A 72,089-nucleotide genomic window follows, 5' to 3' on the forward strand; every position below is an offset into this window, starting at 1 on the left:
ATCAAAGTGGTTGAAGCCCTCATTCCTCTAGTTTTGGCTAGTACCCACATCTTCATTTTTCTTTCAGTTGTCATTCTGGCCTCCAAATGACCTCTCACTACCCCTTCATCCTTGTCTACACCTTCTTTAGCTTCCATCAAAATTTTTTTTTTAGCTTCTCCTCAACTCACAAGGCAAACTAGTATGCCTCTTTAATGCTAGTCATTCTAGCTAGACTTAACTACTCCTAAATGCTAGGTTTTGACCCACTAAGGTAATAGGAAACCTTCTCCTTGTTTGATTATACATGCCTTGACCTAATAAGGACTCAGTAAAATTCCTCTATGTATCCCTAGATATATTTTCCCACTTGTTTTAACCCTTGCATCTTCTTGAACAAATCAAGCTCATAATCAATAGGAATGAAGTACTTTTTTAGTTTGTCCACCATGCAATCTCATCTTGTGATTTTCTCCTTTCCTCTTCTATTTATTTCCAACTAAATCTCTTTCCACAATATTTTGACATGGCCTTTCAATTTTTCATTTGCAAACTTAACCCTATCAGGGTCCCCAATATACTTATACTCAAAATATTCCTTCAGCTCATTGCTCCAGTCGATCAACTCATCCAAGTATAGATTTCCCAAAAACATGTTAATGCTAATTTTAAGTGTTTTTCCAAGCTTGGAAATGGCCCTAAAAATATTCTCCTATTCTTGGTTTCCTTACCCTTCTTGTCCAATATTTCATTCTTCTTCATTTTCTTCCTCACTTTCATAACCTACAACAACATTCATCCCTCTACGGATCTCCACCTGCAATGCCTAAACTTGTCTCTATAGGGATCTAACCTCAAGAGTCAAAACTTTGGGCCTTCCACCACAGTCCTTTCATGAAGGAATCTTCTTATATCAAACCCACAACCACACAATCCTGGTACAAACTACCTCATAGTCAGTGCTCTATCTACACACTTAGAAAAACTTGGCTTTGATACCACTTGATGAGGGCACAAAGCACAACCAAAATGAACACAAAAGGAAAAAGAAAATATTATTATCAGAAAACATATGCTATTACATTAGTATAATGAAAATAGACTCAAATACATGCCCTACAGGCTTACAATGGTCTAATTCTAGAGAAAAATCCTCCTCATAGTACCCTCTCCCAAACTCCAAAAAAAAAATTGCCTTTACAATGCTAGAAATGTTCTTAAGTAACCCTAATTAGCTTTAGGGTTAGGAATACATTCTAGAATATGCCATCTGGGATCTACCACCAAAATAGAAGGCTCTAGAAATCATGTCAAAAGTAGGTGTAAAATTAGAACGATCCAAACATTATAGTCTAACTTTTAGAGGCATAGCTTTTGATCTAGGACTCTAATTAACAAACTATTTATATTTCTAGAAATCTCTCCAAATTGAAAAGATTTTATTGTCACCATATTTTGGGCCTATACGAGGCCATTCATGCCTCAAATATGACTTTGAAGTGCTCTTAGGAGGTCTCCAAGCAACTTAAAACTATAATAACTTTCAAACCATAAAGCCTTTTGACTTGATTCTTTTTTTGGAGTGCATTAAATTATAGTTATAATCATCCCTCAAACTTACACCCTATAACTCATCATAATTATGGCTCAATTACAAAATAACTTATTTTTTACATTGGCACATATCCCAAGGTGCTCAAAAAATTATAACCCATAAAAAAAATAGTGGAACTATGAGAGTTGGAACCTTTATTTGACCCTAATGGGTATCCAAAAATGAAAAAACATTAAACATAAGCTAACACTAAGCATACTTTTAGGTGATACAAGATTGCCCTTACACTATTGGATGCTCCTACATCACTTATCCTTCTCTTCTTATGTCTTTGGACACATCTCCTCAGTCAACTTCAAATGACCAAGTAAAGGTGTGCTGACAACTTTAACATTCTCCATAGAGAAATGTTGCAACACCTTCATAATGTAATCAACCTGAAATAATGTACTCAATTTCCTATTCTTTCTATCTCTACAAATATTCATATGAAGGATTTTGTTTTGCTACCCCCAAATCCTTCATAGAAAATGCATGTGCTAACTAGCATTTTAGCCCCTTAATGTGATCCATGTAAGACCTAGCTACAAGCATATCATCAACATATAAACATAAAATAATGTAGATGTCACCATCCAACCTCTTAAAATAAACACAATGATATGAATGAAAGCTATTATATCCAAGCCCATGCATAAAACTATCAAATTTTAGAGACCATTGTAAATGTGCTTGCTTTAATCCATATAAATTTTTCTTTAATATACAGACTAGGTTCTCCTTACCTTTAACCTCAAATCACTATGGTTGAGCCGTATATATCTCTTCATACAATTCACCATGAAGGAAAGTTTCTTTAACATTAAGCTACTCCAAATGCAAATATTTAGTAGGCACAAGACTTAATACAATATAGATAGAGTTCACTTTAACAACAAGGGAGAATAGGTCATCAAAATCAATGCCCTTTTTCTATGCAAATCCTTTCACAACTAACCTAGATTTAAATATTTTCTTTCCTTCATCCTCTTCCTTCAACCTATAAACCTATTTATTCTATAAATCTCATTTACCTACAGCCAACTTACATAAATCCCAAGTCTTTTTTTCTATCAAGGACTCCATTTCATCTTTCATAGTGGACTCCAACTGAATCTTAGTATCCACTTGCACAAATTCATGATAACATTCGAGTTCACCAATATTTGTTAGCAAAATAGAGTACAAAGAAGGAGAAAATATTTCTCAACATAATGTGTCTAAGATAGTGTCAATTTCCTATTCTTCCTATCTCTACAAATCTTCATACCAAGGATTTTTTTTTTTTCTGCTCCAAATTCTTCATAGGAAATGCATGTGCTAACTAGCATTTTAGCCCTTTAATGTGATCCATATTAGACCTAGCTACAAGCATATCATCAACATATAAACATAAAATAATGTAGCTATCATCATCCAACCTCTTAAAATAAACATAATGAATTGAATGACACCTATTATATACATGCTCATGCATAAAACTACCAAATTTTAGATAACATTACCGAGGTGCTTGCTTCAAGCCATATAAACTTTTCTTCAATATGCACACTAAGTTTTATTTACCTTTGACCTTAAATCCCTATGCCTGTGCCATATAGATCTCTTTATCCAAATCATCATGAAGGAAGGCTTTTTTAATATCAAGATGCTCCAAGTGAAAATCTTTAGTAGCCACAATACTTAAAATAGTGTGAACAGAAGTCATTTTAACAATAGGAGAGAACATCTCATCAAAATCAATGTCTTTTTCTATGCAAATCCTTTTAAAACTAACATAGCTTTAAATATTTTCTTACCTCCATCCTCTTCTTTTAATCTATAAACCACTTATTTTGTAAAGCCCTTTTACCTATAGAAAACATGCATAAATCTCATGTATTATTTTTCAACAAAGAGTTCATTTCATCTTTCATTGCAAACTCCTACTAAATCTTAGTATCCACCTACACAACAACATCATAACATTCAAGCTCACCAACATCAGTAAGTAAAATAGAATACAAGAAAGGAGAAACATTTTGGAGGTCTACTTAGCCTTTTTTACCATCTAACATTCACTAGTGTGTGTGGTATTTGTTGTTGTGGTTATTACGCATCATGAGGAATTGTTAGAACATCATCTTTTGGAGTATCATCTAACACTACATAATCATCTTCTTTCTTCTCATGTTGGTGCAATAGATCTTTGTACAACACTTTCTCATTTAATATGACATCCCTAATTTTTATAATTTTACATTTTTCAAAATCCCAAAGCCTATTAAAAAATTTATTGATGCCATATCAAACAAATACACATTTCTTTGACTTAGCTTCCAGCTGGGTTCTATTTTTAGAATCTACATGAGCAAATGCTTCACAACTAAAGGTTTTGAGAAAAGAATAACTTACCTACTTACCAATCCATGATTCCTCTAGAATACAACAACCCAAAGGAGAAGAAGGACCTCTATTAATCAAATATACAATAGTATTGATAGCCTCCACCTGCATGTGTAAGGGTGTCATGCCCAAACTACAAGGGCAAAAACACACAAATATTTTTTTTTACTAAGTATAGTTATTAAATAAAGTGCTTAAAGATGAAATGATTGAGATAACATTTTACGTACAGGTTCTCTACAAGATGTCTTAAGATTATAACATGAGGACGATTACATCGTTAAGATATTAAAACTTTTCTGATAAGATTGATATAGATCATTTATTTAAACAGATTGTTAATTAGTCTATTAAAATATGATACATGAGACTAATCATCTTAATTAAACCCATTAATATAAAAACAAATAAATTAATAAATAAAAAACTAACTAAATCTAATATAATTGACTAGTCATAATTCTAAACTTAATTACATTTTTAATGTTAAACTAACTTAGTTCTAAAACTTAACAACAAGGAAAACTTTACTAACTATACAACTACCATTATAAAAATATCACAACTCTATACTTAACTAAATTAAAACAATATACAAATAAAACAAAAACTAAAATAACTTAATTTAAATTACCAACTATTCTAATCATTAAATAAAACACAATAAATAAATAAATAAATTTAAAAAAACAAACTAACTATCAACAACTAACCTAACCCCTAACCCCCCCTACACTAACCCTCCTCCCTACACCTACCTACACTAACCTTACGAACCCTTGGGCAAGTGCTTTTGAAGCACTGGCCTTGGGACAGGGCTTTGCCTAAGGCGCACAATGCAGAGCTGCCCCCCCTTCCAATATTTAGTGTATATATATATATATATATATTGTATTAATTTATTCAAATGTAATATATTCTATTTTGTTTAATTCTAAATTTTAAATAAAAAGAATCATCTTGGAATATTCTCTGTTGTTAAATCCATTTAATCTCTACTCCCATACAAAGGGCAGAGAGTTTCTTTTACTCTTCTTGGAACATTTTTTTTTTTGAAAATTTGTTAAGTATAGAATTACAAGGCAAGTATATATATATATAACATGGGTACAATAGTTTGAAGCATATTAACACCATATTTAATGTGATCTCCTATACATCTTAAATTTGAAATATATCAACCATAGGTGTTATTTTCTTTCCTTAACATAATTATCATTTTGAACATATAAGGAACATAAAAAGGAACTTGAATATTTACTCAATTCAACTAAATCTACATCCTTGATATAATTTTCTTTTCTAACATAGAAGTAAACTTGAAATTTACCTAATTAAATCAACACCATTTCCATCTTATTTTGATGTGCATCCATCCAAAATAAATTTTACAAAATTTAATCACATGACAAGCAATTATGCTCAAAACACCAATTTTATTGGCAAACCTGATTCAAGGCTCAGCCGGGAAAGAATCAGGAAGAAAACCCGGCTTCGTTACCAATTACAACAAGGTTTAAAAAAATAAAATTTTACAATAGGATCTCCATCCCAAATTTCAACAATTTAATCAAATTTTCTTCATGATCATAATCAAGGAATTTATAATGTTTTCTGCAACTCATTTCTAGAACCATGGAGGAAGCAAAATCTGATCATGTAACCCAAAAGCATGACTAATAACACTTCAAACACATACATGGTCATAAAAGGTTTTGACAAAAAGATCCACAATGAATCAATACTATGGAAAGGTGGATTCTTCCAACTAGGAGAAGTCAAGCACAACACCAAATCAGATGCCCAATCCGGGCTATTAACCAAGAACTTTCGTTCTGTCATTTAAACATGCCATACTCATACCAGGTTTGTGCTGACGGGTAAGGGCCCATAACACCCTACCCTTTCTCCCTCTTCTCATCCTGAGAAGAGACTCTACACTGGTTGGAGTCCAACTAAACAGACCTTTCCCAAAATTGGTCACTTCTGCCCTCTCCAAGGGTGAGTAATACCAAAACACCCATGCAAGGAAAAACTCAAAAATTGCAAACATAAACATGAAAGGAAAAAAACCAAAATAACATAGTTTTCAAATCTTCCCAACATACCGACAACCATAAAAATAGTGAAATAACAACATGGTAACATGAACATGAAACAAAACATAAAAATTGAATAAGGGCGATGAGAATTTCCTACCTTCACAAAGAGGTAATGGCAATGAAAAAGTTTGAGTAGAGTATCCCTTTCCTTCCTTCAACCTTCAAGAATTCCTCTCTAAATGTAGAGATTGGGTAACAACCTCCACAAGTCCAAGAAGGGCCTCTAAATAACCCTCCAACTCTACCACCCAAAACGATCCATAACTTCTCCCATCCACTTGCAATTCTAGAAACTCCTAACTCTACCCTCACTATGGTTAGACACTAAAAAGGAGGTGGGGTGAGGCATCTCATGGAACCATGGTCGATTTTCGCACAAAGGCAAAAAGAGACTTTTTGAGTGACCTCAAAAGTCAATAAAAGGGGCTTAGGGGTTGGAAAAGACCCCTAACCCATACCCATACCCTTTGGGTATAATAATATCATGTTTTAAGCTTTAGGAAAGAGGTTTAGAGCCAAACAAAAAATCTAGAAATAAAATAGGACTTCTAACTACTCTAACATGCAAATTAAGCACTAATCTGAATTAGGGATGACTAACCTCAATTAAGAACCCATAAGAAAGTTGACACCAACTAGACCAACTTGGATCCAAAGGTTAAACAACTAACCCTAAACCGCACAGTGAAGCACATCAACAATTTACGAGTGTCAAGCGACACTAAAAGAACATAATTATGAATATTAACATTCACTAAAAAAAGAAGATACATACATACATCTCACAATACAAATACGTGAATTACGAACAACAAGGTTTCTAAAATTAGCACATAGAGATCAGTTTTGTTCCTTTATAGGGTTTTCTCGATTGAATATCTGCACACTCATTGCACACATAAGTAGTCCCGTAAAATCAAATGTACATAAATGTATACGTATAAGAAATTTACATAAATTAAAACATACATCAATAAAGGTTTCTTCATCCTACATAATTCTTAACCATTTAAAATATCTTAAATCAAAATCTCAATCCTACATTTAATAATTTCATCAACATACATATACATGAAACATTAAATGACAATCCTCAAATATATTTGAAAGTAACATCACACAACATGAAATAATAAAGTATGTTCTAAGCATCAGATGATGTCTCGACATCTCAATTCATGAATAATAAAATAATAGTAATGTATCACTATGCTACGATGGGTTGGGGCGAGTCCTCACATCCTCCCCCACTAAGCATGAACTTCCTCCTGGAGTTCATCAAAAAGGTACGGGTACTAAGATCACATTTGCACTGCATCCTCCCATGAAGCCATGACCTCATCGTAACAATCCCATTGGACCGTAACTTGGTCCAGCTCTCACCCTCAAAGTGCTAGTGTTCATCGGCCAATAATGCAGATAGGCTCCAGTGCTAGCTGTCTGTCCGACTCCACCTGTAAAGCATCCCAATGTATAATATGAGACTCATCATAAATGTATCCTCTAAGTACTAAAATATGAAACACATCATGGATGCATGATAGGCTAGGTGGCAAAGCTAAATGGTATGCAATAGGTCCTATCCTCTCTAAGATCTCGAACAGCCCAACAAACTGGGGTGCCAACTTAGAGCCATTTCCGAAACAAATCGGACTCTTGTGTGGTTGCACCCTCAAGAACACTCTATCACCAACCTGATACTCTTGATCTGTCCTCTTCACATCAGCATACTTCTTTTGCCTATCTTGTGCCTCTCTCAAGCGCTGTCTAATCAGGGTCACCTACTGCTCCATATTCTTTACTAACTAGGGACTAATAGATACTCGATCCTTGATCCTATCCCAACTCAAGGATGTCTTGCATGGTCTCTCGTACAAAGCCTCATACGGTGGCATACCTGTGGAAGAATGATGCCCATTGTTATAGAAAAATTTGACAAGATTAAGGTATTCCTCCCATTTGACCTAATGATCCATCACATACATATGTAGCATGTCCTCCAAAATGTTATTTACTCGCTCAGTCTGGCCATCATTCTAAGGATGGTATGCTGTAGTAAAATTGAGCCTAGTGCCCAAAGCTGACTGCAACTCTCTCCAAAATGAAGAAGTGAAAAAAGAGTCTCTATCAGATATGATCTTATAGGGAACACCATGAAGTCTAAAAATGTCCCGCAAGAACACCTGATCTATGTCTCATGCTATGAATGTAGTACGCATGAGTGAGAAATGGGCAACCTTGGTCAATGTGTCAACTATCACCAAAATGACATCATGGTGACGAGATGACATAGGAAGACCAACAATAAAATCCATAGATATAGTGTCTCATTTCCACACTGCAATCTTATGTGGCTAGAGAAGCCCGCCAGGATGACGGTGCTCTACCTTCACCCTCTGGCACTCCAGGAATCTCGCAACTAAGCTAGCAATCTGTACTCTCATTCCTAGCCAATGATACAACTGCCTGAAATCTACATGTAACTTCTTAACATCGGGGTGCACTGCATAAGGTGCTATGTGAGCCTCAAGTACAATGAACTTGCACAAAACCCTAATGGAAGGTACATACATACATCCCCTATGACGCAAAATTCCATCAAACTCCAAAGAATACTCTACAAAAATCCCTTCCAAGGGTCTCTAAGAATGCACTAACTGACTAACTTTTGCATAAAGCTCATCAGCTGGTAAGTGCTACAAAATCCGCTCTCTCAAGTCAGTGCAAGTAGTCACAGATGAAATCTCATGGTGCCTTCTGCTTAAGGCATCTGCAACCACATTCTCCTTTCCCTTGATGTAATGAACATCAAAATTATACTCACACAGGAACTACATCCACCTTCTTTGCCTAGCATTAAGGTTTGACTGAGAAAATATGTACTGCAAGCTCTGGTGATCGGAATGAAGCTCGAATCTATGACCCAGAAGGAAATGTCACCATCTCACCAAGGCATGAACCACTGCCACTAGTTCTAGGTCATGAGTAGGATAATTGAGTTCATGAGTCTTCAACTTCCTACACTCAAAGGAAATAGGTCATCCTTCCTACATAAGGACTACCCCTAAACCATCTAAAGATGCATCGGTGCACACCACAAAATCTGCAATAGGATCTGGTACTGCAAGAATCGGTGCACTTATGAGGGCTCTCTTGAGCTCTTCAAAAGCTCTACCACACTTCTCTATCCACTCATACTTCTTCACCTTTTTTGGAGAGAAGTGATGGGGTGTGCCAATCTAGAGAATCCTGAAATGAAGCGTCGATAATATCCTGCTAGCCCCATAAAGCTCCTCACTTTAGTAACACTGGTGGGTGCTGGCCAATCCATGATAGCCCTAATCTTTGATGGGTCTACTGAGACACCATCACCCAATATGACATGACCCAAATAATGTATCTCGGGTCTGAAGAATGCACACTTCGACAAGCTACCAAACAACTGATTCTCTCTCAACTTCTGCAATACCTATCTTAGGTGCTCTTTATGTTCTCTCTCATCGTGAGAATAAATTAGAATGTCATCAAGAAGCACAACCATAAACTTATCCAAAAATGTAAGAAATACTCCATTCATGAGGCTCATGAACATAGCTGGAGCATTCATAAGGCCAAAAGGTACCACGGTGAACTCGTAGTGGACATACCTAGTACGAAAAGCTATCTTGGGGATATCAGTATCCACAATCCTCAATTGATGGTAACCCAACTTAAAGTCAATCTTTGAAAATACTTGGGCACCCTGCAACTGATCAAAGAGGTCATCGATTCTGGGAAGAGGATATCGGTTCTTGATGGTCACCTTGTTCAATTGCCAATAATCGATACACAACCGAAGTGATCCATCCTTCTTCTTGACGAAGATCACTGGTGCACCCCAAGGTGACACACTAGGTCAAATATGCCCCTTCTCCAAGAGTTCCTCCAACTTAGCCTTTAGCTCACTAAGCTCATGAGTAGTCATCCTATATGGTGCTCTCAAAACTAGCTCAGCTCCTGGCACTAGGTCTATGTGAAAATCCACTACTCGAGGTGGAGGCATACCAGGAAGCTCTGAAGGAAACACATTTGCAAACTCCTGAAGGATTGGAAAATCATCAAGGGATGGCTCCCTTTCTGAATCTTCCTCTTTGTCACTAGTAGTGATAGCAAACAACTGACAACCCTTTCGCATGCACCGTCTAAGTTGCATAGCGGAAATCATACCAAGGGACACTGGCCTCTTCACTCCAAAGATCTCCCTAGAGATACCATCATCATCCACAAATTCCACCCTCTTCTGTCAACAATCAACCCTAGCGCTATGGGCATAAAGCCAATCCATGCCAAGAACAACATCATAAGAACCTAGAGGGGTAATGCGTAGATCAGTTCTAGTGGACATGTTTCCAATCTACATCTAACAACTCCGCACCATGGAACTAACTGACACTCTAGCTCCTGAGGCTAACTCTACCTCCCAACTAACATCCTGTCTAACTACCACTAGCCCGCAACGCTCCACCACAAATGGAGATATAAAAGAGTCAGTAGCCCTAGAATCAAATAAAATTGCAACCATATGGCCCTTTATATACCTATAGCCTTGATAACTGTGGCCTGATGTTTAGCCTGGCGATTGTCAACCATTGCAAAAACTCTATGGGATCTACCCATGTCACCAACTGTCAGCTATGAAAAAGCCCTGCTCTGACCACTAGATGCTTGTCCCTATGGGCACCCCCTAGCTATATGACCCATGCCACCACAAGTGTAGCATGGTCCATGAGTATAAGATCGTGCACCCTGTGACCCAGACTGCTATGGGCCTCCTGACCTGCTAGATCCGCTATATCCACCCCTAGAAGACTGCTGAGTCTTCACTAACTGTGACTGTGCGGCCTGCACTTTCTGATCCTACCTAGGTCCCTGTGACTACCACTACTTGGGCTTGGAGCCCTAAAAACCCTAAGAAGGTTTTTGTTGCTGCTACTAGGGTTTTGGCTGCTAAGAGTGCTGGCCCTTAGAGGACCCTGCTGTATAGTTTTGATTCCCTTTCCAAAGGGGTTTCTACTAGGAGGAGTTTTGATTCTGAGACCAATCCCATGACTCCTACCTACCTCAAGTATCCTCAGCAACTAGTTCTATCTCCACTACCTATCTAAAGGTTGTAGGGAATGCCATCCTAACTAGGCCCTGAAGAGAGAAATTCAGACCCATGATAAAGCGATGCACCCGAAGTTTCTCGTCCTTCATGTATTCCACATAAGGAAGGATCTTGAAAAACCTGCTCTCGTACTAAGCCACTGTAAGGCCTCTCTGATAAAGAGAATGGAACTCCTCTATCTATTTTTACTAGAAATGCTCTGACAAGTACCTCTCTCAGAATCTTTCTAGGAAAGATTCCCATGTGAGGGTGTCCATGCTCACTCCACCAATGATCTCCTCCTAATGCCACCAGTTGGAGGCATCCCCTCTAAACTAATGAACTGCTAGGCATGCTTTTAGATTACTCCCATAAGGGCTTAACCCAAAGCAGCGATGTAAGCTTTGCAAATATGCCTCTACTACTGAACCCTTAGTGGTACCGGTAAACAATGGTGGTCCGAGTCGAATCAATTCCCTGATGTCATCTCCTACATGTCTAGGAGGTCTATCAAAAGGGGGTCCTCTCTGGTGTATGGACTCTTCCTCGTGTTCACCCTGACCCTCTAACTACCTCGGTGGGGGACTACTAGTCCTCTCTCTGACTCTGGGCTTGCCTCCTCTGGGTCCCTCTGCTTCCACTACTGGAATCTGCTGAACTAGTTGATCTACAGGTGTAAGGGTGTCATGCCCAAACTACGAGGGCAAAAACACACAAATATTTTTTTTACTAAGTATAGTTATTAAATAAAGTGCTTAAAGATGAAATGATTGAGATAACATTTTACGTATAGGTTCTCTACAAGATGTCTTAAGATTATAACATGAGGACGATTACATCGTTAAGATATTAAAACTTTTGTGATAAGATTGATATCGATCATTTATTTAAACAGATTGTTAATTAGTCTATTAAAATATGATACATGGGACTAATCATCTTAATTAAACCCATTAATATAAAAATAACTAAATTAATAAAAAAAAAACTAACTAAATCTAATATAATTGACTAGTCATAATTCTAAACTTAATTACATTTTTAATGTTAAACTAACTTAGTTCTAAAACTTAACAAGAAGGAAAACTTTACTAACTATACAACTACCATTATAAAAATATCACAACTCTATACTTAACTAAATTAAAACAATATACAAATAAAACAAAAACTAAACTAACTTAATTTAAATTACCAACTATTTTAATCATTAAATAAAACACAATAAATAAATGAATAAATTTAAAAAAACTAACTAACTATCAACAACTAACCTAACCCCTAACCCCCCTACACTAACCCTCCTCCCTACACCTACTTACACTAACCTTACTAGCCCTTGGGCAAGTTCTTCCCAAGCACTGTCATTGGGACAGGGCTCTACCCAAGGTGCACAATGCAGAGCCGCCCCCCTTCCAATATTTAGTATTTTTTTTTTTGTATTAATTTATTCAAATGTAATATATTCTATTTTGTTTAATTCTAAATTTTAAATAAAAAGAATCATCTTGGAATATTCTCTGTTGTTAAATCCATTTAATCTCTACTCCCATACAAAGGGCAAAGAGTTTCTTTTACTCTTCTTGGAACATTTTTTTTTTTGAAAATTTCTTAAGTATAGAATTACAAGTCAAGTAGATATATATATATATATATATATATATATATATGTCTAAATTTTTGAATAGAATTAAAACATGGGTACAATAGTTTGAAGGATATTAACACAATATTTAATGTGATCTCCTATACAACTTAAATTTGCAATATATCAACCATAGGTGTTATTTTCTTTCCTTAACATAATTATCATTTTGAACATATAAGGAACATAAAAAGGAACTTGAATATTTACTCAATTCAACAAAATCTACATCCTTGATATAATTTTCTTTTCTAACATAGAACTAAACTTGAAATTTATGTAATTAAATCAACACCATTTCCATCTTATTTTGATGTGCATCCATCCAAAATAAAGTTTACAAAATTTAATCACATGACAAGAAATTATGCTCAAAACACTAATTTTATTGGCAAACCTGATTCAAGGCTCAGCCGAGAAAGAATCAGGAAGAAAACTCGTCTTAGTTGCCAATTACAACAAGGTTTAAAAAAATAAAATTTTACAATAGGATCTCAATCTCAAATTTCAACAATTTAATCAAATTTTCTTCATGATCATAATCAAGGAATTTATAATGTTTTCTGCAACTCATTTCTAGAACCATGGAGGAAGCAAAATCTGATCAGGCGACCCAAAAGCATGACTAAGAACACTTCAAACACATACATGCTCATACAAGGTTTTCACAAAAAGATCCACAATGAATCAACACTAGGGAAAGGTGGATTCTTCCAAATAGGAGAAGTCAAGCACAACACCAAATCAGATGCCCAATCAGAGCTATTAACCAAGAACTTTCGTTCTATCATTTAAACATGCCATACTTATACTAGGTTTGTATTGACGGGTAAGGGCCCATAACACCCTACCCTTTCTCCCTCTTCTCATCCTGAGAAGAGACTCTACACTGGTTGGAGTCCAACTAAACAAACCTTTCCCAAAATTGGTCACTTCTGCCATCTCCAAGGGTGAGTAATACCAAAACACCCATGCAAGGAAAAACTCAAAAATTGCAAACATAAACATGAAAGGAAAACAACCAAAATAAAATAGTTTTCAAATCTTCCCAACATACCCACAACCACACAAACAGTGAAACAACAACAAGGTAACATGAACATGAAACAAAACATAAAAATTGAATAAGGGAGATGAGAATTTCCTACCTTCACCAAGAGGCAATGGCAATGAACAAGTTTGATTAGAGTATCCCTTTCCTTCCTTCAACCTTCAAGAATTCCTCTCTAAATGTAGAGATTGGGTAACAACCTCCACAAGTCCAAGAAGGGCCTCTAAATAAGCCTCCAACTCAACCACCCAAAAGGATCCATAACTTCTCCCATCCACTTGCAATTCTAGAAACTCCTAACTCTACCCTCACTATGGTTAGACACTAAAAAGGAGGTGGGGTGAGGCATCTCATGGAACCATGGTCAATTTTCGCACAAAGGCGAAAAGAGACTTTTTGAGTGACCTCAAAAGTCAATAAAAGGGGCTTAGGGGTTGGAAAAGACCTCTAACCCATACCCATACCCTTTGGGTATAATAATATCATGTTTTAAGCTTTAGGAAAGAGGTTTAGAGCCAAATAAAAAATATAGGAATAAAATAGGACTTCTAACTACTCTAACATGCAAATTAAGCACTAATTTGAATTAGGGATGACTAACCTCAATTAAGAACCCATAAGCAAGCTGACACCAACTAAACCAACTTGGGTCCAAAGGTTAAACAACTAACCCTAAATAGCACACTGAAGCACATAAACAATTTACGAGTGTCAAGCGACACTAAAAGAACAAAATTACGAATATTAACATTCACTGAACAAAGAAGATACTTACATACATCTCACAATACTAATACGTGAATTACGAACAACAATGTTTCCAAAATTAGCACATAGAGATCAATTTTGTTCCTCTATAGGGTTTTCTCGACTAAATATCTGCACACTCATTGCACACATAAGTAGTCCCATAAAATCACATGTACATAAATGTATATGTATCAAAAATTTACACAAATTAAAACATACATCAATAAAGGTTTCTTCATCCTACATAATTCTTAACCATTTAAAATATCTTAAATCAAAATTCCAATCCTACATTTACTAATTTCATCAACATACATATACATGAAACATTAAATGACAATCCTCAAATATATCTAAAAGTAACATCACACAACATGAAATAATAAAGTATGTTCTAAGCATCAGATAATGTCTCGACATCTCGAGTCGTAAATAACAAAATAATAGTAATGTATCACTATGCTACGATGGGTTGGGGTGAGGCCTCACAAAGGGAAACCTTTCATGAAACCTCATGCTCCTTGCACACTTCATTATAGTCTTGTTCATACATTCAACCACTCCATTTTCCTGTGGAGTCTTTGAAATAGTTTTCTATCTGTAAATATAATTAGTGGAGCAATAATCTTAAAATTCATGACTACAATACTCACGACCATTATCAGATCTAAGACATTTTAATTTCTTATTAGTCTCATTTTCAACCAACCATTTCCATTTCTTAAAAGTTTGAAACAAATAAGATGTTTTTCTAAGGAAATAAAACCATACTTTTCTAGGTACATCATCAATAAATGTAACATAATAATGAGAGTCAACAAGGGAAGATATCTAAGCCAGTCCCCATTCATCTATATGCATAAGCTCTAATTTATCCCTTTTATTTTCCTTTACAGTCTTCACAAAGCTCACTCTCTTTTGTTTTTCATAAACAAAACTCTCACAAAAATCCATATTAACACTTTTCAGACCTAGCAAAAATTTCTTTGAATGAAGTACTTTCATACATTTCTCACTCATGTGCCCAAGTCTATTATGCCATAGTGCTGCATCAAAATGTATAGCAGGTATGTGTTCTCCCTGCTCAATTACAGTAACTATTCCTAAACATTCATTTTTTCTCTGAAACAATTAAAGTAGAAGGAAAAATATGACATGTACAAAGATATAAGGTGCCTACTTTCACATCTTTGGTTACTACAAGGGAACCTTTTGAAACCTTCCAACTTTTGTCATTAAAAGTTACTACACAACCCTCATCATTGAGTTTCCCTACTGAAATTAAATTCTTACTTATCCTTTGAACATGTCTTACCTCATGTAGTAGCCAATGAGTCACATTTAGCAACTTAATCTTAACTTTTCCCTTTCCAACAATTTGACAAGGTTCATTATCCCCCAAATAAACAAGCCCAAAATCCCCTTGTACATAATTAATAAAATAACCACTATTAGGTGTAGCATTAAATAAAGCAATAGAACCTAAAATCCTTGAATCATCAACACTTTCTAAAGATAGAAGCAAAACATCTTCTCCAGATTTATTACTTACCACATTTTCCTCCTTGGTCCCTTCTAGATTATCTCTTTCATTGTTCTTTCAAGTCCAACAATCTTTCTTCTTATGCCCTATTTTACAATAGTACTGACAATCTCTTAGTCCTCTGGTTGTTCTACCTCTACTTTGTGCATTCAAAGCACTTCTTGATTTAGATCCACCTGAGGTTTTCTTATGAGTTTCTTCACTCAGAATAATACTAATCATGTCATCATATTTTAGATCGTTACATACAAAAACAAAATTACCCATAACCATTACCAAGCCATTCTAGCTTTCAAGCAAAGAACACAAAATCATGAGAGCCCTAATTTCTTCATCCAAATTAATACCCATAGAAGATAATTGACTAGTAAAAATATTAAACTCATTTAAATGATCCATAAAAAATCCACCTTTTGTCATTTTTGTATTCAATAAACACTTCATGAGAAATACCTTGTTTGAAGCAAAGGGCTTTTCATACAATTTCTTTAAGGTTTCCATATGCTCTTTCATTGTCTTTGCTTTTGTGTCAGTGCTAATGGTGCCATACATAATAAAATTCTTCCAAGTTCCTTTCTGTCTAAAAGATCCCAATTGTCATTCATCACAGATCCCTAATTCTTAGTGTTTCCTTCCAATGGCTTCCATAAATCTTTCTAATAAAGATAGTCTTCTCTTTGTATTTTCCATAACTAAAAGTTTTACTGATTAAACTTGTCAACCCTTATCTTCCCCTCATCTTCCATTTCTCCCACTCAACTATGAGATTCCCACTCAACCATGAGACTACCACTCAACTATGAATTTCTTGCAGAGGATAACTAGAAAAATAACCTCACTCTAACACCATTTATTAGGATTTAACGACAGACAAAAATAATAATTACATGTAAATATAAACTATAAAAATATAGATCGCAGAGAAGAGAACACAAGACACCAAGATTTAATATCTTTCACCCAATCCCTAGGCTATTTCCACCAAACAACAAGTCCAATACTATTATGATCTAGTGATTACAACCTGATTATAATTTGTAATCCCTTACAGCTCAATGACACCACAAGAAGTAATTTTTGCATCACACCTTATGAAATAGTCCCTAACCCTATGCCCTTCTATACAAGCACTTTTCCCACTTTAGGGTTAAAATTAGTTACAACATGTTGGCTATACATTGGTGAATACAAACAATAGTGAATTGGGGAATATTAGCCATTGGCAAATAGTAGCCGACCATGGGAAAATAGTAGCCTGAACCCCAAAGAGTTTATGAAGTATGTATAGTACTTCCCCAATCAGTCACTAAAAACTAACAATGGAAGAGTTAAGGACTAGGTGGAATGGTTAGCATCATTTAATAGCATTTTGAACCATCCAAGATTCTTGGCATACTGCAATGATGAGGTAGTTATAGTTGTAGTATATGATCTAATTGGCATTCTCTACAAATTAGAAACAAATATGTCAAAGATAACTGTAGAGGTTAAGGCAATAACAAAAGCCAATTGGAACAAATTCCTTGAGGAGTTAGATTTAGTTAAGGATGCCACTTGGCCTAACATACATACAGACGTTACCATCTAGGTGGTTATAGAATATATAAAAGCCCTACCATCTGGTGACAGTGATTAGGCAATGCAAGGATGCAGTTAGGATGTAGTTAGAGGAGAAGAAACAAAGAAAAGGGAAGGAAAGTGACAATAGCTTGAAGAAAAAAACTTATGTTGAAGATACCTACTCAAAGAGTCACCTATCAGTTTTGCAATAGTATCCATATTTTTTATCCAAATAAAAAGAATATTTGTAATGTAGCTATATTGATTATCTTTCTATTTTCTTTCCAACAAGATTTTGACATGTTTCCTCCCATATAAAGCCTATTACAATCCTCCCTATAAAATGATTTTCAAGATGTGGAGTTGAGGTTCAAAGTTTGTAAAATTTTAATGTTTATGCTATTTTGTAGTCAATCCGATTAGCTTTCGTGTCAATGTTATATATTGTATTAAATTTTACAATCTAAGAATACTAATGAATATTGAATGAAAGTTTCTCATATATTGAGTTATTTCTGAGTTTAATCTAGCAATATATTGTTTTCAAGGATGATTAATAAAAAGGAAGGTTTTATAATATCTATCTTCAAATTTTGTCTCCATTTTCATGTGTCTATAATTTTTATATGAAATGAATAAGTTATTTAATTTTAATGCAACTTGGATAGGTTGTATATCTTTTCATTGATTTCTTTCAGTTCAAAGAGTTAAGTAAATGATTTCATGAATTGATAGGGTTTCTAAGTGTATGGGAGGTATATTCATAAGAATGAAATTTAGGCTTAATTCCTTATAAATTTAATTGTAATTAAATTAAATAGGTCAAGATTTTGTCAAATAGACTCCATGTAGTAATGTATAAGGCATGGATCATTAGTTCAGATTCAAATTTAAGAGTTCATATGGTTACACAAAGTAGAATAATAAATCAACTCAATTTTACTTTTCTACAATGAACAATCAAACTGTTGGTGATTACTTTTTTGTAACAATATATCTAAGTTATAGCTAGCTATTGTAATGAAGGATTTATTATTGATCTAAGAAGAATTTTTGACCATTTCTACTATAGGGGATAGGTGTGAAAGAGAAATATTAGTGAGCACATGTTTAAGAGAGAATCATAAAACTAGTCACAGTTCCATACCTATGGTGCACCTGCCTTGGCATTACAGAGCTTAAAGTGTAGAGAATCCCTATGGTTCTATTGAATTTGGTCTAGATATGAAGATATTTCAGTTGGATATAGGAGGTAGTTAACCCTTAGAATGAATCTTGTCTTCTACATGCTAGTGCGAGGTCATATTAACCTGGTAGTTTTAAAACACCAAGAAGACCTCTTTGATATAAGAATTCTAGGTACCAAATAATGAAGTAATGAAGTGTTATAATAAGGATATTATCATATACCAATTGATAAGAATAATGACCAAATAAATTTGAAGCATTATGACACCAAGAGATTGCAATTGCTATAAAAGAAGCCCTAAATTCTCACTAGCTTCTAGACTTAGAATTGCTTGATCAAGAAATGCATATTCTCTAGATGAGGATGATAAATTATAACTTCTATCTTTTCCTTCTTTTAAATAAAAAATGATACCTCTAGACATCATTGAATTCATCACAGGATTTGCATACATTGATCTCATATTTAGGAAATGATAAGAGGATAAGGTAAAGATAACCAAGAATTTAAAAAGGTCAAATAAGACTTGTGTTTTATTATATGATTATAATTCAGATGAAAATACCATCAATATTTTGTTGGGTCATAGGAGGCTGAGAACCTTTTGAATTAGGTGTAAATAGTAAAAAAATAAAATTATACATATTTTACTACTAGCAATTATACTTCATCTAATCCATGTGATAGAAAATACATTACAAGCAAGTAAGAAGATAATAAAAGTACAAAAAATGTACTTTCATAAAGAAATTCAAGGAAAAAAAATACTTACCTGAAAGGAAAAAGGGTATACTAAATCCTTAAATTTCACCATCTCTAACCATAAGTCCTCAACCAATTTGTCCAATTTTCCTTAATAACTAACATAGATTCTCAGATATATTTTTTATTGCTAAATAATACCACACAATTGGAATACAAGAGGTCTTCGCAAGATGGAGTCCCTACCATTTGAAATCATAGTCTTTTGAATCATAGTACAACTTGTAGTTGTTAAGAGTTGAAAAGATATGTATTAGTTAGAATTGTAAAATATTTGAATATTTTAAACATGCATAACTGAGGATCATAATATAGACCTTTGGCCATTATAAATTTTACTAAAGGTTAATAGAATAATGTAAAGGTTTATAACTTCAAGAAAATAATTATTTAAAATGAATAGTCATATCTAGTGCCAACTACTAAAAAATAGTAGTCAAATTTTTTTAACTTGTGCTAAAAGGACATAGTAGTGATAGATGATAACTTTAAACACTACAAAGCATCTGTCTCATAATTACTATAGTCACATTTAAAATAACTAGATGTAGGAATAGATATAGTAGACAAAATGGCATTTTCACAAGAGGAGACTAATTTTACCACTTACACAAATCTTTTAACTTTTGAAGAGTTGATTTACTTGACACCATCATAAATCTACTTGACATTTAATTCTTAGTTGTTTACTGCTTAGAAAATGGTGGCTACTTTTGCGAGGTTGTTTCTTTGATGTTGTGGTCGTACAACATTGATGGAATTGTAGCTCAAGATATCTCCATAAATGACCTACTCGAGAAATAAGAATTAACATAAAGATTGAACAAACATGAAAATTAATATAAGCATATGTTTAAGGCAAGAGCCTACAAAACAACCATAGATTGTGAGTGTCTTAATTCGGAGGTCTTGGGTTTGAATCTACTCAAGCTTAACTAATAATTGAAATAACTAATCACAAATGAATAATAATTATTAACCTTGGCTCCAACCTCTTATTGATAAAAAAAAATGAAAATAAAAATATAAGAATATGTTTACACATAATTGATGTCCTTTTGTAACATTATTTATGTTAGACGCTAATAGATCAACAAATAAATCTCTCATTTTTCCTCTTTCATTAATATTTTAGATTAAGATCGTACATCCTTACTAACTTACATTTTTTAAACAACATTTTTAAAGTAATGAATGATTATAGAATATTAAGGTGTCTATCAAGTATGACCACATGATCATGAAGGTAATTTATTAAAAGGTACATGTGTCTCATATGGGGTTCTACATGTTGCACTCACTTGTAAAGGCGGAATGAGAATTTTCATGTTTGTTATTATTTGCATGAAAATAGTAAGTTCCTTGGGGCAAATGGTGAAGAATTGTATTTGAAAAGATTGAATGTATTAAAGGGTGGGCTGCTGATCTTGTATTAGTGGAATTATGAAATAAACTAGATTATGTTCAATACTTGATATCATTGATTCATTCAACAGTGGAAATTCTGATTTTTGTAGGTGGGTGAAGAGGAATTCTAGGATGCAATTCTTGTGTAACTAAATCTCATGTATTATTGATCAAAATGATTTATATTCTACTTATTTGGAAAATTGTATTATTTTTTTTGGGCATTTTTATATTTTGAATGTACATTCTTCAATGACTAGTGGCTCAGGGTCAAATGATATAGTAAATGACTATATAAATGCTTGTTAAGAAGTCAAAAAGATTGGTGCCATAAATTGCAATGTTCAAACAAGTTCTAGGACTTTGAATTGTTTAGAAAGGGTTTGTATAAAATTGAATCATTCAAACTAGTAATAAGGCTTCATTTTCTCCCAAATAAAGCAAACGTGTATATACTTTGTATCTTGAACATAATGCTAGAGTACTTGGCTCAATGAACCAGTCATCAAATGAAGTCTCATCAAAATCTAGTTCTCTACAAAACAAAACCAAAATCACTCAGAATCCCAAAGCTAAAAATGTGAGTAGAAAAACACACTAAAAGGAAATATTTCAATCTCAAGCCCCTCTTTGCTATGTATAGGTAATTTTTCTTGGGCCAATGGTAGATATTAATTCAAGATTTTTTGTTTGGTTCAAGCAACTGAGTCCCCAAATAGGCCACCTCCTTAATGAATGAACACAACCTAATAATAGTCCAAGCCCACAAGTACATCAGCATAAAAGTGGCTAAAAGTCCACTAGCTTAATGGATGTAGGAATCAAACCTCTAGTTGGATAGCTTCATAGTTTCAAAATACTGAATGTTTCAACCAATAATATTTTTAGTTGATACTACTATGTTTGCCCTTTTCTTGGGATTGTTGCATCCTTTGTCTGTAGTGTCTTGGCATTTCTGTGTAAAGATATATCTGAATTAGAACTCATGGTATATGAGGACTCTAAAACTTTCATGAGAATATAATTTTTATTATTATAAGAGAATTGCTTCTAAATTTTCTATTTTTTTTGCTAATGGAAATAGATATAAACACTACAAAATTACTCAACTATGAATCAGAAAATCAAAATTTGTGGAACATAATTTATTTTTAAAAATTGAACCCTTCAAAATTACTAATATGACTTTTTTTTTGGAAAAATTAATACTAGATGAATGATGAGGGGCCAACATGAATATTAGTTCCCTGTCTTTTATACAACAAACACTAATAAGCTAAATAGAAGAGAACTTGTTGTGATGGGTTTATTTTCATGGAGTCAATCAAGTGAAAAATATAAAATCTCAAAGATGACACTACTGAAAATTTTAGTTAGCTTCCATATCCTACGAAGGAAACATTGTAATGAATTACACCAAACAACTAGACAATGCTAGACAAACCTATTGGTCTCGTTTCTTTAAAAAGAAGGAGAGTCTTGAATATTGTTCCATTTGCATGTGATGTTCTTCTACAAGATAGAAAAAAGCTATGACATCAATATTATCATAAAAAACAAGGTTAAGTTTTTTACCAGTAAATCATGCACTTGGAATTAAATAATTCCACTCTATCATATCACATTCATGTTCCATAATCCACAATGTTGAGTTTCATATAAGCAACATTTCATGAATAGTCTAGCTAAATATTGTATTGTTTAACAATAGAAAAAGACCAAAATAAGGTTATTAGTAAAGAAAAACATAAAGAAAAAAGAAAAAGTATGTACTAATGATTCAATAAAAATACAAATAAATTTAGAAACATGTATTTAGAAAGGAAAAAAATCACAAACAATTTGCACAAAGAAAATAATGACACTAGATATGTATATTTTACTTAAAATTATGTTGTTTTGATATGTAATTATTAAAATAGAAAATCATCATACTAACTAATATCATCCAAAGGCTAGGCATCTATCATCCATAACAATTTTTGATCTGGCATAATATCTAGAGGTGATTGTGATGTTGATTGGAGACACAAGCTTAACACAATTCCTAAGGACTCACTCACATTCAAAGAAACATGATCGTATTAAACAAACACAAAATAAATTTACAGAGGATAACATTTTACATATTTATTTTTATTAATTGTAGGTCCAAATATCAACTACTTTGTCTACATTATCCTCGAACAAATTTTTCCATTCTTCATCTCTATTCATGTTGAACTAGTCTCAAATTTGTTTGTTATCAAAAAAATTAGTTTCTTTTATCCATTTCTATAGCACATCCAAATGGCACTTCTAAACACTAGACAACTTATTACTTATTGGATATACAACATTGAGCATCTTTGACAAGTAGAGAATGTTAAACTTCACAAATAATGGAATCATGCCACAAATTTTTTTTTTAAACTAGTATAGACTATAGCAATTCTGCCCCTAAACATATCCAATTTGTAATAGTTTTGAGTTATAATTTTATTTTATTTTTAAACCAAATACTGAACAACTTTATATTTATCCCATCCCCAACCATGGAAATGATAGTGCCATGCTTCTACAATGAGAAAACTACCTCAACATTTCTAGTTACCATCACTTTAGCCTTGACATTTTCTCTATACAAAACTACCAATATCATTAAAAAAAATTAGAGAAAACTAAACAAAATTAGTGTCGAAGTTGATGAAAAATCAATGTTATAGCTACCAAGAATCACCTGCATGCAAACACCTTTCATAGAAGAGAGAAGCAAAAAGCTATGGAGGCTAAAATTTCTAGATCCATTGATGAGACATTTTTTATGAATAAAAAGAGAAATTGCTATTATCAAAAACATAAAAAGGTTTGCCAAAAAGAAACAAATATTTCCTCATACACGACATGTGAGAAAAATTTGCCAAAGGAGCATGTAATAGTCCAGCTGAGTCTTTAAGTACACAACAAATTCATTCTATGTGAAAAACTACATGTGTCAACGTCAAAAAAAACATGGAAAAAGTATTAGTCACCACTATTGAATCCCAAAAATCATGCTTTATAAATGTCCACCTATTGGTCTTAGAATGGTTTTGACATTTGAGTGTCAACACACTTAACAACTTTTACATAGAAGCTAAGTACACTATATATGCCAAGCCATAGTATGTGCTGAGCCAAAATTCCAACAGGTGTCGAGTGACTTCAGGTGCCAAGTGATATATAGGTGTTAAGTCATAGTTGATGTTGTGCAAGAAAGAATATAACATGTGCTGAGCAAGATAGAATGTAATAGGTGTCGAGCAAACTAGGATAAAAAATGTACTGAGAACCAATAGTCTAGTATGTGTTGAGTAACACAGAATTAGAATATGAGTTTGTACCTTCACAAGCTCAGATGTAAACCATTTTTTTGAGTTGACATAGAAGGATTTTGAAGGATAATAGGGATAAGAATGAATCTTTTATATTTCGTATGCAATGAGCATGCAACCGATGAGAAAAATGGAGAAGGCATGCAACCAATCAGAAAAGTATAAGGAATGAGTAGGAATTTAAGATTTAATATGGATCGTAGATCCATGGGTATGTGCAAGATCATGGTGTGCCAAAAAGTGGCAATCTAAAAAATTTGTAGTTTTGAAATATCTCAAACTGTTTCAAAATCTATTCAAACATTTTTCCCACCCACCCTACTATTAAATGAAAATAATTAATATCTTTACAAGGTCTACTATATTTTTTGATACCAAACCTATATGGTCCACTTTAAAAAAATCTTTTAAATGTGTTGTTGGCCTATTTTTATGTGATTTTTACTTCAAACATGTAGCTAACGACTTTTTCTTCACCAAAAATTGATGAAATGAAAAGCATTTGTTACGAATGTTCTTATATTTCCATAAATGTAAGGTTTGTCAAATTATGAGTTTAGTAAGTAATTATTACTTATTTTCTAATGGAGTTATGTATAAAGTGCTAACTGATACACTACTTGAAAACCAGCTATAACTTTCAAATGGTACATTTTCCAAATTCAAAAGATGCATCACATTTTATGTTTCTTCTACTATAAGGGAAAAATATGAAAAATTGAATTTTGCAGAGTTTTGAATTAGTTAAGGTGGTTAGACAGAAGATTTTTTTAATTTCAAAAAGACTAAAGTAAAAAATTAATTTTTAGTTATTTATTTAGAATAAAAATACCCAAAAATATTTGTCACATCTAGGCATGAGTCTACTACTTATATATAGAATATTATTAAAAAATATTATCATTTGATTTTGGTTAAGGTGGTTAGACATATGTTTATTTCTTATTTTTGTTCTAAAATTTTTGTACTATTGCATTAAAATTCAAAATTTTGACCAATCAATTTTTATTTTTTTGAGATAAGTCCTAGTAGTTTAGAAACTAGATTCAATTTTTTAGAGATTATTGTGTCTCAAATTTTTGATATAAAGTTAATAACAAGTAGAAAATTGTATGTCAATTTGAAAAAACCCCAATTTTCTAATTTTATTGCCACTTAAGAGCATAGTTTGGCTGACCATGATCCTGCAGATACCCCTATACCTAATCCTAAGTCTATGAAGTCTTTATAAGAAGGCCTAGACCCTATAATTTTATGAAGCTGAATAGAAGATAAGGAAGTTGCTAAGTAGATAGCAAATTTGCAAAGCAGGGCAAACAACATGAGTATCAAAGACTTAGTGAATTGAGTAGAAATTACACATCTAATTGAGTAGAACAATACAAGGTTTAGGAATAGATATCAAATCAAGTAAGGATCACATTAGAATGAATAGATCAAGTGCCTAAAATCAACAATTGAAGATTTTAAGCAATTAGGTCAAAGAATATTTCTAATACTCTCTCGCAATTGTATTAGATTGTGAAAATCCTATCATGATAGGTTAGCTTAGTAGCTATATTGTAGATCCTTTGAACAGGTGATTAAATTGTTTACTAGGGTGACACTTCATGTAATGTGTTTGCAAATCCTTTCACCAAGTCACTATTGACACAATGTAAAGCCTTTAACAGGGCAGGCCTTTCACAAGGGAGACCATCAAAAGTGGTCAAACAATTATTTCTATAGTGACTTTGTGGGTATCATCCCCACCACAATTTTACCTTCTTATTCTTGGAGGGTTTCTGGGTTACCAAAATTTTGGTGTTATGTGTGTTGATGCATGTGTTTACTTTATGTTTATTTGATATGTTTGCATGCATGCACTTTACTTTCAGATATTTATTTTAAAAGGTTAAAGTGTGGTACTTTTGATTCACCCCCCTATCAAAACTACTCATCCCATTTGAATATTCCAACAATTGATATCAGAGGAAGGTTCTCACAAGGAAAAGCCTAAGAACTTAGAGAGAGGATCTGAAAATGGAAGTCTTCAAACTTGGGAGATCATAGACAATCAGGTGATTGATGTGCACCTTGGTCTACACAAATTCAAGGGAGCCAGAGAAGAATTGAGAAAGTCCTTGAAAAGAAGGAAGGATATAGCCATAGCTAAAAATGGAATACACTACAAGGAGATTGATACCACACAAGTGTATTCCAATGGAGATTATGAGGAATTTGATGTAACAATAGAAGAGTTGATGGAGAAGAATAGAGCTCAAGCTGAAGAAATCAGAATACTCAAGCTTGAATAAGAATCACAAGCTATAATACTTTGTGAAGTGACTGCATAAAAGAAGAGAGTCAGTAAAGATAAGGCTATGATAGAAGATGACAAGAGAAATCTTACCAATAGACTGGAGGAGAAGAAAATTGAGTTTGTAAGAATCTCAAACATGTAGCTTGACACCTTAAGCTAGATGATGAATGCTCATCATGAGCTAAACATGAAGGACATTGAGATCTCCGCCTTGAGAATGCAAAATGAACAATTGTAGAATGAATTGAGGAGAGAGAAAGAAGTAGTAGAAAGCTTCAACAAACCCAATGAGGCTATCAAGTACTTTGAGTAGCTACTAAAATCACCAAGGGCTAGTAATGATACTTTAGGACTTGGTTACACCAGCACTGAGTAAGGAGAATCATCCAAGATTGTAGAAGAGAGGAGTAACAAAGGTAAGAATACTAAACCTACTTATCATTTCTATGGTAAAAAGGGACATACCTCTAATGTATGCAGGAGCAAGAGTGGCCATCAACATTGTAAGCCTAAGAATGCAAGCTACTATCATAATTGCAAGAAGCAAGGACATCAAGCACATGAATGTAGGACTAGGACTATAAGAACACCAATATTTGAGAGTCACTACTACAATTGCAAGAGGTATGGAAATATAGCATTTGAATGTAGATCAAGGCCTATGTGGACACCTAATCATCTTACAAGGAGAAACAATCATCCACACCCCTACAACTAGCACTACAATACCAGGTATAGCTGTCACTACTATTAGGAGTATGGACACATTCCTAAAAATTGGATAAGGACACATTTTAGAGGAAACTAAAGTAGGTGGTTAAGCCAAACTACATGTTTTAGTTTCTTGAAGATTGGTCATATCAATAGGTATTGCCCAAAAAAATCAAAGGCACCCAAGTTAGAAGTCAACAAAGGAAAAGAGAAGGTAGATGTTGAACTAATCAGAAGGCAAATGAAGAAGACTTGGAAGAAGAAAGATGAGTACAACACATCAAATAGAGGGATAACTTCACCCAAAAGGTCAAATGGTCACATCTAATCCAACTAAGAAAGGATAGGCATATGGGACTAATGTACAAAGTTATATCATGCATCAGTCCCAAGACAAAGAGGTACTACAAAGAAGAAATCAGCATGAGCAAGGATGCCAAGTCAAATTTTGAAGTTTTTTCAAATACTACCAAATTGCCCTCAAATGTTGAGTAAAGGTCTAGTGCATGTTGAGTTGCTAATAGTAACTGAGTTGATAGTTAATGACAAGTTGAGAAATACCAATGGAAGTTGAGTAAAGTGGAAATCTAATGGAAGCTGAGTGAACTAAATTCAATCGAAGCCAAGTCATGCTAAAACCTTCAAGTGCCAAGTTTACATTTGTATGCACTAAACATTTAATGCTAGATTTTGAAAGGTATAAGGTCAAATTTTGATCATTTTTATGCTATTGGAACACAGAGGAAAGACAAGAAGAGCGCAAAAGAAATGAAAGAGAAACCTTGAAGCAATTTGCATCATTTTCAACAACAATTCAACATAACTTTCATCGATCCAAGGTATTTATGAACTACTGAGCTACATGGTGTTGAAGCTTTTAATATATTAAAACCCTAGATTGGTATAATGGCTTCTAGTTGCAAGAACCCCAAGGGAAAGGAAAGTCATGAGGTCTAGCTAGTCAATAATGAGGCTAAACAACCTGAGTTTAGGTCAATCTTAGAAGTTGCCTATAAAAATGATCCTACTAGCGCATTGTCCATTATTTCACCCAAAGTTGTCATGGTACAAGATGTAAGGAAATGTTACAACTAAAAAATAGGAGCAGTAGGTGATCTTGAGATATTTCAAGCCTATGAAATTCTATGTGATGATAAAATTGTAAATGATGAATTTTAGATAATTGAGAAGAAGGGTTTAACTCATGCCCGAGTTTACCCTGCAAGTTTTAAAATAGAGGGGATAAGAATTGTTTCAAGTAGAATTCAAAATGACTATTTGTGGCTAGAAATAGGACCAGTTAAGGTTACTAAGAGGATAGTACATAGGATTATGGGTTTCCCAACCCTAGATTAGCCTAAGACCCTACATAGTGATTCTAAAGAAGTTATTGAAAGGAATATAGGGGCTAAGTGGAATAAGAGGGGTATGAAAATTGATACTGTAATAGATCCCCTTCTAGATTTTCCACTGAGAGTGATTTCTCACAAATTCTACCAATCCAACAAACTAAATAGTGTACCATGTATAGCTATTGATGTAGCTTACAAGCTTGTGAAGAAAGATCATACATATGATCTAGCAAAACTTATGTTGCAACAGATAAATGAGAACTTAGGAGCAATAAGAAGGCCAAAAGGTGCTGAATGCAAGTTTGGTTTCATTCTTGTGTGCATATTTTTCTATGTCATAGAAGAGTTTTCATCAATTGGAATGGTAAACTAGAGTTCAAACAAATCTATAACCATACAAATCAATAAGTATATTGATCAAATGGGTGACAACTTTGAAGCCCAAATGACAAGCTATCTTGAGGATTTTAAGAAATCCATGAAACAGAGAGTGAGAATACCAGTTTCCTTAGTGGAAAAACATATCAATGACATATGATTTTTGGTTGACATTGACTATACCTATACCTAGGGAAGAATTCAGAGGGTAAGATGGCTAAGTACATTAGGTTATAAACTTGATGTGGATGAAGCGTCAGCAACAACCACATCATTTCTTACAGAAGAAATTGATAAGGAGGCTCCTCATTTTGGAACATATGATGTTGTGCATTCCAAGGTTGATATGGAACTTAAAACAACCTCCACCCTAAGGAAGAAGGATAAATTAGTGAAGAAAATAAAGAAGAAATTTGGTGCAGATATTGAAAGGGGAGCAAATGTTGAAGAGGAAGAAGAAGAAGAAGGTGAAAGTGAAGAAGAAGAAAAAAGACAAGGCCCAATGGAATTGACCCAAGTCTTATGAGAAGACAAGGAGGAAGGTGTCAAGGAAGAAGAAGCCAAGGAAACACCTACACAAGTTGAATCAAAGAAGAGAAAGACTAAAATCCAGGCTCTAGCCTAGCCTAAAGGAAAGAAGGCTATAGGAACAACACAAGCCAAACCAAAGGCACCAATAATAAGGGCTACCACAAGGGCATCTTCAGAAAAAGCCAAGGAGGAAACAAAAAAAAAGAAGAAAGCTATTGAATAGATTGGTGATGTGGAAAAGAAAAGAAGAAAATATGTAGCACAACCAAATTTCATTGAAGCGGATAGGACTAAGACAGAGGATATCAGCCAATTCCAAATGTTAACACATCCTCCCAATTTTGTTATAGATAATTTTTTTGAAAATATTAAGAATGAAAATTTGAATGGTTTGAAAAACCTTGATTTTAATAATCTAAGAAGAGAAGAGCAAAACAAAATAGAGGAATTTGCATATGTGATAATTGCTGAATTTAAAAACACACCTCTAGAGCTACACAATACCATGCCTAGGGAGCTATATGAGATAGTTGAAAAAAAATTGCATTATTGTCTCAAAATGGAAAAGGAGATCAGAGAATATACCTTAGCACAAGTGATGCCTGACCTGACAAGAGGTCAAATTATTAAGGATACTGAGAAAACATGGTGGCAAATTTGCACCAAAATATAGAGCCTTTTGTATTCTACAAAATAAAATTAAAGATGTAGTAAATAAATCCACACAATTATGGAAGTCAATATACAAAGTGACTGATGACAAGGATGTAGATTTAAATAAGGCTAAAGCCAGTGAGAAAGAAAAGAAAGCCAAAGTAGTGGAAGATGAAAAGAAAATAGAAGAGAAGATAAAAGAGAAGAAATGATAGGAAGAGAAGCAAGAAGTAGAGAAGAAAGAGGAAGAGGATAAAGAAACAAGAAAATAATAGGAAGAGAAAAGAGAAGAAGAAAAGGAAGATGAGGAAGATAAAGAAAACAGAGAGGAAACACAAAAGGGAGAAGACATGGCAACAATTGAGCAGTAGCAGCAAGAGGTATAGATTGTGTAAGACACACAAATGCCACCCCCTAGCCTCCTCATGCAATCATCACATCTATAGACACAATAAATATCAAGGATGTTCCTGAGACTTATACTTAGAGAATCAATCTCGTAACTGCAGAAGATCTCTCCAAGATCCTTTGCTAATCAGCTTTTGCAAGCATAGTTATGCAGAAATCAAATATTTGTGAGTATAGCTGAGTTACAAAAGTTAGTAGTAGAACCAAAAGGAGACAAGGTGAAACTACAAAAACCACCTTTCATCTATACAGTTACTAGCACTCAAGTTTTAATGCTTCCACCACTATCTCCAACAATTTTAATAGTAGTAGGTGACACCATTTAGAAACAGAGTGTAGAAGAAGGAAATTTTAATGAGAAGAAGAAGGATACATCAAAGGAAGAGGAGTAGACCACTATTCAAAGATTGGTAGAGCTACTAAAAATAAGCACTCCTACAAAAACTCTCTAGAAGCTAAGCACTGAAGCCATACCTTTACAAATCTACACACCAGGCTCAAGTTCTACAAAGGTTACTAGGGTACTTCACTATGGAGACCTTGATTTAGATGAAGAGATAGTAATACCTTCTTATGACTCAAAGACTATCACCATGGAGTAGATCACAGAGATGCAAGATGCATTAAATAGAAGGAAAAGACAATAAATACTCAGAAAGGAGTATCAAAATGAGAAAGCACTACATGAGATTAAGGACATCTTTATGGATTCCTTTAGCTTGTAATCACTAGATGAGTCAAAACCCATAATGGAACAATTGTCAAACATTGTTGACCAAGTGACAAGTGAAGACCAAGATACAAATGTCAAACTTATGGAATGATCTGAGAGAAAGTTTCAATGAAAGATGAATGAGAAGATATCAAGTGGTATAGCACTTGCACATGTTGAATTGGTCAAGCAGATTGAAAAGGTCAAAATTTTACTTGAGAATATCTTCTCATTGTACAAAAAGTTGTGTGATTTTTCCAATTTCACAAAAGAGATAGGCCAAAGGATATTGAGCTTGGAGAGAAATCTTAAGATTTCTAGCATACAATTATCAAGAGATCCAACTCAAAGTGAGAAGCATTTTTCCCAATCGCTTCACACTCAAAGAGAGTTAGTTGCACTTACAAGTGAAGAGGCCAATATAAAGGCCAAATTGATGTAGATACAATCCTCCATTACCCCACATCTAGACATCCTCCATAAAGAACAAGTCTATGCTGAAAAAGTTCTAAAGGAAGATCCTAATCTTTCCACATTAGATGGACTTGTACATATTGTTGTAGAGACTACCATATAGCATAAGTCACTTGAAATTTCTTTGAAGAATTGGGATGCAACTCTCAAAATGATAATAGACGTAAATAGTACATTTTTGGCTAAATATGGTATTACTCCTTAGAACCCTTTGACATAAGTGTCAAAAAGGGAGAGAAATAATAAGGAAAATATAACTAAGTAGAAGAATACTAAGCATTTTGATTATATTGTTTCATTCATTCTTTTGAAGAATAAAGGGGGAAAGATTGTAGTTAGCTAAAAGATAGAACAACTCAACACATAGGAATAGATTATACAAATAGGGAAAAGGAAAAAGAGTATTAGGTATATTCAGCATAGAATTTTGGTTACAAAAATAGACAAGGCACAATCAGCTCAAAGGGAGTTATAAGGTATTTTGAACAAATTTTGAAATTTTGTACATATACAGAGTAGATTGGATAGGGCACTCATAAGGTCAGATCAATAATGTGTAATTAAGTTTTTTTGACACACATGTCAAAAGGGGAGATTGTTGGTCTCAGAATGGTTTTGACATTTGAGTTCAACACACTTAACCACTTTTACATAGAAGCTAAGTACACTATATATGCCAAGCCACAGTATGTGCTGAGCCAGAATTGTAACAAGTGCTAAGTGAATTTAGGTGCCAACCATTATAAAGGTGCCGAGTGATATATAGATGTCGAGTCACAGTTGACACCAAGCAAGTTAGAATGCAAGATGTGCCAAGTAAGACAAAATGTATTAGGTACTAAGAAAAATAAGATCAAACATGTGTTGAGCACCAGTAGTCTAGTATGTGCCAAGTAACACAAAATCAGCATATGAGTTTGTACCTTCACAAACTTAGATGTAAACCATTTTTTTGAGCTGACATAGAAGGATTTCAAAGGATAATAAGGATACGAATGAATCTTTTACATTTCCTATGCAATCAACATGCAACCAATGAGATAAATGGAGAAGACATGCAACCAATGAGAAAAGTGCAAGGAATGAGCGAGAATTTAAGATTCAATATGGATCATAGATCCATACCTAGCCCTAAGTCTATGAAGTCTTTATAAGAAGGCTTACACCCCATGATTTTATGAAGCTGGATAGAAGATAAGGAAGTTACTAAGTAGATAGAAAATTTGTAGAATAGGGAAAATAGTAGGGGCATCAAAGACTTAGTGAATTGAGCAACAATTACAAATCTAGTTGATCAGAACAATACAAGGGTTACGAATAGATATCAGATCAAGCAAGGATCACATCAAAATGAATAGATCAAGTGCCTAAAATTAGAAATTAAAGATTGTAAGCAATCAGGTTGATAATTTATAATACTCTCTAGTAATTGTATTAGATTGTGAAAATGCTATGGCGATAGGTTAGCTTAGCAGCTATTTTGTAGATCCTTTGAAGAATTGATTATATCCTTTAATAGGGTGACACTTCATGTAAAGTGTTTGTAAATCCTTTAACTAGGTCACTATTGACACAATGTAAAGCCTTTAATAGGGTAGGAATTTCATAGAGAAGACCATCATAAGTGGTGAAACAATTATTTCTACAGTGATTTTGTGGGTATCATCGCCACCTCAGTTTTACCTTCTTATTTCTAGAGGGTTTCTGGGTTACCAAAATTCTAGTGTTATGTGTGTTGATGCACATGTTTACTTTATGTTTATTTGATATGTTTGCATGCATGCAGTTTACTCTCAGGTATTTGTTTTAAAAGGATTTGAAAAGGTTAAAGTGTGGTACTTTTGATTCACCCCTCCCCCCCACCACCAGAAGTACTCTTCCCATTTGAATATTCCAACACCACTTGGCCACAGGCTATCATTTTCTAGTGGAAAAATTCCAAGGTGTCAGCCTCAAAAAATAAATCTCACTCCCTTTGACGTTGCATGAACTCCACCAAAATAAAAAAGAGACCCAAATAATTTGAAGGATAAAAAACAAGGTGTAGGTTTTCCCAAGAGAAAAGTTCATGTTGCCAAAAAACAATATGTAATTCATGCCACATATGATAGGTGTCAATCGTCTCATCAAATTGATCATATTGGTTTCAAAAAGCATGGATCATGGATCATAAGACCTTAAGTAGGCCTCCTTCTCCACTTCTCATAATACCATGGAAAAATCACAATTCTCCAAGAAAAAGTTAGACAAACCACAGGTTAAAGGACCTGCTAAAAAAGTGCTCCTTGTCCACCAAAAAGAGAGTTGGAAAAGACATATCAAAAATAATAAAAGACCTCAACATTATAAAGACAAACCAACATAATTGAGATCAAAAAACCACTAATTTCATTAAATAAGACACGTACTAGACCCACCATTATTTGCAAATCCTCAGTGATCTCCCTGTGGTGCCACTCTACACAATGTGGTTGCTTCTAATCTCCACCACCAAGGAAAGATAAAAAACAAACCATTGGTGAGGAAAAAGATGCCATGAATCCATCCATTGATATATCACTCAAAAAAAAAGAGAAATCATTAGAAAATGGTGTCCATAAACAAGACTAAGACTAGTCTAATTAAGGCATGGAAGTGAAGTGAATATTGCCAAAAAAATGCCTCAAATATGTGTGTAGAAATCCCTGCCCAGACTCCAAAAATAGTAGATCAATTGCGTGACTATACATGCCCCTTCCAAACATAGTTAGGAATAGTGATTGTATAATAAATTTAATTGGTTTTGTCATAATAGTGAACTTCTCATGAATTGCATCCTAAAAGTGAATGACACCTATAATAGAATGCTCTTCCCCCAAACAAAGTGTGGTGTTCACAAAATTTGTGCTAAGGTGGCACATAGATACAAAGAAAACATGAAGGCATGAAGGCATGAAGGCATGGGAACCAAGATAGGAAAGTATTGGTCAAGTTATATGCATGAGGACTAACTTGGTTTGCATGAGCACATAGAGCCTACAAATGAGAACACTTGCACATGGGGCCTTGTCACTTAGAATGCAATTTGTTTCAAATAAAAAACATTCACCTACTCTCAATAAAAACTAATCCCATCAATACAAAAAACACAATGTTTATCTTTTATCGATGTTGGGTGAGGAAACACTTAAGAAACCCCTCAATAAATCTACCATATAATGTCTCCAAAGATTTTTAAAAAAAGTGCCTTGATTTTCCTGCCTAGGTCAAAATGACCTAGGTGCAAAATAAAATTGCCTTAGATTTCAACAACTTCAAAACTAGACATATTTTATATGGAAATGGGGGTTTTCAAGGACTTTTAGCTTAATGGTGATATCTATTTGGGCTCAAAGTGCTCTAAAAACAAGTCCCCACTAAATTCAATTAAAAATCCTTTAAAAGCCATAGATCTAAAAACTGACATCAAAACAATGCCAAATCTCTCAAGAATAGAATAGGGGCATGATGATCTAGAGCTCTAATACCATGTTGAAGTTGATGAAATATCAACCCCATAAATCCCATCACCTACATCCAAACACCTTTCATAAAAGAGATAAGAAAAATTTTGTGGAGGCAAAAATTGTAAGATCCATAGATGAGACATTCTCAATGAGAAAAAAGAGAAATTTCTATTAACAAAAGTGAATTAATCTCAATTCTCAAAATTTTTACAATGAGAGATCATCCTTATAAAGGAGATTGAAACCCCAAAAAGGTCTAACCTAGGTTGCATCATAATAATTAATAAAAGAATTAATTATCAGATGCATAAAGTTTAGCTTAAGTAGACTAGAGTTAATTAGGAAATATTTGATTACTCTAACACCCCCCCTTTAAGATAAACTTAAGGAATAGCTAAAAACCTACTAACCACTACTAAAAATAGAAATGTGTCCTAGCAAACAAATCCCGATGAGGTACCCAAGCAAAACCAAATCTCTAAGAACTGGAGAAATATAGAAAACTACATGGGAAAAACCCTACTCCAAATAGAGATGGTAAACATGCTAAAAGAAACTAGTGAAGAAATAAGGATGCCTCTGAAGTAGGGAATGTTCCAGAAGATAGGAACAAAAGATGATCATAAAGAACACCACTGAAGCATGTAGAAGTTACAAAGCTTTGTCAAAAATAATTGTTGTTCTGAAGAACCTCCACTAAAATAGAACCTCATCAAGTAGTGAAGACTATAATCTACATTGAATCAGGAGGCACACAAAGGGAAACAACTGAACTAAAAAATACAAATGGCATGAAACACCAAAAGCCTATAGAGCTAATCGATCAAACAAGCATGAGAAACAATAGAAGAACTCCCCTAATGTAGAAAAGAGTGAGGTGACAGGAAACTAGAAAGTGAGCCAAAAGAATTGTATGTCAAGGAATCACGATCAAGATGCACAAAAGAGTACACATGTATGTACTAAGGTGATCAATCTTGGACACAACATGAAGCTAATGTTAGTGAAGGGACACTCACTGGATAAATCAAGATGACAAACAAAGGTAAAACATCAACCTCCCATGACACTTTATTAGATTACTAAGTGTAGTATAAGGCACAAGATGTGGTGAATCCCAAGAATATAGTAATTTGTATGAGTGTCCTTAGATGACACTTCTCGAAAGCAGAATGCAAAACCAACTGAAACAAAAAAACATATATGCAGTGTGGTACTTAGTGTGTTTACAAGAATGCATAGAAATGATGCCCTAATAGATTAAAAGAGACATACTACTAATATAATAAATAGTAAAAGTCATGATGAATCATGTGAAGAAAGGAAATCAATACCCATAACTAAAACAACCAAGATATCTACTAGAATGCAAAAATGCAAAAGATTGAATAGAATGTGCCTAGCGCAGAATCTGGAAAAATAACTAGCATCACAAGAAATATCTCAAAAAGGCCTTTCCAATTTGATATAAAGAATTCCCAAATCGATGATCAAATGCTAAAGATCTATCTCTTAGAGTGCAAAATTTTACCCCAAAATTTGGCAGTAGAAAAAGCCATCAAAAAATCATCAAAACTAAAAATCAACTATACCACTGTGATGAGCTCAGGACTCTCTTTCTAATGATATCTATTTTGTAGAAAATGAAGTCCATATGCCCAAGATATGAGAAAAATTGAGAATGTACATACAAGCAAAGCCCAAGGAGGTGACAAGAATGTTGATGATGCAATGCTAAGACAACACTTATGTCAAGAAGTAACAAGCCCATTTTTGACAGTCAAATGACCATCAAGAAAAAAAATACCATAAAAATGACCCATGATGTTAGGAAAAAAATCCAGTTTGCTTGAAATAAGACAAAGATTGTAAAAAATCATGTGATCGATAAAAGAGTTATTGACAAAAAAGAAAATTTCCAGTGTTCAACAAAATGAGCATGTGTGAAAAATGTTTGCCTAAAAAAAAAAATATTGAAACATACACCACTATTGAAGCTCAAAAATCATGCTTAATAAGTGTCCACATGGCTACTAGCTATCATATGCTAGTGGATAGACTCTAAGGCATGGATGTAAAAAAAAATCACTCGCTTTGACTTTGCAATGAACTCCATCAAAACAAAAGAGAGATTAGAATACTATAAGGATGAAAAACAAGGTGCAGTTATGCCAAGAGAAACATGCATGTTGTCAATAAATAATATGTAATTCATGCCACATAAAATAGGCCTCAATTGTCACATCAAATTGATCTTATTGGTTGCACAAAGAATGGATCTTGGATCATAATACCCCAAGCATGCCTCCTCATCCACTTCTCATAATACCATGGGAAAATCTCAATTCTCCAAGAATAAGGTGCACAAACCATAGGTTAAAGGACCTACCAAACAAGTGCACCCTATTTGCTAAAAGAAAGTTGGAAAAGACATAGCACAAAAAATAAAACATCTCTACATTATAAAACTAACCACCATTATCAAGATCATAAAACTAATAATAGCATGAAATATGACACATACTGAACCCACTATTATTTTTAAATCCTTAGTAGTCTCCCTGGGGTGTCACTCTACATAGTGTGGTTGCTTATGATCTCCACCACCCAAGAAAGATAGGAAACCAACCATCAATAAGGAAAAAGGTGTTGTGAATTCACCCACTGATGTATCACTCAAACACAAAAACAAATCATGGTATAATGGTGCCCATAAATAAGACTAAGACCAGTCTAAGTAAGGCATGGAAGTAGAGCTAATTTTGCCAAAAATGATGCCTCAAATATGCATGTAGAAATCCCTACGTAGACTCTAAAAATAACAGATTGATTGGGTGATTGTACATTTTCACCTTCCACACATAGTTAGGAATTGTGATTGTGCAATCAATGCCAAGTGGTGTTATCATAACAGTGAACTACTCATGAATTATATCTCAAAAATGAATGACATCAAAAATAGGATGCTCTTCCCCCAAACAAAGTGTGCCATTCATAAAATTTTTACTAAGGTGGTATGTGGATAACAAGAAGACATGAAGGCATGAAGGCATGAAGGCATGGGAGCCAACATAGGAGAGTGTTGGTCAAGGGATATGCATGAGGTAAAACTTGGTTTGCATGAGTGCATAGAGCCCATAGGTGAAAAGACCCCTACATGGGGCCTTGTCCCTCAGAATGCAATTTGTTTCAAAAAAAAAAAAAAAAAAATCACCAACTCTCAATCAAATATGATCCCATCAATCTAAAAAACATGATAGATTCCTTTTATTCATGTTACCTAAAGAAATTCTCAAAAAGACCTCAAAAAATCCACCATATAATGTCTTAAAACATAAAAAAGTGCCTCAATTTGTGTGCCCATGTCAAAATGACCTAGGTGCAAAAAAAATTTGCCTCTAATTTCAACAATGTCCAAACTCAATGTATTTTATATGGAAATGAAGATTTTTGAGCACTCTAAGTTCAATAGTGATGTCTGTTTGGGCTTAAAGTGCTCCAAAAAATAGCTCCTTGCCAATTCCAATACAAAATCCTCTAAAAGCCACAAATCTAAAAACTCATGTCAAACTAATGCCAAATCTATTAAGAATAGCATAGGGGCATGAAGATATGGAGTTCCTATACCATGTTGAAGTTGATGAAAGATTAACCCCATAGGTCCGAAGAATCACCTTCATGCAAACACCTTTCTCAGAAGAGAGAAGCAAAAAGCTATAAAGGTTGGAATTGCCAGATCCATAGATGAGCCATTCTTGATGAGAAAAAAGACAATTTACAATTATCAAAAGTGAACGAATCTCAATTCTCGAAATGTGTACAATAAGAGATCATCCTTATAAAGAAAATTGATACCCTAAAAAGATCTAACCTAGGTTGCATCATATTAATTAATAAAATAATTATTTATTAAATGCCTAATGTTTAGGTTACAAGTAGATTAGAGTTAATTACAAAATATCTAATTACTCTACACCCCCCCCCCCCCTTAGGATAAACTTAGGGAGTAACTAAAAACCTAGAAACGACTACTAAAATTAGAAATGGGTCCCAAAAAACAAAATATAATGAGGTACCCAAGCACAACCAAATCTCTGAAAAGAAGAGAAATAGAGAAAAGCACAAGGGAAAAAACATACTCCAAAAAGAGATGGAAAATATGCTAAAAGAGACTAGTGAAGGAAGGAAGAAGCCTCTATAGTAGGGAATGTTTTAGAAGATAGGAACAAAGGATGATCATAAAGAACACCACTGAAGCATATAGAAGTTTCAAAGCTCTATCAAATGTAACTATTGATCTAAAGAACCTCCACTAAAATAGAGCCTAACTAGGTAGAAAATACTATAATCCACATCGAATTAGGAGGCACAAAGGAAAACAATTGAACTCAAAAATATAGATGGCATGAAACACCAAAGCATGAAGAGGTAATCAATCAAATAATGGAAGCATGAGAGATAATAAAAGAACCCCCTAGTGTAGACAAGGGTGAGCTGACAGGCAATTGGAAAAGTAGGCCAAAAGAACTGCATGTCAAGGAACAACAAAAAATATGCACAAAAGATTACATATATGTATACTAAGGTGATCAATGTCAGACATGACATGAAGCTACTTTCATAGAAGTGACACTAATTGGACAAAGGTGTTAGTGTAAATAATTATTATTTAAGGTTTACTTAAGTTTAGTTAGGATAAATGCATTATTTTATTATTTCTCAGGTTAGACACCTAGGAGTTTAAATACTCATTTGAGTTGACATGTTGAAAACACTAGAGTAAACAACTCTAATTTAGCACATGGTGTCTACAACACTAGAGTTTGCATAAACAATTGAATCATTATGTAGAAAACATAGTTGTTTGCACAATTATTTAGCACATGGTTTCTACAAAATAATTATATGTGCTACAGCTTTGTAGGCTTATCCTCTCATCATCAGACTAACTCTTGTGCTTAATGGAGGATAATCCACACCTAGTGGAAATGTTCCTGGTTGTAAGACTTATTATGTTGCTAACTCCTAGGCATTCTAGATGCATCTTAGAGGCCTTTATATATAAGCACCTTTAGTGTACTATACAATTGTATTGAATATCATATTGTTATTCTAATTGTACTTTATTGGTCTATTGTGCTAGTTCTTTTGCTTCTTGGTCTTTGGTGAATTTCGCTCTACAATAAATTCTTACATAGTATCAAAGCCATAGACATGTCATTTCATAGCCATTGGAGACTGATCTTGCTTCACCTCTTGAAGGACACCTCAATCTAGATCTAGATTATCTATAGATATTGGGAGCATCTAGAGCCAAATTGAAACTCACCATTGCATCTGGAGTGTTAATTTAGTGAAAATCCAATATAAATTCAGTTGTATTGGGCAATAGTCAAATTTGAGGCCATTTCTTTTGCAAACAGGTAGCTAAAGGCCTGATTTGTAAATCTGGTATGATCTATTAGATCTACAATTTATTTTATTTTCATATCTATATTTATTTTTCTCTACAATTTTTTGGAAATTTTTTACGCCAGTTGGGCATATAGAGAATTTTTTTATGTAGGAACTAGGCGGTGAAACCCTAGCGTTGTAGAGAATATTTTTTCATAGTGTAGGAGAATATTCTATTGACATATTATTTTCCATATTATATTGGTCACTCATATCATTTCCATCATTGACTTTGTAATTTTTGATAGTGCATTTAAAAACTGACAATTTCATCTAACATTGGTAGCTTGCTTATTTATTTGACTGGTGTGGCTCTTTATTCTTGAAGTTTGTAACTACATCTGCATAGTGAATGTGGGATATTACCCACAAAGCTGGCCACTATTAAACATTCCTTGTGACATTTTTGAACGCTATAGCCATTGTAATTTCAGCATCGACACTTTAACATTTTCTACAAAAAAACATTTGTGGCATCACCGATCAACTCGCAGACCACTAAAACCTATGGCCATTCTAGACATGCCACATAGTTCTTCTACCTAGCCACCAGTGAAGCCCTCCACATGGCACCATTTCCCACATAGACTTGGCCTATGACACCCACCAGCTCAATAGAAGTATGACCCTACCACATCAGTGCATTACGTGCCTCTAGGTCAGCAAATAGTTAGAACACAAGAACTACCACATCATGCTCTACACATGTCATCAAATCACATGTGACACTGCTGACATAAACATTCTATACATTGACTTAGCTAGACATGTCATCCTCATCCACTCATGATTGTATATTGTTGACATCAGTAGTGACATCACCTAGGGGGCCAACTTTCTACTAACTTCATCATTTTGCTATGTTAAAATTAACGGTGGTCTGATTGTCATTTCTAAGAAAAATCAAACTATTGTAACAATCATTTGGAAGTCAAATTCAGCCTCATGTTCTGTTGTTCAGAGTCCTTTCTAGATTCAAGTCATTCGGGCTCCAAATTAGGTGCAATTTATTTTATTTTGGGTAGAATTTTCTGAACTTTTCAGTGATGCTATTATTTTTTTGTTTTGGTGCACAAATTAGTTAGAAATTGTAGTTTTTGGTGACTATACCTATCCAATCCTATATTTTACAACTTCAAATGCTTTGTATGAGCTCTTCTAAACTCTAATTCAGGTTCCTTTTTTTTTTAAAGTGTGTAATTTTTCATCTTCTTTCCAAATTTGCAATTAGATTATAGGCTTATGTGGACAAAAATACCACTTTTAGAATTAGGTCTTTTCTTTTCATTGTATTGCTTCAAAATTGTCGTATATTTATTAGTTTCAGATTTTGACTCCAAAAGGAGGTTATAAATAGTAAATTAGAAGACTATTAAGGCCAAATTTGGCAAGCGGCTATTGTAAGTACACTAAGTATAAAGTGCCAAAATCTTTCATGGGGATGGGGGGGGGGGGGGGAGTGTAGTTTCTTGATTGAGTGAAAAGGTGGGGGTGTTTCTTGGTGTTGTGTTCCTTTTTTTCTATTGTTATCTTTCATTTCTTGCAATATGGAAAATATTAAGTTTTTAAATTAACACTACATAACTATGCTGCATGCTATATTAAAATGTGGTGTCAATTAGTGCACAATGATGTTTCTCAACACGTAGATAGTACCCTTCCTAAACCAATAGGTGATCAAGTATCTAAAATTGATATTACTACTTCAGAAATGCTAGATAGGAAAGTCCTAGGTGATATTATGTTGGGGGTTTAAGACAAAATCTTCTATTAGATCCAAAAGTATAAGACATCCAACGAAGCACGAGATGCCCTCAAAAACCTATATGGTAAAGTGACTAGAGAGGATGTTTATAAAATTGAAGATCAACTTGTCTCCCTAGATCCTAAGACATTTAATTCTATATAGGATTTCATCATTAATGTGAATGAATTAAGAATGAAGTTTGATGAATGTGGTAGTCCTATTAAAGATGATAGGCTGATCTATCTCATACATAATAAGTTGTCATCTAAGTACTCCACATTTGTTTCTTGTTACAACACCACCAAGACTGCATTAGGGGCTACCTATCAGAATGCCATTTTTGATGGTTATGCTTAACTATTTTATGATGAAGAAAAGAAGTTTCAATAAATGGGAATTCTCAAGTCAACTAAGTGTAAGGCATTGGTGGCTAATAATGAGGGTTCTCAAAATTCAACTGCTCAAACTTTAAATAAAGGAAAGGGAAAGAAGAAGTGGAAGAACAACAAACAAGAGGATATAGAAAAGACAACACCAACATCAAATGAACAAGGTAAGTCTTTCTCAAATACAAACAAGAAGCATGACTCTAATCAGGAGAAGAAAACATGTGCTTATTGGAAGAAGTTGGGTCATGATAAATATTAGTGTTATCATAAAAAGATTGATCAGTTGAAAAACATCATGAAGTGACACAATGTTCCATTGCCTAATGCTTATAAGGAGAAAGGAAATTCATCCCTAGATTCTAAGGGCAAAGAACATGCCTTATTCACAAACACTATTAGTCATGGAAATTGGATCATTGATTCAGGTACCACACATCATATGGGTGCATCAAAGTGAGATTTTTCTTCCATGACACATTCCAAGGTACCACACATCTTTGTAGGTGACAACACTAAGGTGGAAGTTGAAGGTAAATGTGAAGTTTAAATGAATAATGGAGCATTCAACGATGTTCTTAATGTTCCCAATCTTACCTCTAACCTTCTTTTTGTCTACCAAATGACTCACTATGGAGATGGAAATAAGGTCAAATTTCTTCCTGACTTATTGGTAGTGAAAAACATTAAGGATGACTCTATGATTGCAATATGAGAAGCCAATCATGATTCAAGGATTATTACTTTCTCCTCCTTTGTGTCAACATCAAATGCACAAAACTTGTTACTACATTGAAATGTATAAAGTAAACGGTGGCATGAGAGATTTGGACATCTCAACTACAGATATCTTTAGTAGCTTAGCAGCAAGAAAATGGTCAATGGTCTACCTCAAGTCCAATTTTTTGAAGGTGTTTGTTGAAGTTACTCACTTGGAAAACATCTACAAAAATTTTATAAAAAGGGGATGTCTTGGAGAGCACAATGCGTTATTGAATTGGTTCATAGTGATGTGATGGGCCCATTTCTAGTGCTATCATTTGCTAAATCATTTTATGCACTTACCTTCATAGATGACTACTCTCACTTTACTTGGGTTTTTTTTATGGCTCACAAGAGTGAAGTATGTGAAAAAATTCTCAACTTCAAGGGTCAAGTGGAAAAATAGTCATTTAAAGTCACCAAAATTCTTTGAATAGATAATGGGGCCAAGTAGGTGAACAAAAGACTAATAGACTTTTGCACTCAAGAGGGTATTGATCTTCAACATTCACTACCATATACACCACAAAAAAATGGCATTGCTAAAAGGAAAAATAAAACTCTCAATGAGATAACAACTTGCATGCTACGAAAAAAGTCTCTTGATCAAATATTTTAGGCATAAGTGATGAATTGTGCTAACTATATTCAAAATAGAAGTCCTCAGAAAACTTTGGATGGTGTAACTCCTTTTGAATCATGGACCATAAGGAAACCTATAGTTAAGCACTTTAGAGTCTTTGGTTGTCCCACATGGGCAAGAATACCTCCACAGAAATGTAAGGCATTAGAAGCTCAAAGCACACCTATAATTTTTTGGCTATGCACAATCACATAAAGCCTACAAGTTAATGTTTCTAGAGGCACATGATACATTCTATGAGATGAGTTTCCATTTTGAAGAAAGAAGTCCAAGATTTTCATCTTCAACTCCTCCTTCTTCCACCATTATCAAAGAGAGGGATAGTGACAATAGTGACTTAGAAGATGTTAGTCCCAACCAAAACAAAGGCATCAAACAGTTGAAGTTAAGGATACACCTTCTACATCTTCTTTCACAAGACCTAGATGGGAAAAGTAGATGTTGGATACAAAAAGACCATTGGCATGAAATCTTTTTGATACAAGGAGGACAAGATCACAACACAACTCAATTCCACATGCTTATATTGTAGTTTCTTTAGATCCATAATCATTAAAGCAGCAAGTGGATCTATTAGACCAAATTCACAATGGATGGAAGTGTTGATAAATATAAGGCTCACCTTGTTACAAAAGGTTTCTCTCAAGTACTTGGCATTGATTACATTGAGACCTTTGTACTAGTTGCAAAGATGAATTCCATTCATTTGACTCTCTCTATTATAGTAGCTCATAAATGGTGTGTTCATTAGATGGATGTGAAAAGTGCATTTTTGAATGGGGATCTTTACGGAGATATATATATATATATATGGAGCAGCCACAAGAATTCATCCAAAATTCTACCATGGTCTATAAATTAAAGATGTCTATCTATGGAATTAAACAAGCTCCCAGAGCTTGGTATGCCAAGATGGATTCCATTCTTCTCTCAGCAGGGTTCACACGATGTCATTCTGATCTGAATGACGATAATCTTTAGAGGGATTATTCAAATTTTCTTCTTGTGCTTTATGTTGATGATTTGATCATTACATGGAGCACAACATCCATTATTGATAGTATAAAGGATACTTTGTTAAATAGGTTTTGGATGACAAACTTGGGTCTACTACACCATTTCCTTCACATAGAGATACATCGGTCCTCGTCAGGGATAACACTATCATAGCCCAAGTATGCTATTGATCTTCTAGTTAGTTTCGCATGAAAGACTGCAAGGTCGCAACTACCCCATTCCTTTCAAGTGTTAAGTTAGAAACTAAGTGTTCCACTCTACTTGTTGATGTGACTTTGTATAGACAATTGGTTGGAAGCCTTCTCTACTTGACACATACACACCTTTATATTTCATTTACAGTTGGCATGGTTTCTCACTTCATGCAAGAGCCACATGAACTTCAATCAAAGGAATCCAAATGTATCCTACATTACATCTAGGGTACACATATACATGGGATACACTATGTAGTGAGTACATGCCTTTAGTTAGTGGGATACTGACTCTGACTATGTAGGAGACATTGATTATTTCAAGTCAACTACAAGATATGTGTTTCATCTTGGTTTTAGCCCCATTTGTTGGTAGAGTGAAAAGAAAAAAACCATTTCTCTTTCATTGATTGAGGCTAAGTATCAAGGAGCTACGAATGTAGTGATAGAGGCCATTTGTCTATAGAAAATTCTAAAGGAGTTTAGATTTGATGTATCCAGACCCACCATCATCCATTGTGATAACTAGAGTGCTATTGAAATCTTGAAACATCTAGTTCAACATCGGTGGACCAAACATATTGAGGTTCATATGCACTACATCAAAGAGTTGATCCATTATTACATGATCACACTACAATATTGTCCTACTCTGTAGGAGGTAGTCGATATCTTCACAAGCCCTTCATAGAGGTCAAGTATATTCATTTGCAATATCTCTTAGGGATAAGGGATTTTTCAGCAGGAGGACACATGATCCTTCTCTGCTATATTGTATATACTTCTCTTTTTGGGGGAGGATTTTTCCCATGAGGTTTTCCCTCTTTCTACATTTGTAGAGAGATTTCATGCATTTCAGCATTGTGCTTGGGTACCTAACATGGCCTAGTAGTTGAGACCCATTATGTATTTCATCATAGCTTTTGTGAGCTTACGTACATTCCATTGAGTTGCACTTAAGGGGGGTGTTAGTGTAAATAATTATTATTTACACTTTATTTAAGTTTACTTAGGATAAATGCATTATTTTATTATTTCTAAGGTTAGACACCTAGGAGTTTGCATACTCATTTGAGTTGACATGTTGACAACAATGGAGTAAGAAACTCTAATTTAGCATATGGTGTCTAAAACAATGGAGTTTCCATAAAAAAATAAGTTGTTATGTAGACAACACAATTGTTCACACTATTATTTTAGCACATGGTGTCTACACCATAATTGTACGTGCTACACCTTTGTAGGCTCATCCTCTCATCATCGCACTAGCTAATGTGCCTGGTTGTAAGACTTGTCATGTTGCTAACTCCTAGGCTTTCTAGATGCATCTTAGAGGCCTTTATATATAGGCACCTATAGAGTACTATACAATTGTATTGAATATCACATTGTTATTATGATCATACTTTGCTGGTCTATTGTGCTAGTTATTGTGCTACTTGGTCTTGGGTGAATTTTTCCCAACGAAAAATTATTACAAAAGGAAGATGGCAAGGAAAGGAAAAATAGCACCCCACCATGGCACTTTATCAGAGTAGTGCATGCACAATAAGGAAAATGATCTAGTGAATCCCAATAATATAGTAATTTGTATGAGTTTCCTTAGATGACACTGCTCAAATTGAAAGGCAAAACTAATTGAAATGAAAATATGGATGTGGTGTGACACATTATCTTAGTGTGTTTGCAATAATGCATACAAATGCTATCTAAATAGACTAGAAGAGACATAATACTAATACAATAGATAGTATAAGTCATGAAGAATCGTCTAAAGAAAATAAATTCATCCCTGGACCTAAAACAACCAAGATATGTATAAAAATGAAAAAATACAAAAGATTAAATAGAATGTTCCTAGAGAATAATTTGGAAAAACAACTAGCATCACTAGAAAGATCTAAAAAAGACCTTTCTAATAATATAATGAAGTCCCAAATTGGAGTTGAGATCCTCAAGATATGTCTCCTGGAGTACAAAAATGTACCCCTAACTTTGACATCAAAAAAACCCATAAAAAACATCAAAAACTAAAAATCAATTGTATCACTATGATGGACTTATAACCTATTTTTTGATGATATTTTGTTAGTAGAAAATGGAGTTTGTACGCCCAAGACATGAGAAACAAAGAGAAGGTAGGTCCAAATGTAACCCAAGTAAATGACATGAATACTAATTATCCAATGTTGATGTGGCACTTATGTTAGTAAGTAACAAGCCCAATTTTGATGGCCGAGCAACCATCAAGGAAAAAATAAATGCTAGAAAAATGACCCCTAATGTTAGAAAAAATATCCAATTTTCCAGAAATAAGACAAAGATTTAAAAAAATGATGTCACCAGTAAAAGAGTCTGTAACACAAAAAAAAATTTTATTGCCAATAGAAGGAGCATATGTGAAAAAATGTTTTCCAAGAAAAAAAAAATATTGCCTCATACACAACATGCGAGAAAAAGAATGCCAACGGAGATGTAATAGTCCACCTGAGTGTTCAAGTACACACCAAAAGCTTTCTAAGAGAAAAAATGCATGTGTCCATGTCAAAAAAAACATGGAGAAAGTAATGGACACCACTATTGAAGCCAAAAAATCATGCTTAATAATTGTCCACATGGCCAATGGCTATCATGTGCTAGTGGATAGATTCCAAATTGTGGGGCTCAAAAGGAAAATATCACTCCCTTTGATTTTGCAATGAACTCCGCCAAAACAAAAGAGAGACTCAAATAATGTGAAGGATAAAAGAAAAGGTATGGATTTTCCAAGAGAAACATGCATGTTGCCAAAAAACAATATGTCATTCATGCCACATATAACATACCTCACTCATCACATCAAATTTATCATATTTGTTTCATAAAGCATGCACCATGGATTATAAGTTTTAGAGATTTAGGTGACTCTATAACACATCCAAGATCAAATGAAAGACCAAGATAACTTCTAGAAGATATTGGCAAGAGAATTAAGATTCAAGAATGCTATTATTGATAATGGAGTTGATTGAAATCTAATGGATTAATTTAAAATTTACATGATAATAGGCCTCCTTATATAGGAGAGGTGATAAGAGACAATGATAAGGAGAAGATAAGTTATCACCCACACAAGGTGGAATCACATGTCCAACAAAGGTGGACCGTCCTCCATTATGTAATGAAGTATGTGTGATGATGAGGATGATAATGTGATAAGTATACTAAAGGTGGAATGAGAAAACAACTATGACCACCCATAGTGGAATTCTCCTAGACACCATGTGTTCAATTGATGTGCAAACTCCCAAGTATCTCAAACACAAACTACTATGCAATGCACTATCCTAGGTAAGCTTAAGTAAGTGTAATTATTGAATATTTAATTACACCAATACCCCCCCTTAAGTGAAACTTAAGGGAATGCAGTTAAACTCACAATGACAATATGCAAAGGAATACATGTCCAACAAAGGTGGACCATCCTCCATTATGCAATGAAGTAGGTGTGATGATGAAGATGATAATGTGATAAGTATACTAAAGGTGGAATGAGAAAACAACTATGAGCACCCATAGTGGAATTCTCCTAGGCACCATGTGTTCAATTGATGTACAAACTCCCAAGTATCTCAATCACAAACTACTATGCAATGCACTATCCTAGGTAAGCTTAAGTAAGTGTAATTAGTGAATATTTAATTACACCAATACCCCCCCTTAAGTGAAACTTAAGGGAATGCAGTGAAACTCACAATGCAAGATGGGTCCTAGCTACTAGGAAATTTTAGGTACCCATTGACAATATGCAAAGGAATACATGAAATCTAATCTCTCATAAAGTCGAGAAAGAGAGAAAAATTAATGGGAAAAGCCCTCCTCCATAAGAGAGATGAAAACAAGATGCATGGATGGATGGAGTACTCAAGACCCCCTAAAAATTGGATACATCATGTATATACAAATAATGATCTCCCCATAGGAAGGAAATAAGGAGACATGATATCCCCCCATAATGAAGAAGCTCCAATGTATATGAAGAGTACCTAAAAGAAAAATATAATCCAATGGCTACAAGAAACGTGTCTCTCCTTAGGAAGAGATAAATACATCAAATGATGAAGAAGCCACTCCATATAAAAAAGTGAGGAAGGAGGAAGAAAGTCTCCATGTATGCATCTCTAAAGACTGAATAGGTGTCTCCAAGTTCAATGATTCTGTCACACCATCAAGTTGACCTATGAGATGTGAAAAATAAAGAGAACATGAAGAGTTGGGAAATCCAATCTCCAAAGAAGGTGTAGTATCTTAAAGAGAAACCTCCTCAAATGTATTAATCAAATCTGCAATATGAGACTTGTCTGAAAGAGCATCTAGTAATTCATCCCACACTATAAGATTTGAAGCATAAACATCATCATGTTGAATAGTAGAGCTCATATCTAAAGAAGCAGGAAGTGGAGGAGTAGGAAGTTCAACACTTGTCTCAAGAACAAAATAATTCAAGTGTCCAACATTCTCCTCACATGAATTATTCACCCTTGATAAAGGGTTAGGTACATCATGAATATCATCATCATTATCAACAAAATGTGCAAAATAATGCAAGCATGATGTATGATCAACAACTCCCATAACTATGACATCTCTAGTCTCCATATCCCTAATATAGCCATAATCAGGAGTGAACTCAACAATTTAACCTTGTGCCCCATGTGTAATTTGATAAATGGAAAGGATATTAGTCATCAAGGATGGTACACAAAGAAAACCATTAAATGTACCCTCTCCCATAGGAATAGAACCTTTCCCACAAATATTCATGCATGTATTATTGCCCATCAATATATGTGGAGAAGTACAAAGCTTAATATAAGAAAATATATCCATAGAAGATGCCATATGATGTGATGTGTGCCTAGATCAAGAAGCCATTTACCTTGCTCGAGATGTGTGGAAGAAATGAGTTCTTGTCCATTACCTCTAAATGATGATGTAGTTGTAGCAGCTGCCTAATATTGAGAAGAAGGAGAAGACACTGATTAGGGAAACTGGATATTATTCTTTTGAAGAATGTGAGTGAGTTCATCAATCTTCCTATGGAAACATTTATTCTCATCATGTCCTAGCTTTTTGTAATAAACAAATTTATCTCTCTTTCTTCTAAATGATTCCTCTCTTGAAGAGGACTTAAATTTAATATTATGTTGTGAAAGAGAGTCCTCACCTTTTTCATGTTTCTTAGGATCCTTGTGTTGTTTATTTCCCTTTAGTTTGGGAGCCTTTGGAGAAGAGTCAATTGGAACCAATGCTTGATGCTTTAAAGGATTTAATTCACCCATGTGTGCTAATTTTTCTTGTTCCCTTGGGAGCTAAGTTGCAAATTCATCAAGAGAAGGAATTCTATATGTACTACCAAGAGTATCCATAGTAGCATAGAATGTGGAAAAAAAGATTGAATATTTAGGACTGAGCTTGGAAAGAACAGATAATATCAATTTCTCATCCTCTTTCATAATGCCTCAATTAGAAAGATCCAATTTAATGGAATTGAACTAAGAGAAAAAGTATTGAATATTATCAAAATCACATGGAGTTAGACCTATAAGCTCATTCTCCAATTTGAATTTTCTTATTCTATTAGGTTTACCAAAGATTCCTTCCAATGTAGTCCAGGAATCATGAGGATGTGTGCAAGATGCAATATGATATAACAAATCATTGGAGATGGTAGATCTAAGAGAGTCAAGTTCTTTATCCCTTCTATCAAACCATTTCCTTCTTTCTACAACACCTACAACTATTGTTTCTATTCATGATAGTTATATGGAGTGAGTAATGGAAGTTTTGAAAAATCCATAATGAAATCAAATGATGACTAAAATCAATTGATAACTCCTTCAAATTATTGACTCAATTAAGAAAATTGAAATCCAAGTATTCACCAAGTGCAAATATAGCCAAAAAAGACCTATTTCTGAAAGCAATATGTTCACTCCAAATCACTAAAATCTGATCATAGATCTGGAAATGGAGGAAAAATCATGCACTTTCAAAAAAAATTGCACCTAAAAATGTTCCTGAATGTGTCTAAATAGAGCCTTGAAAGTTCCAAAAAGTGAGATTTATAATTTTCAAAAAAATTTAGAGATAGAAATCCAAAATCACCTACACCACTGTGTCGATTGTTAAATTCTACCCTAAAACAAAACAAATTGCTCGAAATAAGGAGTTTGAATGAGGGAGATATCATTGTTTGAAAATTGCCTATGAAATTATTATTTTTGAATCGCCACTACCATACCTTCAAAAATCAAATGGCTCTAGATTTGGTCTTAGATATTTGATTTGGATGAAAAAAAATTTGATTTAGGGGTTTTTAGACCTCCTCTACATGATGCCAACCTTTGATTTGCACTAACAAGGTCTAATTTTTGCCTACAATAGAAGGTCACAAAATACGACTCCCAAAATCTCCTCCAAATTGTAATGTCCAAATTGCCAAATGTTGCACCAACAATGAGTCAAGCCAAGATTACACTTCTTTAGAATGGGTATTCACACCATGAGAGCTCTAATATTAAAAACATTTGTGCTAAGGTGGCATGCAGATACCTAGCAGACATGAAGGCATGAGAGTTGAGAGAGGAGAGTGTTGGTCAAGGGATATAAAAAATGACCAAGAAAGTTTACATGAATACATGGAGCCTGTAGCTGAAAAGACTTACACATGGGGTCTTGTCCCTTAGAATGCAATTTGTTTCAAAGAAAAAACATTCACCCTAATCCCATCAATCCAAAAAAATAATGACTTTATTTTATCTATGCTAGCTAAGGAAATGTCCAAGAAGCCCCTCAATAAATGTACCATATAATGTCTCCAAAGATAACAAAGTGCCTTGATTTATGTGCCTAGGTCAAAATGAGCTAGGTGTAGAAAAAATTGCCTCAAATTTCAACAATGTCCAAATAGGACATATTTTATATGGAAATGGGGATTTTTGAGTGCTCTTTGCTCAACGATGATGTCTATTTTAGATAAAAGTGCTCCAAAAAATAGGTCCTCAACAAATCCAATACAAAGTCCTCTAAAAGCCACAAATCTAAAAACTGATGTCAAACCAATGCCAAATCTCGCAAGAATAGAATGTGACATGAATATTTGGAGCTTTGATACCATGCTGAAGTTTATGAAAGATCAATTCCATAGCTCCCAAGAATATCTTACATGCAAACATCTTTCACAGAAGAGAGAAGCAAGAATGTATGGAGGCAAAAGTTGCTAGATTCATAGATGAGAAATACTTGATGAGCAACAAGAGAAATTATTATTGTCAAAAGTGAATGAATCTCAATTCTGAAAATGTTTACAATGAGAGATCATCCTTACAAAGGAGATGAAAAACCTAAAATATCTAACCTAGGTTACATCATAATAATTAATAAAATAATTAATTATTTGATGCCTAAAGTTTATCTTAAGTAGACTAGAGTTAATTAGGAAATATCTAATTAATCTAACACCTCCCCTTAAGATAAACTTAGGGAGTACCTAAAATCATAGAAACTACTATTAAGAATAGAAATGGGTCCTGGCAAACAAAGCCTGATGAGGTACCCAAGAACAACCAAATCTCTAAAAATAGGAGAAATAGAGAAAACCAAATAGGGAAAACCCTACTCCAAAAAGAGATGGAAAACATGCTAAACGAAACTAGTGAAGGATGAAGAAGCCTCCAAACTAGAGAATGTTCTAGAAGGTAGGAACAAGAGATAATCATAAAGAACATCACTAAAGCTTGTAGAAGTTGCAAAGCTCTATCAAATGTAACTATTGATCTGAAGAACCTCCACTAAAATAGAACCTGATCAAGTAGAGAAGATTTTAATTTGCATCAAATCAAGAGGCACACAATGGAAAACAACTAAACTAAAAAATATAGATGGCATGAAACACCAAAGCCTGAAGAGCTAATCAATCAAACCAAGGAAGCATGAGAAACACCATTGGAACCCCCTAATGCAGACAAGGGTGAGGTGATAGGAAATTTTAAAAGTTGGCCAAAAGAATCGCATGTCAAAGGACCATGATGAAGATGCACAAAAGAGTACATATGTGTGTATTGAGGTGATCAATCTCATACATGTCATGGGACTAATGTCATAGAAGGGACACTCAGTGAGAAAAGGAAGATGACAAAACAAGGAAAAACATAAACCCCCTATGGTACTTTATCAGAGTAGTGCATGTATAATAAGGGAAATGATACTATGAATCCAAATAATATATAATCTATATGAATAATATAGGAATATATATGAGCATCCTCAGATGAAACTACTCGAATGAGAATGCAAAACCAACTAAAACAAAAATATAGATGCAATGTGGCACTTTATCTTAGTGCATTTGCAAGACTGTATACAAATGATGTCTAAATAGACTAGAAGAGACATAATACTAATACAATAGATAGTGTAAGTCATGACAAATCATTTGAAGAAAAGAAATCGATCCCTAGACCCGAAATGGCCAAGATATCTTCCAAAATGTAAAAATGGAAAAGACTAAATAGAATGTTCCTAAAGAAGAATCTAGAAAAACAACTAGCATCATTGGAAAGATCTCAAATAAACCTTTCCAATAATATAAAGAATTCCCAAAGTGAAATACTCTATCACTAAATTTGATAGTAGAAAAAGCCATCAAATAAGCATCAAAACTAATAATCAACTATACCACTCTGACATGCTCAAAACCCACTTTCTAATGATATATCTTTTGTGGAAAATAGACTCCATATGCCCAAGATATGAGAAAAAGAGAGAAGGTTGGACCAAACAAAACCTAAAGAGGTGACATGAATGTTAGTGATGTAGTGCTGACATGGCACTTATGTCAGCAAGTAATAAGCCCAATTTTAATGGTCAAACAACCGTCAAGCAAAAAGAATGCAATAAAAATGACCTATGATGTAAAAAAAAAATCTAGTCTACCAGAAACAAGACAATGATTGCAAAAAATCATGTCACTGGTAAAAGAGTCAGTGCCAAAAAAAATAATTCTAGTTTCCAACAGAAGGAGCACGTGTGAAAAACGTTTGCCAAAATAAAACAAAGATTTCCTCACAAACCACACATGAGAAAAAAATGCCAAAGGAGCTTGTACCAGTCCACCCGAGTCTTCAAGTACACAAATAAAGATTTGTAAGAGAAAAATTGCATGTCTTTTTCATAAAAAAAATGGAGAAAGTATTAGACACCACCATTGAAGCCCAAAAATCATGCTTAATAAGTATCCATGTGGCCACTAGCTATCATGTGCTAGTGGATAGATTCCAAGGTGCTGACCTCAAAAAAAAACTCACTCCCTTTGACTTTGTAGTGAACACCACTAAAACAAAAGAGAGACCCAAATAATGTCAAGGATAAAAAACAAAGTGTAGTTTTGGCAAAAAAAACATGCATGTTGCCAAAAAAAAAATGCAATTCATGCTACATACAACAAGCCTCAATCATCACATCAAATTGATCATAGTGGTTGTATAAAGCATGAATCATGAATCTTAAGATCCTAGGCATGCCTCCTCCTCCACTTCTCATAATACCATGGAAAAATCACAATTCTCCAAGAACAAGGTGCACAAACTAGAGGTTAAAGGACCTACCAAACGAGTGCTCTCTGTCCACCAAAAAGAGAGTTGGAAAATTCATAGCACAAATAACAAAAGATCTCTACATTATAAAACCAAACATCATAATTAAGATTACAAAACTGCTAATGACATCAAATATCACACGTATTGAACACACCATTATCTGCAAATGCTAAGCGATCTCCCTGGGGTGTCACTCTACACATTGTGGTTGCTTTTGATCTCCAGTATCGAGGAAAGATAAGAAACCAACCACTAGTAAGGAAAAAGACACTGTGAATCCACCCATTGATATATCCCTACGTAGACTCCAAAAATAATAGATCAATTGAGTGACTGTACATGCCCCTTCCACACTTAGTTAGGAACAATTATTGTTCTATCAATGCAAAGTGGTGTTGTCATAATAGTTAATTGCTCATAAATCACATCGCAAAAATGACTGGCATCCAAAATAGTATGCTCTTCCCCCAAACAAAACACAGTGTTCACAATATTTGTGCCAAGGTGGAATGTAGATATCGAGAAGGCATGATGACCTTAGCACCAACTTAAGAGAGGAGAGTGTTAATTAAAGGATATTCTTGAGCACCAACTTTGTTTCCATAAGCACATAGTGCCTACAGATGAAAAGACTTGTGCATGGGGCCTTGTCCCTCAGAATGCAATTTGTTTCAAAGAAAAAAAATTCACTGACTCTCAATCAAAATTGATCTCATCAATTCAAATTCATGATGGCTTTCTTTTATCCATGTTGGGTGAGGAAACACCTAAGAAACCCCTCAATAAATCTACCATAAAATGTCTCCAAAGATAAAAAGTGCCTTGATTTGTGTTCTTAGGTAAAAATGACCTAGGTGCAAGAAAGTTTTGCCTTAGATTTTAACAATGTCTAAAATGGACATATTTTATATGGAAATGGGGTTTTTCGAGCACTTTGAGCTCAACAATGATGTTCATTTAGGCTCAAAGTGCTCGAAAAATAGGTAACCACCAAATCCAATACAAAATTCGCTGAAAGCCATAGATTTGAAAATTGATGTCAAACCAATGCTAAATCTCTCAAGAATAGAATAGGGGAAAGAAGATATAGAGCTTTGATACCATGTTGAATTTGATGAAAGATCAACCCCACATCTCCCAAGAATCACCTACATGCAAACTCCTTTCATAGAAGAGAGAAGCAAAAAGCCATGGAGGCAAAAATTTCCAAATCCATGGATGAAACATTCTTGATGAGCAAAAAAGAGAAATTGATATCATCAAAAGTGGATGAACCTCAATTCTCAAAATGTTTACAATGAGAGATTTTCCTTATAAAGGATATTGAAACCCTAAAAAGGTCTAACCTAGGTTGCATCATAGTAATTAATAAAAGAATTAATTATTAGATGTCTAAAGTTTAGCTTAAGTTGACTAGAATTAATTAGAAATTTTTAATTATTCTAACATTTAGTTTATGTCCGATTTGAAACATAAAATGCCATTATAGTTTATTTATTTATTTTAAACATATTTAGTATTTGTATATTGTTAGAAGTAGCTAAAATTTGAACAAGGCTAAATTATTATAGGAAATTTCTAGCATTCTGATGGTAATTAGAATGTTTGGTACTTAAGGTTTGTGACTATCATAATTATTACATGAAAAGGTGTAGTCAACAACATGAGTATTGAAGGCATGTGGACTCAATAATAACTAACCTAAAATAAATTAGGCCTCTTAGCCTGCATTAAAAAGCACTATAATCCTATGCAAGGGCTTTAAGGGGTGGATTAAGGGTTTGATCAAAAAATTATGTTTATAAGGTCCTTGAATGACCATTTGGATGTAATGGGAGTAGTATTTAACCATTTAATGTAAAAGAATGTAAATATAGTCAAGTTGATAACTTTATTTATCAAGAAAACATTTTATTAAGGGTTGACCAATATAAGGTGGTTACATGCATAGTTAGGAAGGTTTCATTGGTTCCCATGATGGGAATGTCCTTATAAAGTATTTGTAATGATCCTTAGAAATTTTAGTTTCAATAAAGTAGATCTTTATACATTCTTCCATGTTTAATTATTTTGGACAACACACTAATCACTAACCTTATTCATGTTAGAAGCATAAAATTTGGATCTTTTACCCATAAAATGTAATGAAGGTGTGAATGCCCTTACATGTGGTTTTTATTTCTTTAAATTTTATTGAAGAATTAGTTAGTTATTTGAGCTTTTCATTAAAATGTTAACCCTCATCTAAGGTCAATAAAGAGAAATAAAAATTGTAGTTTTAGGTTGTTTCACATGCACTAGAGCTCCATTGCTAGTCAAATAAGTGGAGGAACAATTTGTTGGAATTATGATATATTTTTCATTAGTGCAAACACTTATTCTATCCTGAATGCTTATCTTTCTCATCACTTAGTCTCAAGTATATACCGAGCCTTCAGTGGTTACCTTATAAGTTCAGCAGGTAAATAGTTCTCACCGAGTATTCCAGAAGATACCGAGTGAATGAGAAGTTCAACAGTGGTTACTAAGTGAAAAAGGTAATCAAAGATCAGCAGAGTTTATGGAGTGAAAAAGGTAAACAAAAGATTCAGTGTTTACTGATTTAAGCAAGGTAAACAAAGAAGATAGTTTCTACCGAGTGACACTACATCTACTGAGTCACCAATGGTTACCGAGTTCCAAGTAATGTTTTGTGGCTAGCATGAACTGAGTCTCCACTTCTACCAAGTGCATGATGATGCCGAGTAGCGAAGTGGATGCCAAGTATCAGAAGGTCACTGAGTTAGTTCAGTGAACCCAAGTTATTTACTAATGGGCCAACTCAGTAATATTTTGTTCACTTATGTTTTGGTCGACCTTGTAACTGTAAAATATTGGAAAAGTATTTATGTAATGTATGATATCATTTTGACATATGAATATGAACATATTGGCATGAAATAAGAAAGTATTGTTCGCATGTGAAGAAGGTATTGCTATCAGCAATAGAGAAAAAGGAATACAACAAGGTTAGCATAAGGACCAGAAGATTTATATCTATCACATGAGGTGATCAATGCAAAAGGATATTATCAGCAAACAAGTTGTAAATAGATCCATTGTTTCATCCTAACAGGTGAATTAGTTTTTTTTTAAAATCCTTTAATAGGGTAGACTTAACAGTCTTTTGTAAATCTCCTAACAAAGTGCATATTTCATTGTATGTTTGTAAATCCTCCAACAAGGTGGATCTTGCAGTCCTACTTGCTCCTAATATGGCAGATCATCAAAAGTGATCATTGTAAGCCTTAATCGGCCAACTTCATAATGCAGTAAGAAATTTTTGTGGGCATCATCCCCACCCCAGTTTTACTTTCTAATTGGAAGGTTTATGGGTCACCAAATCATTGTGTTCATGTGTTGTAAATGATTGATTTTTATTTATGCAGTAGATCAAATGAATGAATGATTAATGGTTAAAATGCTTAAAATTTTATATGTTACTGATTCACCCCTCCCCTCTTAGTAACACATTTCATCCTGAATATTTCCAACAATTGGTATCAGAGCCTTTTGGTTCTCAGGACAAAGTTTGACAGCTTGAGCAAAGATCAAGAGCAATGTAGATATTCAAACTTGACAAAGCTATTGAAAATGAAAAGTTAGATCTAGAAATGATCATGGCTCAACTCAAAGAAGCTAAGGAACATCTTTCTCAATCCCTGAAAAGAAGGAAGGAACTTGCAAGACAAATGAATAATCATTAGTATGTTGAAGAAAAGATTGAAGATCTTTTACTATCAAGTAGTTCAAATGAAGCTAATGAGGCAATCAAGGAACTTTTGGCAAAGAATGGTTCCCTGTAAGAAGAAGTAAGGAAACTCAAAAGAGAACAAGAAATCCAATCAATCAAGCTATGTGAAATCTTGGAACAAAGAAACAAGGAAAATGAAGACTTAGAGGTAAGAAATAGTCAATCCATTTAGCATCAAGATCTTATAAATCAACTTTCCAATGCAAATGAAGCAATTATGAATTTGAGATCTAAAAATGAAGACCTAAGGAATGATCTAATCACTAAAAGACAAATCAACGAAAGCTTAAAAAGTGACTTGAGATCTGAAAGACAAATCAATGAAAGTTTGAAGAATGATTTGAACAATAAAAAGAAAATCAATGAGAGAATGATGAAATCACAAGCATATCAAATTATCAAAGCAATATTTGTTTGGGACTATAATACTTGGTGCAGGTGTCACTATTGTGGAGAATATGGACACATTGGGATAAACTATGCAAGACATCACCTAAGAAAGAAGGATACAACCATAAGATGTTAAACATGTACTAAAATTGGTCATATAGCTAAGAATTGCATGAATACTGGAAGAATTGAAGATGAAAAGAAAGAAAAAGCTGATAACATTTGAAAAAAAATGAGACAACAGTGGATTCCTAAATCTACCAATCAAGAAAGTTCAAATAATGATCATGTCACTCAAGAAGTGGGTGACTACATCATTTCCAACAAAGACTTAAGAAGACTCAGGAACTGCATCTTCTAGCCACATCTTAAACAGTTCTAGATTATAAAAATGGGTGCAATTGATCAAATTAGTATTTCAGATACATGGATCATAGAAAAGTTATCAAGATTGCATGTACCAAGCAAGATTGACTAAAGACCTTACCGAGCTAGGTTGGGAATATCAAAGATTTTGTTAGACCATCGAGTTGTAAGGTTCTACATAGTAATTCAATGACAAACTGGCATGCACTATGTCATCTTAGCTACCTTCATACCGAGCCTTAATGATAGTATTTCATTAAAAGGGAAGAATTCAATTTCATTTTTCACCACGACTTAAAATACTCAAAGTGAAAAGGCTTTCTAGTTACATGCCAAGCGATTTGAAGCAAAATTCCTACAAAATAATTGTTCCGAAATGCTCATAAAAGGAGTCAAATGGAAAGCCCCAAAATTCAAGCTAGTGCCTACAGCTGCAAAATCACTTGAAATCCACGGAGCTTAATTGAAAATCCCTCCTAAGGTACTTCTTGTTAATGATATTCATGCTCATTTCAAGTGTGTTGTTCAAGAAATTGGTACATTAGATATGGATAATGCCCTAGGTCAATTATGCGTTGATGGAGCCCTAAAACCTGAGCACAAACACTTAGAAGGAAAAGGCTTTACCCATATCCTGCATCTACCAAGAAGTTTCCAGGTTAAATGGGTTAGATATGTTATGAGTCATGTTCATAATGGTCAGTTGTGGTTGGAACAACCCTTATTGTTAACCAAAAAGATGATTCATAGAATCACAAGTTTTCTTATGCTAAGCAAAGCCAAAACCACTAAAACCCTAGGTCGGAATGAGTTATAGAAGAAAACCCTAGTAGAGTGGGATGGTAGAGGACTAAAGCTTAACAAGATATTTGATGTGAAACTCAGATTTGGCATTTATGTGATTGCATATAAGTTATATAGTTCTAGTAGATTGAATAGTCTACTGTGTGAAGCTATGGATTTAGCATTTAAGATTGTAAAGAAAAATCTCAAATTTGATTTGTCAGAATTGCTGTTAAGATAGTTGAATAAAAATATGGAAAGCATAAGGACTTCGAAGAATAACCCCTATAAATTTGGTTCTTAGTTAATTTGTTTATTCTTTTATGTACAAAAGCTTTTTCCATCAAAAGGATCTGTAGTATAGAGAAAAGACACTCCAATTTTATATCAAATTAATGAGTTCATAGCAAAAATGGGTGAAATTTTTGACAAAGTCATGGATAACTATTTTGAAGACTTCAAGGAAAGGATGAACAATAGGTTCAGAATTCCTCCTAAACTAGTTGAGGACTATAAAGATGATATATGTTCCATGGTTGACTATGATCATGTGTACATACAGGTAGTCATACCCCAAGTGGCATGGGTAAAACCATTGCCTTATGAATTAAATATTGATGATGCAAGAGATATCATTGAGGTGTTGGTAAATGAACCAGATATCCCTAACATCTCTGCCTTTGGAACCTATGATGAAGCAAAGGCCAGAATAGGGCTTGAAATCAAGCTACCTCAGGGAATAAGAAAAGGCAAGAGGAAGATAGCCAAAATGAAAATTACTACCGGTCCTCTTATGCTAACTAAAGGTAAGGGTGAGGACAAAGAAGATGATGAAGAAGAAGGAAGAGAAGAAGAAAAAGAAGAACAAGAATCTACAAAAGAAGAAACTCTAAAGAAGAAAGTTAAGGTAACCATTACCAAACCTAAGAAGACACCTACTGCAGTATTATCAAGGAGAAACAAAAAAGGCAAGCAGGAACCTGTACTAGTCAGACCTTCACTCACATTTGAGGAAAGGCTCAAACAATTGGAAGAAGGAGTAGGCATCACAAATTTCAAAGCTTTGAAATTTGAAACAAGAACAAATGCTGAGAAAATGGAGATAGAGGAACTAGTACTCTCCAAGATGGGAAAATTGAAATACTCCCTGGACTAGCTTGCCTCTCAAATCTCCAAGGAACTACTGGAGAGATTGCAACCAAGATGGGAAACAGCCACCCAAACGGTGAAAGATATCTATGAACAATCTCTAAAAAACCTTCAACCAAATCTCACTGGAGCAGAAATAAAGGCTGTAATGAAAAATCATGAAGGCAAAATGATGATCAAATTCCACACTTGTTTGATTTTAATCAAAGACATTGAGCATGTTGTAAATGATGCAACAAACATGTGGAAAAATATCTATCGTCTGCATAAGCCTAGTGAAGATCCAATAGAAATCTAGGATGATGATAGTAGTGACAGTGATGATACAACTGCCTCTCCATCCATCATAATCTCACCAGGAGAGCTGCATCCATTAATGGAGGAAGACAAGGAAGAAAAAGAGGAATAAGCTGAAGAGGAAAATAAGGAGGAAGATGATCCAGTAAAAATTGCAGCAGCAGTCATTGCATCTCTTCCTCACTCTCCACCTAAAACTATCACATCATCAAGGTTGGAGTTAGCTTCTATAGGTTTGATAGCATCTACATGAGATTTATCATCTGCACCTGCCACTTCATAGCTCCAAGTATCATTAGTGGAAGTGTCTACCAATTCATCTACCAAGCTACAGCCCTCTTCTTTAGTCACCAACCCAACCTCCTCTATTCCAACATCATCAGGAGATACATCAGTAAGTTCTACAATTTTTTCAGTTCTAGCAATTTTCATAGCATTATCTGCATCTACTTAAAATATAACTAGTTCAGATACTGCTATAATGAGTATATCATCATTTTTTGGAAGTATTCCAATTTTTGATTTGGTAAATACTTCTATTGGCACTCATTCTTCAAGTCCTATCCCAGTTTTTGCTGCTAGCCCTTCGATCTCTACAATTGTGTCTATTCCTAAGACAAAACCAATGGTCACAGAAGTCAAACAAAAGCAACCATTAAGACTTCTGATAACTAAAAAAAAAAATAGCATAAGATATTAATTTAGACACAGATATAGTTATTCCAAAATTGATTATGAAAATGCTACCATTGAAGAAATGAGGTATGCTAGTCAATTAATAGAGATGAAGGCTATGCCGAAGTAGTTAAGATCTAAAAGGGATAAGGAATATAAAATAATAGAAGATGCCAAGAACATAATTACAGAAGCTATAGGTGTTGAAGTAGATTCTACTCAACACATTTTGATTCAATTAGAAGAGGCTGTAAATAAATTCAATGAGGACACCTCTGGTCAAGAAAAATTGGCTGAGAAGGCTGAGAGAAAATTTGATAATAATGTGCTTGAGCACATTGCTCAGCACATTGCAATAAAATAGGTAGAATTGTCTACAATTTTGGCCAATTTTGAAAATTCTTTTAATAATGTAACTTCACTTTTTGCCAAACTTTGTGACGTTACCGAGTACACCAAGGAGATCAAGGAAAAATTGAATAAAATTGATGAGGATATGAAGGGTAGTGCCCAAATGTTGCAACATGACCCCAATTCAAGTTCATCCCATCATCTTAGAATCAAATTTTTGTCATAAAAGTAGGCAAAATTGTTGAGAGAGGAAGCAAGGATCAGGTCTACCTTAATTGATATTCAGAATATGATCCTTCCTATCATGAACATAATACAGAAACACATTGACCACTCCAAAGCATTGATCCATGACAACAATTTCTCAGTTTCAGATCATATGATTAAACTTTTAGCATAAGTTCAAATAGCACTCTCCACCTGCAAAATTTTGCAAGAAAATTGGGATAAGACTTTGGCTCTTATTCTCAAGGTACACTCTAAATTCATCTCCCATTTTGGTGTCTCTATGTAAATATATATTGCTTAATTTGGCATTATTGTCAAAAAGGGGGAGATAGAGTTAGAAAAGATAGAAATGGAGATAGAGTTAGAGAAGAGATAAAGATATTTGTAAATACTCTGAGCATATTGTATGGGGGAGATATATGTAAATTAGTAAGTCAAATTTTGTACATAAGTTTTTACTCATAAGTGTTTTTGTCACTAATGCCAAAGGGGGAGATTGTTGGAATTATGATATATTTGTCATTAGTGAAAACACATGTTCTATCCTAAATGCTTATCTTGCTCATCACTTAGACTCAAGTATATACCGAGCATTCAATGGTTACCTTATAAGTTCAGCAGGTAAATAGTTCTCACCGAGAATTCTAGAAGATACCGAGTGAAAGTTCTCACCGAGTATTCCAGAAGATACTGACTGAATGAGAAGTTTAGCAGTGGTTACCAAGTGAAAAAGGTAATCAAAAATCAGTAGAGTTTATTGAGTGAAAAAGGTAGACAAAGGATTCAGTGTTTACCGAGTTAAGAAAGGTAAAAAAAGAAGATAGTTTCTACTGAGTGACACTACATCTACCAAGTCACCAATGGTTACTGAGTTCCAAGTAATTTTCTATGGCTAGTATGAACCGAGTCTCCACTTGTACCAAGTGCATGATGATGCCAAGTAGTGAAGTGGATGTTGAGTATTAGAAGGTCACCGAGTTAGTTCAGTGAACCCGAGTTATTTACTAATGGACCGACTCAATAATATTTTGTTCACTTATGTTTTGGCCGACCTTGTAACTATAAAATATTGGAAAAATAGTTATGTAATGTATGATATCATTTTGACATATGAATATGAACATATTGGCATGAAATAAGAAAGTATTATTCACATGTGAAGAAGGTATTGCTATCAGCAGCAAAGCAAAAGGAATACAACAAGGTCAGCATAAGGAGTAGAAGAGTTATATCTATCACATGAGGTGATCAATGCAAAAGGATCTTATCAGCAAACAAGTTGTAAATAGATCCATTGTTTCATTCTAACAGGTGAATCAATTTTTTTTTTAAAATCCTTTAACAAGGTAGACTTAACAGTCTTTTGTAAATCTCCTAAGAGAGTGCATACTTCACTGTATGTTTGTAAATCCTCCAACAAGGTGGATCTAGCAGTCCTACTTGCTCCTAACATGGCAGATCATCAGAAGTGATCATTGTAAGCCTTAACCAGCCAACTTCATACTACAGTAACAAAGTTTTGTGGGCATCATCCTCACCCCAATTTTACTTTCTAATTGGAAGGTTTCTGGGTCACCAAATCATTGTGTTCATGTGTTGTGAATGATTGATTCTTATTTATGCAGTAGATCAGATGAATGAATAATGAATGGTTAAAATGCTTAAAATTTTATATGATACTGATTCACCCCTCCCCTCTTAGTAACACATTTCATCCTAAATATTTCCAACATAATCTAATTCATATATGTAATATGTGTAGGAGATCATGAGAACTATGGCATGTGAATCAAATTGAAAGATTATGGTAATTGTTCTCCTAGTTAGGGAAAGGATAGTAGTATATATGTAAGGTCTGATCATTGATTTTTGTAGGGAAGTGAGGGATTGGGAAATGTGTCCAATATTTTGGATATGGATGGATTGAAGGAGGAGGGGGGGGTCACCTACTTGAATTCACAAAAGAACCATTCAGAAATATTCAGTTATAGCTGAGAAGTCTCATGTGAATAGTTACAAGAAACCTCCATCAAAGGAAGAAGGGCCACATCTTTCCTTGGTACTCCACATTTCTGGTGGTTACATTTAGATATGATACAACCATAGTTTTAATCATATACACACATACCTAATGGGCATATTTATCTTCTTAATAATACTTGTGCCCCTAGATTTTGAAGTCATTGTATGTAGTCATGAGTGGACTAGTATCATCAACCATCTTGGTTGAAATAGTATCAAAAAAGTGATGGTGGTCTAATGCTCGATTATAATAAAAATTTAAATAATAATCATTGATATAATTTAGTAGTATTAGAGATGACATCCAATAGGATGGCTAAGCCTCTTCCCAAATATATATTCTAGACAAATATGTCAACAAAGTTCAACCAAGGGGAGAAACTACTAGCTTAAAGGGTTATTTAGCTACTATACATTGACACTAGGGCACGATCCTATGCCAAAGGTCACATTAGTACTAGATAGGTAAGCACAAGATCTGGCATACTTTATACATGGGGAAGATGAAACCTTAATCTCAAGGAAACTAATATATTCTAGAATACTTGGTGGCCTAGATGGAAAAGCTACCAAGGAAATGATTTTTTGTGTGCCCAAGGTAACAACTTGTGTAGTTAGTGACTTACATATGGTTATTATTATGTAAAAATAGATAGAGATTGTGTTTTGGATGTCCAAGATTGGGCTATAGTTCTTAAGAACTCTCATTTTAATACTATTTGTTGCATGGTAATTGGAAGTCCTAGATTTATAAAGATGCTCCTTAGTTCTTATCTTGAACTATATATAAAATGAATTGTCGCAGTGCACAAAATATGAAATTTCTAGATACATTTTATACCTTTCTAACATTGATTGAAGGTGAAATTTTATATTATAATTAGCTTGTATCATTAGATCCTTTTTCTTGTAAATAAGCCACAAAATATATGGCTTAGGTGTATAAGGAGTTGGTAAATTCATTATATTCCTACATTAAAAAAAAAAAAACTTATATTGACTACAATTAGACTATGTGAGATTTATGTTGCAACATTATTTTAGATCACACTCTTTGATCCATCATTAGGATGTGTGTGTGTGTGTGTGTGTGTGTGTGTGTGTGTGTGTGTGTGTGTGAGAGAGAGAGAGAGAGAGAGAGAGAGAGAGAGAGAGAGATGTTGATCTATTTGTTTAAAAAATTGTAATAGCATAAACAATTGACTAGAATTCTTTTCAAAGTTTTACACAAGCCTTTCTTTGTCACTACATATTTGTCCTAAAGAATAGACTTTTATAGAAATAACACTAGTACAGTAGGACATCTATACCCACACATCCATAGAGGGGTCAAGATCAAGAAAAAAATTAGTAGATTAGACTACATTGTTTGTGTGTGTGTGTGTGTGTGTGTGTGTGAGAGAGAGAGAGAGAGAGAGAGAGAGAGAGAGAGAGAGAGAGAGAGAGAGAGAGAGAGAGAGAGAGTTATGTCTCTAGCCCTAGAATAGATCTCACTGAAAAGAATTAGAAAGGCTTTTGTTGAAGGACTAGAAGTGATCTTCTGTCTTTGATTTTGCTAACAACTTGATAGGTCTTTTAATATGTGGGAACCACTTTAGCTGGAAGGAACTAAGAAATTTAATCAAATAATTAACTAGATAATTTTTATAATTATATTGTAAGGTGCAAGATGAATAAAAAATATTACCATATTCATTCATATCATCAATTTTTTATACTAAATCAATAGTTTTTTTCCAAAAGCCAATTGTAGATCAAAAGTAGATATGCCAAAAAAATTATAGGATGTTCTATAAATAAATATTATATATATTTTTTTACCATTGATTGTGCCCCTTGATTGACTTATTTCTTTTTCTTTATGATTTTTCAATAGTAATGATAATGTTAGGTGTGGACAACTTGGAATATAGTGAGCTATATATGCATACCAACATGATTGGGTAATAACTTATAGGTTCTTATGATGAATTAGAACTTTCATGCAAACAAGATAGAGCCTATTAGATGAATGATAGAATGCCACATGTTAAGAGGAGCAGGATTAAAATAGGAATATAGAATTAACAAGGTAGTTGTCCTTTCTGATTAGAATTTTGAACAAAGTCAATTCATGTGAAGAAAACATGGCGAGATTTAAATATTCAATATCTCAAGTACACAAATCAGGTAGCGTAGTTGGTTGGGTTTTTAAAACGAAAGTGTAGCATGACTTGGGTATTGTTATACATAAAACATATAAAACTTATTAAAACTAAGATCTAATTAATGTTTGAAGTTACTAATATTTTTATAATAGAATTGAGGGGCCTAGTTTCTCCCTAGTTCAACTAATGTATGTGTTGGGTATGACCTAGGTATGAAAATAAGTTAGGGACTAGTATCCTACCAAATTTAGATTCACATACAAAGAGACCATAGAAAAAACCAAGTAATACTAAATAATAGAAAGCATGGTATAAGTTAAAATTAAATTTGGATCTTTGTCTCTCTAATAATTTCAAAGAATTTATTTATTTATTGATGGAATAATTATTGGGAGCATACATCAATGCCCTTTTCTTGAGATTTTCTAGAGGATAGAGAAAGAACGCCATCATCCAAAATAGATTACATGCTGAAAGGAACTTCTTCTAGCTATAACTTTCCTATCAAAGCACTTCATTTATAAGGGTTATAAGGGAATCTCTAGTATCTTGAGTTTTCCATGCAAAGTATTTTTGAGTTGCATCTAATTATGTCTCCATTAACATTTCCAGTGTTCCCATTAAAAGATGTCAAAAAAAACATTTACATATATTTTTTAATAGATATGATGTATTTTCAAATGTATCAGTAGCATTGATGTGTATTCTAATAGAGGTTCCATATAAGATTCAATGGTTTGTAATGATATTAGATTTCTCCTACCAAGAACACAATTCCTAGGGTCCTTATCTCTTGAAAATCAGTTGCTAGAAATTGTAGAAGTACAAAAGAAAATATCTATAGACTAAATAAAAATGACAACAATATAGTTTCAAAGTAGTATGAAAAAATGTTATCTAAAAAGATTTAGAAATAAAACTTGAAATTTCAAACTATAGAAAAAAGGGGCATAAAACCATGATTTCATAATATCTACATCAGCCCACACCTTCAATTCCTCCATTTTACGAAAGTCTTCTTCAACCAATTTGATTTAATATTGCATCAAATACATGTAAAAATAATAGAGAAATTAAATTTATTTTAAATGATAGCATAATTACTAACCATGGAAGGGAGGCTCCTTAGTGAACTTGGGGAGACAGGATCATTCAAAATAGAGTATTTCTTGTTGTTGGACAAAGAGTCAAACAAAGGCTTCAAAATTTCTTCCTACTTGCATATTTCTATGAGCTTCCCTTGAAAAGATCCTCAGGGTACTATTGAATACAACTATTCAATTGTATGCTTTCTTTGATGTAACACAAAATGTCAAGCCTTACTGAGAAAGTTAGTGAATGATGAGCTCACTTCAGCATTGAAGGAAGTTTCTTGCATATGTCAAGAATTCCATGAAAGATAGTACAAAACCATTATTAACCAAGTTCACTCAGTTACCAAAGGAATTTTTTTGAAAGATAGTGTCAACTAAGTTCACTTGGTTACAAAATGTAGTTTAAAGGGAAGTCAACTTAGAGTTAGTATTGACTGAATTAGGTTGATTAACAAAGGATTTTTATGTGTTGACCAAGTACTCAATTTAGTATCAACTAACTTTCAACATGTTGAGTCTGGTAGTTTTATTGGTTAATTTTAGCCAACTTAGAGTATAATATTTGGTTATTTCAATGTGTATTGAAGCTGACTTGACAAGGTAAATCATATAAATATAAGGTCAAGTTGATGATTGAAAAGAGAAACATGCGATTGAAGAAGATAAATTAAAGAAATGAATTAGAAGGATATCAGAGTATCCAAGTTGACCGAGCTGCAAAATAAATCTGATCAAGAAGGATCAAGTATTCAACTTAGAACTATGATCTAAAATCAACAAAGTTAGTTGCATCAAAAATCAATTACTTGTCTTATATTTCCAAAAATTGGTATTAGAGCATTTAGTGCTTCTAGATAAGGTTTCAAGGACCTAAGCTAAAGATCAAGATGTCTTATAAAAGGGAGATTCCTAAGCTAAACAAAGATAACTTCCAAGCATGATAGGAACTCATGAAGCTCCATTTGGAAACCATTTGTGACACATGCCTAAAATATTTGGACAAAAAATATGTGGCACTTGCTGGACCTTAGTGTGTGGATTAGATTTTGGAAAATAAGAATCATAACATAATGACGATTGGCATTGCTTCTACTCTCAATTATGCTGAATTTGATGAATTCAAAGATTGTGCTATTGCTCATGAAATGTGGAACAAGCTCATAGATGTCTATGGAGGTGATGAAAATGTGAGTTGAGCTAAGGTAGAAACTATTAGAGATTAGTTTGATCAAATGAAGATGAAAGAAGATAAGAACATTACACATTATAGTGAAAGAGTCAAAGCTAGTGTGAGTGCAATTAAAGTCTTAGGTGAAAATTTGATGATATAACAGTGGTCAACAAGGTACTCAAAACTCTTCTTCCTATTTATGAAATTAGAGTTTCAATGATTTAGGAAATGAGATGTGATCCTAAGAATGATATAACTTTGGATGCACTAGTGGGAAGGTTGTCAGTCTTTGAGTTAAATAACTTTGAAAACTATGTTCCTAACTTTGGTAATATTGAATCTACATTTCAAGCTAAACTATCACTAAAAAGGAAAGCTGCCAAATCAAAAAGAAAAAGGTCTAACAATGAAGATGAAGATAGTTCTGCTAGTGATCTTGAAGTATTAAAGCATTTCTTGCAAGAATATTTCCCAAAGGAAAAGGAAAATACCTTTGATCTGGTTTTCCTATGAAGAAGTTGGTCACATTGATGCAATATGTCCTAACAAATAAGTCAAAGAAGAAAAGAAGCATGACAAGTACAAAGGAAAGAAATATTTCAAAAGCTATAAAGACTAAAAAGATAAAGGTAAGAAACCTTGTTACATGGCTAAAGATTCTGATAGTAATGATGAAGATGAAATTGTTTGCACTATTGTTAAGGATGAATTAGATGATGAAAATGGCAAGATGGCCCTAATTTCTCATGTTAGTAAGAATGATACATCGATTACTAATAGTAGTTTTTCTCACCACATGAATGGTGATAAATCTAAATTTGACCACTTGGAACACTACGAGGGTTGGAGTGTTAGATTTGGAAATGATGAATCTTATTATGGGAAAGGACAAGGTTGCATTATAGTAACTGATGAGCTCAAATGTGACAATGCTTATTGGGGTGAAGGACTAAAATAAAATCTATTCAACATGGCATAGTTGAAAAACATTAGATTCAATGTAAAATTCAGAATGGGAAGGTCAAGTTGTTGGACGGCAAAGGAAATCTAGTTGGGAGTGACAATCAAACCAAAGGTAATCTATTCTGCCTAGATCTAAATGAATCTTCATCTTTCCTAGGTCAAGTAGAAGAAAGTTGGTTATGGCATAAAAATTTGTGTCATGTGAAATTTGGTAACTTGGCCAACATAAGAAAGAATAAAAGGGTTAGAGGCACTCCAATTCTAAAGAAATTTGGTTTGGGCATGTGCATAAATTGTCAAATTGGAAACATGGGAAAGAGAAGTTTCAAAAGAAATATTTATCATTTTGAAGAAGATTTGGAGCTAGTTCATATAGACCTTTGTGGACCTATAGGCATACAAAGCTACTATGGATATAATTACTTTATTTTTCTTGTTGATGATTATTCTAGGATGATGACAATTGTCTATTTAAAGGATAAATTAGAAGCTTTTAAAAAGTTCAAGTGGTATCTGACTAGAATTCAGAAAGAAATAGGAAAGAAACTAAAATGTTTAAGGTTCAATAGAGGAGGTGAATTCATCACAAATGACTTCAATGAATTTTTCAATTAAAGGGGAATCAAAAGATTGGTATGTGCACCTAGTAAACCTTAGCAAAATGGCATAGTAGAAAGAAGGAATAGATCAATTATGGATTTTTCAAGGACACTAATGATAGAGAAGAATGTTGCTATCAAATGTTGGAAGGAAGTAATTAGCATAGTAGTTCATACATTGACCTAAGTTTACCTAAAGAAGGACTCTAATCAAACACCTTATGAATTATGGTATGGAAATAAACCTAATGTTTGTTATTTCAAAGTATTTGGAAGAAAATGTCATATCTTGATAGAGTCAAGAAAAGAAAAATTTGACGTGAAAAGTGATAAAGGCATATTCCTCTCCAATAAGAGAAAAACATTCAAATATATGAAACTATCCACTAACAAAGTTATAGAAAGTGTAGATGTAAGGATTGATGTGTTTGTGAAAAGGAGTGGAGAAGAAAGTATAAAAGAACCTAAAAATTATAGAAATTTTGTCCACTATTAACCTGATGCTTTTCCTAAAGTTTAAGAAAATGTGATTGGAAATTAGTTTTCTTCACCACCCAAGTCCCTAAAATCACACCCAGTGTGACCCTAGTCATAGCATGAAGGACCCAAGTCTTAGTTAGAATGACTTGAGTTTTAGAAACTAAGTCATAGTCTGATGAACCTAAGTTAAAGATAGTGGGACCTGAGCATGATTTAGAAGATCATTTTGAGCATGGTGAACCAAGTGAATTTAGATAGAAGGTACCTATACTTGCTAGATATGTCAAA

This window comes from Cupressus sempervirens, chromosome 1 (genome assembly GCF_028749045.1).
Source record: "Cupressus sempervirens isolate cs-2001-9-10 chromosome 1, ASM2874904v1, whole genome shotgun sequence".
Taxonomy (NCBI): Eukaryota; Viridiplantae; Streptophyta; class Pinopsida; order Cupressales; family Cupressaceae; genus Cupressus; species Cupressus sempervirens.